At 38.4% G+C, this 69195-nt stretch overlaps 1 protein-coding gene across 6 annotated transcripts; it reads left to right on the top strand.

The window, feature by feature from the left end:
- Window positions 1-27596: 27596 nt before the first annotated feature.
- LOC126334686 (tetratricopeptide repeat protein 7B-like) lies at window positions 27597-57458 on the top strand. 6 transcript variants are annotated; one of them, XM_049997165.1, is made up of 3 exons: window positions 27597-27739; window positions 32628-32738; window positions 54771-57458. In XM_049997165.1, the coding sequence occupies exon 3, from the start codon at window positions 54829-54831 to the stop codon at window positions 56833-56835; it is 2007 nt and encodes a 668-aa protein (XP_049853122.1). In that variant the 5' UTR covers window positions 27597-27739; window positions 32628-32738; window positions 54771-54828; the 3' UTR covers window positions 56836-57458. The 6 variants fall into 6 exon arrangements, with proteins under 6 accessions (XP_049853122.1, XP_049853124.1, XP_049853127.1 ...); XM_049997167.1 differs by having other exon boundaries at window positions 27600-27739; window positions 54755-57458; XM_049997168.1 differs by having other exon boundaries at window positions 27605-28064; window positions 54755-57458.
- Window positions 57459-69195: the final 11737 nt, after the last annotated feature.

Genomic DNA, 69195 nt, shown 5'->3' with positions numbered 1-69195 from the left:
TATAAGTCAATAATTACCATATGGTGGTTTCGAAAAATGAACCAACTAATTTTGATTGTAGTAAAATAAGTGAGATATGAGATACTGCTGAAATTCTATACATTTTAAGTAGGTTCAAAATATCCAAAAGATCTACATGATTTGAATAAAGATTTACCATTACCTGCTAGAAATAAATTTCTACCAGAAACTAAAGTAAAGAAGTTGTTGTCTACTCTGAATGACAAAGGTAATAATGTAGTTCTATATAGAAATCTTAAACAGTATCTGTGTCCTGAAATGAAAACAACAAAAATATATAGAATCTCAAAATTCAGTCATTCAGATTGATTGAAGAAATGAATAGCTTTAATTACAGATGTCAGAACTAAAGCCAAAAATTATTTTGGAAGAGGTTTCTATAAATCAGTGAATAATTCAGTGTTGAGAAAAAGAAAGGAAAACATAAGAAATGGAGGGGATGGAAAATTAGTGTCAGATGGAGGTAAAAGTGATAAACTTACAGCTATACCAAACTGTTGTGAGAACTATATTTAATGAAAATCTTATCGCTACTCAAATGAATAAAAGAAAAATTGTATTCAATAAATCGATCTATGTTGGTATGGGTATACTTGATTTATCTAAAGGACTAATGAATGATGGCCACTGTAGACAAATGAATTCGAAATACGGAAAAAAATATTGGGTTATATTATTTAGATACAGACAGTTACATGTACAATATAAAAATTAAATATTTTTATGAAGACATGAAAACGATGACAACAGATCCTATCTTGAAAATAATATTTATGGTGTTGCACAAAAAAATGAAAGTTCTAGGAGGAAGAACAACGAATGGATTGGAAAATAATGAAAGAATTTTGTGGTATGCGAGAAAACATGTGTGCTTATAAATTTTCCGGTGAAACAGAGTAACTGAATGTATTATGTAGATTAGAAGAAGTTTAGAAGATTATAAAGATGTTTTGTTTGATAATAGAGGACAGTATAGAAAAAATTATATGTTTCTAAGTGAAAAACATGAAGTCTATACAGTTGAAATAAACAAGAAAGCGTTGAGTCCCCATGATGTCAAGAAAAATTGGAAAAGAAAATAGTCACGTTACCATATGGATATTAAATTTTTTAAAAAACTAATAATACTTTTCTATATGAATGAAGACTCTAATCAAAAAACTCATCAGCGGAAGTGTCTCAAGAGACTAAAAAATTATGTAAGTTAGAGATAAATGTTTTATATAATATTACTGAATGTATTTATATACTAGATATGGAGGAAAAAGTTGTATGGAGCTTAATAAAAAGTTTGAGATATTTTTGCGAGATAGATATTCTAAATTAATTTCTGATTGGGATTTTCAGTTAGTTGAAAGGAAACGGATAAACTGGAATATAAAGGAATGAAGAAACTTAAAAACAAAAATAATGAATTTCATGATCTGGAATTTGTGAGTCCCCTCTCCCCTTCTCTTTTCTCTTTTGATGTTGAGCCGCTACTGCTATAGCTCGGTTGATGGAATGGACACGCAATGCGCAGTGATGGTTGTCCCCATTGGATAACGTGGAACAGAACCTGAAAATCTCTAAAGAAAATTGCTCCTCGCATAATGTGTGAAAGTCCATTTCCGAGTCCACACAGTCTTCTTAGCGATGTGAACTGCTGATTTTAATTATCTGTTATGGTTTTATAATGATTTGCTATGCGCCGTTAGTTAGTTATTGCAGTCTTGAACGAATCATTGACCACTGGCGTCGTTTCACATCACTGGAGCGAGGAAAATTTCATTTGCGGTTCATTATCAGTAGTTGTTGTTACATTACTAGGCAGTATTGTTCGCTATGGCACGTTGCAAATCCTGAGATAATCTTATCTTGTTCTCATGCGTCGTAATATTATTTCGGCAAAACACTCCTTTCAATGCTCAAAGTTCATCAAGTCACTATTTCAATTAAAATGTTCACAATTAATTAATTTTGAACATCAACTATCACACAGTTCAATTATTGATGGAGCCAACATGTGAGACTTCCATAACTGATGAACAATTTTTATTGTTCCTTCTTAGCAGTTAGTGTACATGCATCAAAACACATGCACACCGATGGATCAGATTAATTACGATTCTTTTCAGTTCGGTGATCGTGACAATTACAACAACTTTTACAATCGGCGTATTTGTATTATCTTCGTGTGGTCGTATTAATGTTTCCTATTCAGGCTAATCAGGCATTGCAGTCATCGATACTACGTCCATTCTTCGTTGTAACTGTTCACTTTGATGAAGGTTAACTCCAACAATATCTCCAATAATTAAAGTTCACCAACTCGTCGCACACTATCACAATATCACTTCAGTTCAAGCTCTCAAGTCAGAATAAATTAGAACAAAGACCTCACAACTCAAGCACGCAATACTTCTTTTTTTGAACAGAAATAATCTCGTGACATTTCGTTTGTAGAACTGTGACAAACGGTGCTCTCTCACGACTTGATAGCAAGCAAGCTAGCAGGCGACTAACATTTCCATGATTGAGCAATGTAGACTCATTGAATTTCCTTTTTGCTGCGTTCACAACTCTCTTTCACAATAAATGTTATCTCTACTTTGGACTTAACTTTCGTAGTTCTTATTTGCAGCTGTTACTGAGATGTTTGATAGCTAATTGAAAGTAACCTTTCTTTCTTTCTATCTTTATATCATGACACACTCAGTAATTATTGAAATTGGTGTTCATCAAAACTTTAAGGTGCTATATTATTGTCAAAGATGTTTTACCTGTCAGGATATCGCTCTTCCCTACTTTAAGTTATCATTCTTATTTGGGTTTTCGGGTTCCTTGGGGGGTTACAAATTCAATCTGAGAAAAATTTTTAAAAATTTAATTTTTTCCACTTAATTTTGTAATCTTTAAATGGATATTACCAGTCATCTTAAGCAGTGTGGTGACTGTCTAGAGAATAAGAATATTAATGAAGTTAATAAATATAAGTATAAAAAAGATGGATATCATTGGATTTGTAAAGAAAATGTATTTTACCAACAGAAAATTAAGGTTACACGTACATGGTATAAGTGTAGGGAGAAAAACACTAAAACATGTATAATCGACAGTTCTTATGGCCACTCAAGATGAAAGAATTAGAAAAATTTTGGGTAAGGAATAGAACAATTTTTATGCTTTTACTTACATTCCTCTTCTATAATAAAATATACTGAACTGGAGAGCCAGTAAAAGTTTAATAGGTATTATTCACTGTGAGAATGAATAAATTTATTCCTTACATGCGCCGTTCATAAAAAATAATATTAAATTTATTTTGTTACATTCACCTATTGTGTAAAAAATAATTAACTTGAAATAAAAGAATGTGATTAGTTAAAAATATTCATTTGTATTAATTTACTATGTAATTTAATATAAAATATACCTTTTTTAAATGCAATTACCTGAGTTAGACCTGAAAACATGGACTATAATGGGAACATTCGGTAGATTCTAGGTAACTTCGGTCTATCGAGATTTTCTACTGCAGGGGAGTTATGATAGCCAAGGTTAGGACATTTGGTTAGAGAGCACTGTTCACTGAACAAGACATTCCAGCAGCACCACCATTCTACTGACATCTAGTGGGCAACTTGGTACAGACAAGAAGCTGTCTCCACAGCATCTATTCCCTCATGAACGACTGCAACAGCTACATGACAAGGTTGTGGCATACATTTTTCCAGTTTCAAACAACCCTCCCTCACAACAGATGAGAACTTCCGTGCAAGGCAGACTATCTGCTCTCCTTCAAACGTTTGAGTTCCCAGCCTCATGACTCCTACTCTATGGTCTCTGTGAGGATCGGTCTGGTCATGCCTTACACCAGCAGTGCTTAAGGCAGGGCTGTTCATGGACATCTGCGCCTCCATTCAGTGAGAAAAAGTCCACATGCACCCTACCTTGCAATTAGCACCTGCACAGTACAGCCCCAGCTGCGCTGTGCCCATGTCCATGCAGTATCCCAGTACCTACACCCAGTGCTGCCTGCTGCATTGCCACTGAACCTCTGCAACTCTGCAACTAGTCGAGAGTGCTGCACATGCACATGCACTGGCCTCAACGGCTCAGCCCAGCTCTGGTCTGCAGCTGCCATCTGATATCTGGTGCTGCTGCATCTTGGGCCGAGCCAGCGCTTCTGCCCCCCCCCCCCCCCCGCCGCCCCGTTCCAGCCATCACCTCAACACCATGCTCTGCGCTACCACGAGGGGGCTGTGTAGAAATGTTAGCATGGCTGGTCAGAGGAAACTACTTGTTTGACAGTAACAGTTCAATTTGGTCTATGACTCAAGTGTGTTATGTCATGTATCTTTGTTTGTACCAGGTTGCCGTAAAATAAAGCGTGTCGTGTACTCCAATCCACTGCATCATCTATCATTTGCTATCTAAGTGCTGGAGTTCTAAACTCTGATTGCGCCCATTGAACAGGCTAGAATTCGAAAGAATGCCTACAACACATTAAGCCATGTACAAGAATATTCAGTTTTCTGAAACCACATTGTTAGAATCAGAATCGAAATCTTTAGCTCTAGAGGAAAGAAATAGAAAATGGCAACTACTGTGCAAAGGGCCATACAAGATCATCTGAATCCCACATCCAGGGCATTACCTTTTGGCTTTTCTGAAACAAACAAAATTAAGGGACTTTAAAGTCACCAAGATTTGAATAGCTATCTGCACAAAATGTAATAATGATTGTGTGTCTTTGACTTGAGATAATGTAAAACATATAAATCTTTAATTAATAACATTCATATAAAAATATATTCTAAGAAATTTTGTATCTGAATTGTTTTAATATATGTATGAATTTCTGTACAGCAAATTCTGCATAAAACTCTGAACTGTTTTGTGTGAAATTTACGAATATATGTGTGTTTATATAACTAAATTAATGGGAAATAAGAAAACTACTATATATATATATATATATATATATATATATATATATATAGTACGTTGTGTACAGATGGTTTATATGTGTTGCATAATAAATATAAAGAAGCACAGTCATATGAAACTAGAATATAGAATGAAAAGAGACATTTCTTTATGTAACCTTACGGAGCAGATTTTTTAAAGTGATCACTACTTTTCTAATAGCAGAATGTAGTTCTTGTAATATATATATATATATATATATATATATATATATATATATATATATATTAGTCGTTAAGTTGTTTTGTGAGTAATCACTGGTTATTATACCATGACATTAAAGTGATTGAAGTTAATATGAGCTCTCAGTCATATTTTTTGTGATATAATAAATGATTTGGTATGGTAGTGCACTTTTCTAATGATCTGTATTTGTGAGATGAATATTCATGAGCCTGAATGAGGCAAATATCTAGTCCATTAGCTGAAAATAGACAAGCAGTTGTTGGTAAGTTATGGACGAAAATTTTAGTGTAGAAGTTGTATATGCTATAAGGTGTGATACTCCTCTGATTGAGCATAACTTTAGAATTTTAATTAGATTTGCACATGCATGTGGTAATTATTCTGATTTGTGCAGGTCAGCTACATACGGGAATATGGGTAGGTGACGATATGTCGTCAGAACTTAAAAAATTGTACTGAGTTTGTGTAGAGGTAAACCTTTAAAATGGAATCAGCTCAATGTAATCAGAAGCTCCCCAAGGAACGGTTACTTTAGACAATGTATATACACTCCTGGAAATGGAAAAAAGAACACATTGACACCGGTGTGTCAGACCCACCATACTTGCTCTGGTCACTGCGAGAGGGCTGTACAAGCAATGATCACACCCATGGCACAGCAGACACACCTGGAACCGCGGTGTTGGCCGTCGAATGGCGCTAGCTGCGCAGCATTTGTGCACCGCCGCCGTCAGTGTCAGCCAGTTTGCCGTGGCATACGGAGTTTCATCGCCGTCTTTAACACTGGTAGCATGCCGCGACAGCGTGGACGTGAACCGTATGTGCAGTTGACGGACTTTTGAGCGAGGGCGTATAGTGGGCATGCGGGAGGCCGGGTGGACGTACCACCGATTTGCTCAACACGTGGGGCGTGAGGTCTCCACAGTACATCGATGTTGTCGCCAGTGGTCGGTGGAAGGTGCACGTGCCCGTCGACCTGGGACCGGAGCGCAGCGACGCACGGATGCACGCCAAGACCGCAGGATCCTACACAGTGCCGTAGGGGACCGCACCGCCACTTCCCAGCAAATTAGGGACACTGTTGCTCCTGGGGTATCGGCGAGGACCATTCGCAACCGTCTCCATGAAGCTGGGCTACGGTCCCGTACACCGTTAGGCCGTATTCCGCTCACACCCCAACATCGTGCAGCCCGTCTCCAGTGGTGTCGTGACAGGCGTGAATGGAGGGACGAATGGAGACGTCTCGTCTTCAGCGATGAGAGTCGCTTCTGCCTTGGTGCCAATAATGGTCGTATGCGTGTTTGGCGCCGTGCTGGTGAGCGCCACAATCAGGACTGCATACGACCGAGGCGCACAGGGCCAACACCCGGCATCATGGTGTGGGGAGCGATCTCCTACACTGGCCGTACACCTCTGGTGATTGTCGAGGGGACACTGAATAGTGCACGGTACATCCAAACCGTCATCGAACCCATCGTTCTACCATTCCTAGACCGGCAAGGGAACTTGCTATTTCAACAGGCACTGCAGTCTGCATGTATCCCGTGCCACCCAACGTGCTCTAGAGGGTGTAAGTCAACTACCCTGGCCAGCAAGATGTCCGGATCTGTCCCCCATTGAGCATGTTTGGGACTGGATGAAGCGTCGTCTCACGCGGTCTGCACGTCCAGCACGAACGCTGGTCCAACTGAGGCGCCAGGTGGAAATGGCATGGCAAGCCGTTCCACAGGACTACATCCAGCATCTCTACGATCGTCTCCATGGGAGAATAGCAGCCTGCATTGCTGCGAAAGGTGGAAATACACTGTACTAGTGCCGACATTGTGCATGCTCTGTTGCCTGTGTCTATGTGCCTGTGGTTCTGTCAGTGTGATCATGTGATGTATCTGACCCCAAGAATGTGTCAATATAGTTTCCCCTTCCTGGGACAATGAATTCACAGTGTTCTTATTTCAATTTCCAGGTGTTTATTTTTGTAAATAGCGGCAAGAGAATTTAATGACAGATGTGAGACTAACATTCTTCATGGAAGTATAATGTTAAGATGTGTTAGTTCCAATAACACTAACATGATCTGCAGGGATTAATCTGAAGTGTTCATGTAAAATAAATGATAAAACCTTAAAGCGACAACCAGTGTCAAAGTTGTAGCGAAATATGTTCATATGCCTAAAATAACAATTAAACGTTTTCTATTGGAAAAACAGCATTGTCGTATTGGGGAACATATGAGTGTAATTCTGTCTCTGAGGCACACTGCGTATTGCAACCAGGAAGTTTCACTGATGTAGTCACTGCAAAGAAATAAAAACTTAAGATATGTGCATCCAGACCACTGAATCGGTAGTTGCCTGTGGTTTGGTGTGCACAAGAAGGATGTCCTTCCGTTAACTGACGAGAAATCCCACACAAGAACGAACGTGAACACTGTAGCAACCACGTTCTTTTCCAACTAACAGTGAGCCTTTGCTGCACACGCAATCCCAGTCCCGCAAGACGAATTTGGTTACTGTTGCCGTGTCGCACAGATAGCGCCGTTAAAATACGTCAAATCTACACAACTGCAGCTAATATAAAAGTAGATCTAATGATAACGCATATTGTTCCTGTTACGAATCCATACCACATTTGTGGTATGTAATAAAAAACATACCAATGAATTCCGCTACAGAATAAAACAAAAAGCTGTTGTAGGAAATAACCTTCAAAATCGATGTCTCCATAGCAATAATAATAACGTGTGAATCTCATAATTCCATTTCTTATATAACCTATATTTGATTTAAAAGGAAAGACTTGTGTTATGTAGTGATACCTTTTGTTTTAGGAAAACCATTATGAGTTGCACAAAGACATTTCTTATTCTAGTATATGATTGTTCCATGAAAGCTTGTGCTTGCTCGAAACTTGATGCCTGTGAAAGAGACAACCCAATTAGTTCATGATGCCTCATTCCAAACCAACTGCTAAACTTATTGCCTGTGTCGTTTCCTTCTGCTTGGCAGCATTCAACAACCACTGACATAATCTGTACTAGGTTCTTTTCGTTGAGTGTTGAACATGTTTTAATCCAATTACTTTAGATCCATTGCAACAGACCAATGACAGGCATTTATCAAATGAAAAGTGAACAATCGTTTCCCTGTTAACTGATATCACAGAACCTAAGCATGTTGGATGGTGTTTGCACCAACATTGAACATGGCCCACAAACACTCATGCATCTACAGACGCCGTGGACACATGCAAATGAAGGAGGAGTTCTCATGTCTACCTGGCCAGGGCTGTGCCAGACTGTGGAAGGTGGCAGCCAATTTGTCTCTTGGTGCAGTGGTAATTGCTCACTGGGATGGTGGGGGGAGGGTAAATGCGGATGCTCTCCCCTGTGCATCCCACATTTGACTGAATGAATAAATGTTTGCATCCATTCCTACTATATACAACCAGAACTTAAATGTTTAACACAACACCGTTTTAAACATAGGACGGATTAGCTTAGGAAACTATGGCGTGGCTATAGAATTTACAAACATTTTACACTTAGGACAGGATTCTAAACTTTGCAGAACTTATCTAACAATCAGTCAGGCTGTACCTGTGAGCCAGGAAACATGGCAACAATGCAAAACGCACCAGTATACCTGTGTCCATCATCTTGGGCGCCCTTTTGGAAAATGTCATCTGGCAACAGTCAGCCAGAAAATCTGACAACCATGCAGTCTGAGCTGCTATGCCCAGATTTGCCATCTGGGAAAGTCTTTTTGGATCCTAAACTTACAGCCGTTCAGTCTATGACAGTATACTACATCTACATCTACATTTATACTCCGCAAGCCACCCAACGGTGTGTGGCGGAGGGCACTTTACGTGCCACTGTCATTACCTCCCTTTCGTGTTCCAGTCGCGTATGGTTCGTGGGAAGAACCTCATTCAGAAACGCACCCTCTCGAAACCTGGCGAGCAAGCTACACCGACGATGCAGAGCGCCTCTCTTGCAGAGTCTGCCACTTGAGTTTGTTCAACATCTCCGTAACACTATCACGTTTTCCAAATAACCCTGTGACGAAACGCGCCGCTCTTCTTTGGATCTTCTCTATCTCCTCTGTCAACCCGATCTGGCGCGGATCCCACACTGATGAGCAATACTCAAGCATAGGTCGAACGAGTGTTTTGTAAGCCACCTCCTTTGTTGATGGACTACATTTTCTAAGGACTCTCCCAATGAATCTCAACCTGGTACCCACCTTACTAACAATTAATTTTATATGATCATTCCACTTCAAATCGTTCCGCAAGCATACTGCCAGATATTTTACAGAAGTACCTGCTACTAGTGTTTTTGGTCCACTATCATATAATCATACAATAAAGGATCCTTCTTTCTATGTATTCGCAATACATTACATTTGTTTATGTTAAGAGTCAGTTGCCACTCCCTGCACCAAGTGCATATCCACTTCAGATCTCCCTGCACTTCGCTACAATTTTCTAATGCTGCAACTTCTCTGTATACTACAGCATCATCCACGAAAAGCCACATGGAACTTCCAACACTATCTACTAGGTCATTAAATATATTGTGAAAAGCACTCCCCTGTGGCACGCCAGTGGTTACTTTAACGTCTGTATACGTCTCTCCATTGATAACAACATGCTGTGTTGTCCTCAGATCCGGCAATACCTTACAAACATGCAGACCTTGTCAATATCATCAGATGCACCGTCTTGGATAGCAATCTTGTTTTTTTTTTTTAATTTCTCAACCATATTGTAATTACCCCTCCTGGATTTTTGAATTTCCCCAAAAGTGTTCTGTGATACAGGAATGGTGGAGAAAACCCTGTTACATAATTACACTATTTTAAATTTCTCAGTATTTTTTAATTTTCTGTCATTTTATACAAAGTGTAATTGGTCTATGTCATAAGAGATATGGAGAGAGGAGTAAGGCAGAAACGTGGCAACAGTAGATGGTGATAAAATCAATGATGTGATTGGAAATCTGGCAACAATACAGACTGTGTTAGAACATATCCAGCCATACTACTGCCAGATACTTCAATATATTACTAGATGAATATGGCAGGAAAGTGTTCATGTATACTCTTAGAAATAAGAATCAAGAACCGCAATTGATTTACAACTTGAAAATCTAGTTTAAAGGTAAATTTCTAAAGAGTCTACACTCTTTAGTGTAGGGAGTATTCGAATGACAGTCTGACAAACTATTTGAGACAAGGAGGTGTCTGGTATGTGACTGAAGCATCAAACATGCCAGAACAAAATGTAGTAGCGGCGCATCATGATGGTACAGTATTAGAACAAGCAGGATGCATACTCTTTGAGTCAAGTTTGCCACATAATTTCTGGACAAATTGACTTTCTGCTGCAGTTTAGCTAATTATCAGATATTTAATTAAGGCACTAAATACAAATCTCCAGAAGAAGCTTAGACAAGCAAGAACCCAGATATTCAACATCTCAGAATATTTCGAAGCAAGGACTATGTTCATATTCCAGGAGTCAAATGAAGAATATGAAAAAAAAGGATTTCATGTATCATGGTGGGATACAGTGAAGAATCAATGGCATACAGGCTTTTAACTTAAATCGGTAGAGAATCATAAAAATGAGTGGCATAATTTTTGATAACGGTGCTACTAAACAGTATAACGAGTAAACTGAGTGACAGGATCCAAAATGGCTGTACATTGATCACAAACTACAGACAATCACTTCAAGTAGTAATTTGATAAGTACCAGGTGCTATGACAAACTAAGTCCAGAAAACGCAAAGAGCGATAAAAAGTAATTATGAGTATGAGAGCCAACACAAATGTCATCAAGAAATCCAGAGCCAAAGAAGCTATCGGATTTTGTTACTTATTAGTCGAAATAGTCAAGGACTGTGATTATTTGTCACCAGAAGAGGCAATGCTAATGGTCAACCCTGAAAAGTGACTAAAGCTAATCATAAATTCTTACTAAGAGAACCACACATGGGACTCTGCAAGTTTACTTTCAAACAAGAAACAAGTAAGTGTGAAATAGGTCTGTTAAACAAAGAAACATTTGAATGACTGATTTGCATGCTATAAAACATAGAAAATAATTAAAGGTTACATTCAGAAGCAAGGCTTTGACTGTGATGAAACATATGCACTCATTATAATGTATTGTAACTCAATAAGTTGCTAAGCATGAATCTAACATTGAAAACCTTTCTTACAGGGTAAACTACATGAAGAGATCTACGTGAAAGCTTCAGAAGTAGACTAAGTAACAAAGACAATCAAAGATACTCGTATTAAAAGACTAAAAATTGCAGTATTTAGATGGCATCACTGTTGAAACTATACTTCAACGTTCATCAGCCTACCCATGCATCTATTGGAGAAAATCAAGATTCAGACATTTTATTAGCTGCTTTAAAGTTTACAGAAAGCCAGTAGCTGGATATTTGTTTAAATGTTAAAGAGCAGTAATATCCTGGCATAGTGACAAAAAGCCAGCAGTAGACTTATCCACAACTATTAGAATACATGTCCCTAGCCTCAGCATATGAGGCCCTTTATGGCTTCAGTGATCAGACATCTAAACATCTCCATACTCCAATATGAATACTATCTAACTATGTGACAACAACGCAGCAACTGAATTCTTTAACAGTATTAGTTACAAGAGGCGAACCAAGTATGTAAAAGCAAGAGTCCACTTCATAAGAGGAAAACTTCTAATACACTGACGTCAGCTATTAGCTTATTAACTGCTTCCAGTATGTCTTTATTAGTTTATTTTAAAACTGATATCTCCGCCCTAAAGCCTTCAAAGCTATCATTGATCTGCACCACTTGTGCTTTTATTTGATTAGCTAGCTTCCACACTAATCGATCAAATTATCATTCCTCATTGTGACTAATTTATTAAACAGTTCTGTAAATGGATCTGTAGTTTTACTAGTTTGTGGAGGGTCTCACCAGGTTGGGAATTCACATCAGTTTCATGTTCAGAAATGGCGGAATACGTCTTGCATTGTTGGGTTGGCACCTTGCTAGAATGGGCACTTGATTCAACATTTTTATCATTTGTTGTATCCATCCAGTGTTCAGAGAGCTGTTGACAAGTGGAGTGCACTCAGCTCTCGCTAGGCAAATCGAGGAGCTACTTGACAGAGAAGTAGCTGTTCCAGTCATGAAAACTGACAACTGATGGGTGAGCAGTCTGCTGACCACATACACCTCCAAATCCGTATCCAGTGACATATATCAGCAGAGGATGACAAGGTAGTCAGTTAGCACCACTGGGCCTTCCAGCGCCTGTTCAGTTGGAGTTAAGTTTAGTTTTAGAACTAACTTAACATGCAAATTGACAAGATGAATGCCACTATGTATAACAATGTAAGACCATTTCAGTTGATCTTGTCCTCACGCCAAACAATAGGCCATATTTTACATGATTTTTCACAACAATGAAACTAAAAAATTAATTTTTTTCCAAATTAAAACTTATAACTACTGACAATGTGTGAAAAATATTCAGGAGTAATATCAAAGCCCTATATATATTTGTAATTCCTCACTGTTTAATGGTGTCTTTCCTGAAAAATTGAAATTAACAAATGTAAGGCAACTATTTAAACAGGTACAAAGGACAGAGGTAAAATACTAAAGACCACTCTTTCTACTGTGTGCCTTTTCTAAAATATTACGTAATGTATTTTATAACTGACTGGTTTATTTCACAAAAGAAAATAACTTTTTCTCAGATTCACAGCATGATTTCCAAGAATGTAATGCCCACAAACCGCCAGCTCTTATTTTGTAATTGAAACTATCACCTCAGTAAGTCTTAAACAACATATATGTGTCATATTTTTAGATCTCACATTGCTTTTTGACATTATAAACGATAAAAAGCTAGTCTCAAAATTGAAGCAATAGATTTAAGGAAACTGTGATATGAACGAATACAATTATTCCTGCAAAGCAGACAACAATTAATGGACGTTGACTAGGAAGAGGGAAACAACATGCAAATGTACTAGTGAGTGAAACAGAATTAAATATGGTGTGCCTCAAGGTTCTCTTCTAGGTCCAATTTCGATTTAGCTATTTATTAATTACTTAGAACTCAGCAAGTCCATCCCAAGCATGTATATTACGAGAAACAATCTATTTTATCTTTTATTTGGTTCTGTTTTAATTACATTTTGTACAAGGGTGTATTCGTAATACAGGACACGTTAAGTGAAATAATACAAATTTATGTGGTGATTTCATATATCATACAAATACTTATTTTCCATGAATGATTGATTGTGGACAATATTACAACCGGCGTTTTACTAATATAAGTTCAAGTGTGTGCTTGAAATAGCAGAATGAATGGAAGTAGACATTTGAACCCAGTGCAACAAATAAATAACGAAATTTACATTTTCTCATTATGGTTTAAATTAAACTACAAAATTTTTATCATAATCACATAATTAAGTTCAATTGAATAGTTAATAGTAGAGAATAAATGGTACTACATATTTTAACCTATGATACAAATAAATTTACACTTCACCATTAAAGACGTTCTTCTGTCTAATTTTACTCAAATGGATACCTTATTACTGTATTAATTTATTCATTTTCTAATACGTTTGCTCTCTGAGGAATGTTTTTAGTTTACTTTTGAATGCCTGTATGTTACTATTTTCCTTTTTTATACTGATGGGAAGCCTGTCACAGTTTTATTCCTAACTTTAGTGAGAGTTACAGGGCCTTGGCAGACATTTTTCCCCTGTCGTGTGTTATGCTTGTGGGAGTCACAGTTTTTCTGGAATAATTCCTTGTTGCTGGTTACAAAAATCGGCAATGAGTATATATATGGATTTGTAATGGTGAATATCCTGAAAGTCGTAAAGAGACCTCTGAAGAATGTTCTGTCAGAGACCCCACATATTAACATCACTGCTCGTTTTTGTAGTTCGAAGACTCATTTAACTCCTCTAGCATTTTCCCAGAAGATGATACTATAGGAGAGTACAGAATGGATATATGCAAAAAATGACAAAAGCAAAGTGAGAAATAGTTCTCAGGGCAAAATTCACCATGCCAAGTTTTTTGAGCAGCTGATCAATTTGCTCTGTCAATCTTAGCTGGCTGTCTATATGGATGCCTGGGAACTTTTAAAATGTGGCTTCATAAATTTTTGGATGTAGATCTTCATTACAGGAACTTGGAGTTTTTTACTTATTGTCTGCAATTGTATAACGATAGTTTTTGAAAAAAATTGGGTTAGGCTATTCGCAGTGAACCATTTGTGTACTTTGTTTATTACTGTGTGGGCTCTATCCTGCGTTGAGGAGTTGGGAACATTGATCAGAATACTTATATCATTCAGAAACATTACTATTATTGCTCTGTCATTAATTTAACTGGTAGATCATTAATGAACGTCAGGAAAATCTATGGCCCAAGGATGGCGCACTGGAGGACTCTGTATTGTACAGTTCCCCAGTCTAATTTTGCTGTTACACCTGCCTCCATTAAGATAATCCTTTGCTTCCTGTTGTGTCGATACGTTTCTAGCCAAGTCAAAGGTTTGTCTTTTATGCAATAATGTTAAAACTTTTTTTAGCAATGTGTTACAATATACACAGTAGAAAGCCTTAGCAAGGTAACAAAAGATCCCCATTGGATACCCTCTGAGATTGCATTCACCTAGAGTTTCATTTGTTAGCTCAAATATAGCTATCTCTGTAGAGAATCCCTTACAAAAGCCAATCTCTGTGGATGTTGGTAAGGCATTTTGAGTCATATGGGCAGAAATCCTATCTTAAACTACTCTCTAAAATACTTTTAAGAACACTGGCAGCAAAGAGATGGACCAATAATTGGATAATACATTCCTTGCCCCACTTTTGGAAGTGGGCACCACAATTGCATGTTTCAGTCTGTCTGGAAATGCCCAGTTTTCATTGACTGGTTGCATAAGAAGCATAAAATGTGACTGATTAAGTCTGAACATGGTTTTAGAATCATATATGATATTCCATCATATCCTGAAGACCCACAGCTTTTAAGTAATTTTGTGATCCCCCCCCCCCAATTTCTTTAGGAGTTGTGCTTTTGAAATGAATTGCTGAATGTAATGAATTGCTAGGCTTCAACTAGCCCTTTGTTCTATTTGCAGGTCTCTCTTTTTAGTGCATCATAATTGAGACCAGTTGTTATCCACTATTTCCTTCCACAACAGGCTAATTTCATTTTAATCTGTTTGTGGGGGAAGCAGGCTTCAAAACGTTTGAGAAATAAGTCCAGAAATGAATTGATTTTCCCATTCATTGTAACTGCCTGGTACACTTCCTCCCATTCCTCATAGTGTAAACTGTTTGTAAACAAGCAAGTTGATTCTGTATTTATTATTCTAACATGTTTACCTGAGTGTGATCATTTACTGTTTTTCTACTGGTGAGTTTTAAGGTTGTCAACTGAACATCGTGATCAGACACACCCTTTATAATGGCATGTATTTTACATCATTGTACTTTGTGGCGTCTAGGAACAAATTATCAGTCAATGTCTTGCTGTGCCCATATACTCTTATTGGGAATGAAACCATCAGAAAAGTAGTTTGGAATTTGAGAATAATGATTACAGTTGTTTTTGACTAATACTGTTTGAAATAAAACTAGTGTTTGAATTGCCACATGCTATTATCTGCCTATTATTCCCAAAATGTTTTGTAATAAATAATTCTAGCTGTCACAGGAACTTTTTAATGTTTCCCACAGGTGCCCTGTAAACTGAAATTATAATGAAAAACTGAGTTTTCAATTCTAATTCGACAGCACGACATTCAAATGTTGTTCAATAGAGTATTGAGCTACATCAATGATTTTTGATAGAACAGTATTGTGCATATAAATTGCCCGCGCATGCTTGCCTTAAGTAAGTCCTGTAGTAGTATGTAACAACTCTATTTAAATGTATTTGATTGATTTCTGTAGCTGCCAGTTGGTGTTCAGTTAGGCAGAGAACATCACCAATAGTTTCATCAGTGTCAGCTGTTTCTTGAAGTGAAAGCAGTACTTCTTCTTACTAATTTAAAAGGCATCTTATATTTTGATTAAATATTTTAAGTTATTTGGGCAATATATTGTACCTCTAGCAGGTTTCTTAATGTTAGATTTGACTTGAGCCAAATTGTTATTAACGGGTACAACGTTATCTCCATAACTTTCCCTGTTCTCTTCTCAGAAACGAGGGAAAGACAATAATTATGCATTTACATACTGCTCAAAGGATACTCTCTAATACTGTTTGAAATAAAACTAGTGTTTGAATTGCCACATGCTATTATCTGCCTATTATTCCCAAAATGTTTTGTAATAACTAATTCTAGCTGTCACAGGAACTTTTTAATGTTTCCCACAGGTGCCCTGTAAACTGAAATTATAATGAAAAACTGAGTTTTCAATTCTAATTCGACAGCACGACATTCAAATGTTGTTCAATAGAGTATTGAGCTACATCAATGATTTTTGATAGAACAGTATTGTGCATATAAATTGCCCGCGCATGCTTGCCTTAAGTAAGTCCTGTAGTAGTATGTAACAACTCTATTTAAATGTATTTGATTGATTTCTGTAGCTGCCAGTTGGTGTTCAGTTAGGCAGAGAACATCACCAATAGTTTCATCAGTGTCAGCTGTTTCTTGAAGTGAAAGCAGTACTTCTTCTTACTAATTTAAAAGGCATCTTATATTTTGATTAAATATTTTAAGTTATTTGGGCAATATATTGTACCTCTAGCAGGTTTCTTAATGTTAGATTTGACTTGAGCCAAATTGTTATTAACGGGTACAACGTTATCTCCATAACTTTCCCTGTTCTCTTCTCAGAAACGAGGGAAAGACAATAATTATGCATTTACATACTGCTCAAAGGATACTCTCTAATACTGTTTGAAATAAAACTAGTGTTTGAATTGCCACATGCTATTATCTGCCTATTATTCCCAAAATGTTTTGTAATAACTAATTCTAGCTGTCACAGGAACTTTTTAATGTTTCCCACAGGTGCCCTGTAAACTGAAATTATAATGAAAAACTGAGTTTTCAATTCTAATTCGACAGCACGACATTCAAATGTTGTTCAATAGAGTATTGAGCTACATCAATGATTTTTGATAGAACAGTATTGTGCATATAAATTGCCCGCGCATGCTTGCCTTAAGTAAGTCCTGTAGTAGTATGTAACAACTCTATTTAAATGTATTTGATTGATTTCTGTAGCTGCCAGTTGGTGTTCAGTTAGGCAGAGAACATCACCAATAGTTTCATCAGTGTCAGCTGTTTCTTGAAGTGAAAGCAGTACTTCTTCTTACTAATTTAAAAGGCATCTTATATTTTGATTAAATATTTTAAGTTATTTGGGCAATATATTGTACCTCTAGCAGGTTTCTTAATGTTAGATTTGACTTGAGCCAAATTGTTATTAACGGGTACAACGTTATCTCCATAACTTTCCCTGTTCTCTTCTCAGAAACGAGGGAAAGACAATAATTATGCATTTACATACTGCTCAAAGGATACTCTCTTCAAGCCATGAAAGAATGCTAGCTGGTAAACAACTATAAACTGAAAAGAATACGAAATTTCTTGGAATATTGGTCCAAGATAATCTAAACTGGAACAGATGTGTGAGATTCATCAATAAAAAGTTAAGCCCATCTGTTACTGTATGAAAATTATTACTGGATATATGACAAAGGGTGTAATAATGAAATATTACATAAAAATTATCATCTAGCCCTACTGATATTCCAATATACAAATTTTCTCTTGTGTTCCATAAGAACTTCGTCTGTGATGTATATAGACTACTGTGAAATGTATGGTTTTCTCAGTACTGCATTATTCTTACAGTGTTTTATTCTTATACATATTTTAGAAAAATTTCTTATGTTCACTATTGAAAATCTACAATGTATTACATTACTTTGGACATGAAATACTTTAGTGGGTCAGCGACCATGTTTGCCTCAAATAATTTAGTCAACAAAATTTTTCATTTTTACTCCTGAGATGTTTTGCTACACGGCATGTTCAGATTTGTTGTACAAAACATGACAGAAGAGTGGATTGAACCACGTTTTTTGCAGTAACAATATTTAACGTAAGTCGTGATGATGCATTACATTGAACTGTGTGCCTTCATGAATACATACTATCTGGTCGACGGATAAATATCTCTAGTTGACATAAGTGACCAAACACTTTACTGAATGAGTTATTTGTTACAGCACCAAGGACTAATAACATAAAACATGTTGTCATAGTTCATTCTCATTGCATAATGAATAGACCTATATATTGTTATATCCATATAAAGGAAAGGTGAAAAGGACCAACAAATAAATGAAGGTTTGCTTTGATTATGCTTCTGCATTAATTGTTTTATTTATAGGTAGAATTCGACATAATGTGCTAATATTGGTGCAGTACCTGAAGCAGTATTTTCTCCAGTATTCTAGACATTCTTTCGTTTGTTTATTTGCAATGTGGTATTCTCCCTTCTATTTAATGTTAACCAAATAAAATAAAATAAAGTATGGTTCTCTACCACTTTGCTGTTGACAGGGGAGTGTCTCACTCCAATACAACGCCTGACTGGGTTGACCTTTCAGTTAGGAAACAGGCATAATGAGACTAGGTGCCTGGTTACAACAGGTGAGGAACAGATGAGTAGATGAAACATAACTCTGTGGTCGAGTGGAATATGACTGGATATTCACAGCCATAAAATTCGTGTACTTTTCCCCATTTTGATCCCTCTGTTATCTATGTGCACAAAACAAATTAGTGAGTGTACCAAAATGGGTGACTGCTATTAAAAGGAAAAATATATTGCTAGTTACATGTCAGTTGTGCTTAAGAACGTCCACCTGGCAGAAAGAAACTATGTAATTGCTATTTGTGTAACACATGTATAAGATCTCATTGTAGAAGTAGACTCAAGATTAAACGTTAGTCAAAATTTGTTGTAACATATGTGGTCATGTTAATTATCGTTGTCCATTCAATACTGACAAATGTAAGACAGAATTGGAGCTTTCATCAATACACAATAGTGTACCAAACACTACTGATACATTGGAGATTACTTTAAATACATTTATACAGATCACTTTAATGTTGTACAATTATTTGTCTAAAACCACTAAAAACCCTTCAATTTCAAAACACTTCTCAGTTACTTCTTGGTGTATGACATGAAACTCCCATATTCTCCTAGGCATCTGTATCACTGCGAAGGGAAGTTCATTCACCTCTCCATCCCAAAAAAATTAAAACTGTTATGATTTATTCAGTTCAAAAGCGAAATCTAGATGGCCACCATATTTAAGTTCATTTCTGGGTACATCATGTCTTTGTGATAATGGCCCACCCAGTTTTGTTTACTTTTGGAATTAGGCATTTTTATGGTACAGTGGTAATAACATTAATGTTGTAAATTACTGAGAAGGGTGGCTTATATAATTCACTCACATATTCAATAATCCTTAGCTAGTTCTGTTTGTTTTCTTTTGTCACAGAAATGCTACTAGCATACATAATATACACTTTCGACAGACACTCATATATAGAAGAAAATGTCAATAGAAGAAAGTGTCACATGTAAGTAACTTTTTTCACTTACAATGGTTCCTGATTTGTGAAGGATGAAAACACATTTAATAGCTTGCTATATACCTGCTGAGTGTGTGCCTGCAACGTCAATTTGACAGCTATGTGTATCACTAGCCATGTGTCTTAGGATACTCATTAAAAACATCACTGAGTTTTGTGATGGAAAGTGTATATGGAATCTGCTTAAATGTTATTTAAAATATGCATGTCATGTATAAAAACATAGAAGAGTCTCTATTATGATTATTTTAACTCCCACCTCAAATATGGGCTGATATTCTGGAATAATTTGGCAGCAACTAAGTTAGTGTCTAGAACTAAACGAAAGGCTATTAGTATCATAAAGGAAATAAACCTAGCAACTCTTGTATGCACCTGTTTAAGAGTTTATGTATTCTACATTTATGACACTGTGGAGACTCTAGTTTTTTTAAAAACTAATGTGATTGGCGAGAAATAGTAGACTATAAAGAATGACAGTCATCTCCAAACTGCTCTATCCATTCCAAGCTATTCATCTTCGAAAAATTGCTGCAAACTACATCATTTTGAGCCTGCTTACTGTATTCAGATTTTTAGTAGTATCAGCCATATAGAAGTAAGCAAATTTCAGCAGCAAAAATAAGTCAACATAAACAAAAACAAAAAATAACAAAGGAGGCAAGCAGAATGAGAATAAGCTAGCAATATGGGAATGGACAAGCGTACCACATGTCTAGCAGCTAGTTCCAGAATGGTAGAATATGTGCAGCCGCATGTTTTCGGAAGCAAAGTGTATAGGATCACATGATGTCGATGTTCAGTCCAAAATGTCAGTGCAGCCCATAGAGTACATACATCTGTGGAATGAGCATCGCCTATTGTGCAAGTTTTCAACATTATACCAAACAGTCCATGGGTGTACAGTCCACTGGAGTATACCTGTGGACTGTTCGAGCAACAAATACGCTGGGAGAATATGAAGAATCATAACATTATACCAGGTTAGTCATATGATTTTGGAATTACGCTGCTTCTACAATTTGCGGTAATAGAGAAAATTGAATATCACACATATCAACATTTTTTTAAATGTACGTTTCTGTGCATCTGGGTTTAAGTGGCACCTATGATGGAATATTGACATTCTTTTGGATGTAAAGAGAAGTATGTGAAATGAGGACCAGGTGCTTTTTCAGAGGTATGTACAAAAAATCTATAATTGTTAATGTCATATTGATATGAGTCACTTCATATGTTGAAAAGTCTTGTACTGTAGAGATAATTTCTGCGATTTTATGGCCTTCTGTGTACGAGAAAGTGCTATTACATCAGCAAAAGCAGCTATTGGTTAAGAAGTTTCAACAATCACAAGAAATTACAGCTCTATCCAATTTTAAGTCAGTCAATGTGAAATGTCAGCTATCTTTATAGCATCAAAATATTCGAGGACTGAGAAATAAAATTAATGAATTAATTATCTACGTAGATGAACTAGAGTCCTCAAACTCAGCTGACATAATCTGCCTCTCTGAACATCATGTGACCACTGGTATAGAACTTTTAAGTGTTACAGGATTTATGTTAGCATCTCACTTTTGTAGAGCAAAAATGGAGAAAGGAGGATTTGCCACATTCATCAGCAACTGTCATAAATTAAAGAATATATCATATATTTTGCCTAGAACAGCATATAGAAGCATGTGCAACAGAAATAGAATTTCACAAAAAATCCTTCATAATATTAAGTGTATATCGAGCGCCTGCAGGTAACTAATCTGTTCATAAACCACCTTGAAGATGTACCGGTCTATTTAACAACCAAAAACAAAGAAATTGTGGTTGTTGGTGACTTCAATGTAGATTTTCTTAAAGATTCTCCCAGTAAGAACTTTTTTGAGTTAATAATAGTGTTACTAACACTATCTTTCAACTTAATTCCCACTGTAAAGCTCCCGCCCCCCTTTTTTTGTCATCAATCTACTGACTGGTTTGATGTGGCTCGCCACGAATTCCTTTCCTGTGCTAACCTCTTCATCTCAGAGTAGCACTTGCAACCTATGTCCTCAGTTATTTGCTTGACGTATTCCAATCTCTGTCTTCCTCTACAGTTTTTGCCCTCCACAGCTCCCTCTAGTACCATGGAAATCATTCCCTCATGTATTAGCAGATGTCCTATCATCCTGTCCTTTCTCCTTATCAGTGTTTTACACATATTCCTTTCCTCTCCGATTCTGCGTAGAACCTCCTCATTCCTTTCCTTATCAGTTCACCTAATTTTCAACATTCGTCTATAGCACCACATCTCAAATGCTTCGATTCTCTTCTGTTCCGGTTTCCCCAGTCCATGTTTCGCTACCATACAATGCTGTACTCCAGACGTACATCCTCAGAAATTTCTTCCTCAAATTAAGGCCAGTATTTGATATTAGTAGACTTCTCTTGGCCAGAAATGCCTTTTTTGCTATAGCGAGTCTGCTTTTGATGTCCTCCTTGCACCATCCATCATTGGTTATTTTACTGCCTAGGTAGCAGAATTTCTTAACTTCATTGACTTCGTGACCATCAATCCTGATGTTATGTTTCTCACTGTTCTCATTTCTACTACTTCTCATTACCTTCGTCTTTCTCCGATTTACTCTCAAACAATACTGTGTACTCATTAGACTGTTCATTCTGTTCAGCAGATCACTTTATTCTTCTTCACTTTCACTCAGGATAGCAATCTCATCAGCGAATCGTATCATTCTTATCCTTTCACCTTGTATTTTAATTCCACTCCTGAACCTTTCTTTTTTTTCCATCATTGCTTCCTCGATGTACAGATTGAAGAGTAGGGGCAAAAGGCTACAGCCTTGTCTTAGGCTCTTCTTAATACGAGCACTTCGTTCTTGATCGTCCACTCTTATTATTCCCTCTTGGTTGTTGTACATATTGTATATGATCCGTCTCTCCCTATAGCTTACCCCAACTTTTTTCAGAATCTTGAACAGCTTGCACCATTTTATATTATCGAACGCTTTTTGCAGGTCGACAAATCCTATGAACATGTCTTGATTTTTCTTTAGCCTTGCTTCCATTATTAGCCGTAACGTCAGAATTGCTTCTCTCTTGCCTTTACTTTTCCTAAAGCCGAACTGATCGTCACCTAGCACATTCTCAATTTTCTTTTCCATTCTTCTGTATATTATTCTTGTAAGCAGCTTCGATGCATGATTTGTTAAGCTGATTGTGGGATAATTGTTGCACTTGTCAGCTCTTGCCGTCTTCGGAATTGTGTGGATGATGCTTTTCCGAAAGTCAGATGGTATGTCGCCAGACTCATATATTCTACACACCAACGTGAATAGTCGTTTCGTTGCCACTTCCCCTAATGATTTTAGAAATTCTGATGGAATGTTATCTATCCCTCCTGCCTTATTTGACCGTAAGTCCTCCAAAGCTCTTTTAAATTCCGATTCTAATACTGGATACCCTATCTCTTCTAAATCGACTCCTGTTTCTTCTTCTATCACATCAGACAAATCTTCATCCTCATAGAGGCTTTCAATGTATTCTTTCCACCTATCTGCTCTCTCCTCTGCATTTAACAGTGGAATTCCTGTTGCACTCTTAATGTTACCACCGTTGCTTTTAATGTCACCAAAGGTTGTTTTGACTTTCCTGTATGCTGAGTCTGTCCTTCCGACAATCTTATCTTTTTCGATGTCTTCACATTTTCCCTGCAGCCATTTTGTCTTAGCTTCCCTACACTTCCTATTTATTTAATTCCTCAACGACTTGTATTTCTGTATTCCTGATTTTCCCGGAACATGTTTGTACTTCCTCCTTTCATCAATCAACTGAAGTATTTCTTCTGTTACCCATGGTTTCTTCGCAGCTACGTTCTTTGTACCTATGTTTTCCTTCCCAACTTCTGTGATGGCCCTTTTTAGAGACGTCCATTCCTCTTCAACTCTGATGCCTACTGCACTATTCCTTATTGCTGTATCTATAGCGTTAGAGAACTTCATACATATCTCGTCATTCTATAGAACTTCTGTATCCCACTTCTTAGCGTATTGATTCTTCCTGACTAATGTCTTGAACTTCAGCCTACTCTTCATCACTACTATATTGTGATCTTACAATCCAGTATCTGATTTCGGAATCTCTGTCTGACCATGATGTAATCTAATTGAAATCTTCCCGTATCTCCCGGCCTTTCCCATAACGGTAGCCAATTGCGCACAAACAGCCATTGATAATATCTTTATAGGAAAGTCCAATGCACAAAATTATATAACAAAACCAATAGTCAGTGGTCTCTCAGACCATGACATGCAGTTCCTTCTGTTAAATATTAATATAGAACAGGATCTAAAATCTGTTAAATCTGAACTCAAGAGGGTAATGAATAAGCCAAAAATTTATTATTTTAGGACACTCCCCATGGACATTCACTGGAGTGATGCTTACAGTGCTCATGGTATGAATGAAAAATATAACACTTTTGCTAATAAAGTGCTTACCTTATTTGAGCACTGTTTTCCCCCAAAACTAACCAAGGTTAGAGCAAAGTCTACAAAGAAGCCATGGATTACTCAATGAATAGAAGTCTCCTGTAAAACGAAAAGAAAACGATATCTGTCAATCCTAAACAGTTCTGATGTTGATGCTATAGCACATTATCAGAATTACTGCAAAATATTAAAGACTGTAATATGGGCATCAAAGCAAATATATTACAAGGAAAAGACAGGCATATCAGATAACAAAATAAAGACAATATGGGATAAAAGTGAAGGAGGAAACCGGTAGAACCAGACATGAAAAGGGACAAATAGCGTTAAGATTAAATGATACATTGGTGACAAATGTGTATAGTGTTGCAGGTTTTTATCAAACATTTTATGACTGTCACTGAAAAGATGGGGTTGTCAGGTTCTGTAAATGCTGCTATGGAATACCTCAGACCAGACGTTTCAAGTACCTTCCACAATATAAATTTGACCCTTACTACCCCAGCAAAAGTAATGTCCACCATAAAAGCTTTAAAATCAAAAATATCTAGTGGGTATAATGAAATATCAACCAAGTCAATTAAAGAATGTGATTCTGAGTTAAGTAACATATTAAGCTATCTGTGTAGCCAGCCGTTTTTCAGTGGAATATTTCCTGGATTGTTGAAATATGCTCAAGTGAAGCCACTGTTTAAGAAGGGAGATAAAGAAATAGCATCGAATTTCTGTCCAATTTCACTTTTGCCAACATTCTAAAAAATTTTAGAAAAGGTAACGTACAATCGGCTTCATAAGCATCTTATCAAAAATAACACACTGTCAAAGTCGCAGTTCAGATTGTTAAAGGGTTCTGATATTGAGGGAAGGCTATCTACACTTACAACGAAAATGTACTTAATTCATTAGATACAAAATTGCAGGCAACTGGTACATTTTGTGATCTGTCAAAGGCATTTGACTGTGTGAATCGCAATATCCTTTTAGGTACATTAGAACATTATGGTGTAACAGGAAATGCTGCAAAATGGTTCAAATGTTATATTTCTGGCAGGAAACAAAGGGTGTTATTACGAAAGAGACATGTGTTAAGATACCAGGCATCATCAAACTGGGAACTAATTACTGTGGGGGGTCTCACAATGTTCCATCTTAGGGCCCTTACTTTTTCTTGTGTATATCAATGAGCTTTCATTAATAACATTACCAGATGACACGTTTGTTTTGTTTGTCGATGATACAAACATTGCAATAAACAGAAAATCAAGTGTAGTCTTATCAAGATCACCTAATAAAATATTTGTGGACATTAATCACTGGTTCCCAGCCAATTCTTTGTTACTAAACTTTGGAAAAAAAACACACTGAATGCAGTTCATAACTTGTAAGGGGTGTCCCACGAATGTATGCCTAACATATGATGAAAAGCAGATAGAAGAAGTGGACAGTGTTCAATTCTTGGGTTTACAGATTTATAATAAATGCAGCTGGGAGGAGCACACCTCAGAAATGCTGAAGTATCTTAAAAAATCTCTGTTTGTAATGCGAATTGGGATTATTTCTTAGGGTAATTCATCAAACCACACTGAAGTTTTCTGGCCACAAAAACGTCCAATAAGAGTTATACATGGTGTGAACTATAGAACATCCTGCAGAAGCTTGTTAGGTAACTAGGTATACTAGCTACAGTTTCCCAATATATTTATTCCTCGATGAAATTTGTCGTTAAAAATATATCACTTTTTCAAACCAGCAGCTCAATTCATGGAATCAATACTAAAAATAAAAACAATCTTCACAAGGATATAAAGTCACTTACTCTTGTGCAAAAAGGTATGCCTTATTCAGGAACACACATTTTAAATACCTTGCCAGCAGTCACAACAACCAACACTGCTTAACAACCAATGACAAGTTAGATTGTGCTTACATAAGTTAGATTGTACTTATATAAGTTAGATTATATATATAATTTGTTCATTGTAAGTAAGTATTGTAGTAGTTCTATTATATGTTTATTACCTTATAAATAAATAAAAACTTTTTTAAAATTTTAAATTCGGTGAATTACTGTGATATTAGTAAATGAGTGTTTGTAAAATCATTCTTTCATATAGTGTTCATTAAAAAAATGACGATCATTCCTCTTGGGACCTGTGGAAGGTACATTAGTTTATTTGTTTCAGTTGTAAATATTTGTCATGTATTATTGTTTTTCTGACATGTTCTACATCCTAGAGGATCTCCTCTCTACAGATCAATTGGAATGAAAGTAAATCTGATCTAATCTAGATAAATTTGCAAGTGTGTTTGCCTCCAATTAGTGCTCGTTCTCAATCTTCATCTTATGTCTCAGTGTTTCTGCGTAAGACAGTTTCCTATACTGTTTCCTCGTAACATTATTAATTATAAGCACTCGACAATATGAATCAATGGAATACAAATCGAAATTTTTTTTATTTTTTGGTGTCGCTTCTTTTTTTACTCCAGTATTCTGCTAATGATCTTGTGTTTTTCATTTTTTTTGTGCATGGTGTGTGGTTTTACTTTGCTGATGATAAGGCGAAAAAATATTAGCCTATAGATATTTTATTTGTATAAAAAACAAAAGAGTAAGGAAAGAAAAATTGAAGATAATGATGGACAAGTGTTTGTTGCAAATCGCTACTGTTTTTATTGAAACATATTTATAGTTCCAAATGCGTTGTCTTTTCGTGACAGTTCCGCTCCATCTACAGTGTCATTGTAACATAATTCATTAGGTCAGGGACTCAACAACATGAATAAGGGCTACAGAGTACACTTTTGGTTATCATTTCGTATCCGAAAAAATGTAAATGAAGTGGAATTTGAATTAGAATACTGTAGTGAAAAAGTCACTACCATTGTCTTCACATCTTTAAGCCAAATTCACGTCTTGGTATCATATTGTTGAGATGTCTTTAAAACACGGATACAAAGTTTCTCAGTACTTCTGGTGGTGGTCTATCTGTAGCAGCGAAGTAATAACAATATAACATGCAAAATCGCTAAGCGCACTACGGGCTAAATGCGCTGTGCCAAATTACACGACTCGAGCTGCAACAGACAGAAGTCTCTTTCTACGTATCCGATTGATCACTCCATGGATGTTTATGGGACAACCAAGTTTTTTATTGGCACGAGACACTGCTCTGTTGAAAGTTGGTCTGTCAATGGTAATTTTCAGCTACCAGAGATATACAAAACCTGCCAATGTTAAGTAAATTGAAATATCTGTTCTCATATAATCTTTGAATAGCGGAAAGTGACAGTTGTATCATGCATTTTGTTGTGTTTGGATTTGACGAGTGTTGTTTGCAAATAATTAGTGAAAATGGCGTAGCAAAATATCATGACTGAAAATTATTGGTTTACAGGTGATTACATTGCTTCATGGGAAACGGAAGTAAACTGTTTGTGAGATTAACACTTTCCCGCCGGCATCGTCACAGATGTCATCATAATTATTTATAGTTGTTGATTGTAGATGGTGGCTGATTTTGCTATAGAAATGAACAGCATGTTGTTTGGTTTTTGATCTTCAGTTCGTAATTGTTTGAACGTTTTCAAGAATGCTATATTACGGAGAAGCTTTTGTTTCGTTGATTAGACTGAGCAGGATGAATGAATATGTTCGGCGAGTTAACAGTTTTAAAGTAATGTGATAATAAGCAGTTGTCTAATGAGCAGCGAGCAGCGTTAGTAAGTTTTTACGTTTATGACATAATAAACCTGTGGAAATCGCATACTCTGTTGTCTGATTTTAAAATATGTGTCATTTCCCTTTACAGTAGAACAGGAATGTAGGAGAACAACTTGAAAATGAGCCTCATTAATTATTGTGTAGTTGTCCATGAAGGTTGGTGCTTTAGTAGGCACGACCTCCAAAATTCGGAATGACGTGACCAAACAACTGCAAATACTTTTGGAGTAGAGAACCACCCGGACACATAAAACATTCTGCTGCCGACTTCGTATTTGAATCACAGACCTCTGAATTTGAATGCTGATACTTACCTATCAAACCACACTCGGCATTGTTTAATGAACTCTTGAATATATCGTGACTAATCAAAATTGTGGCACACTTAGATCCAAACCTAGGTTCCCTGCTTTTGTTGCATAGAGGGCGCAGTGTTTATAATAACTGCTTTTCATTGATAGTTTTTGTTTGATATAGTGTACACCAGGAACCAGCAGTGTTATACTTGGTGCTGTATAGGTGACGTCTTCGTTTTTTTCATTTGTACCTTTGAATTGTAACTGGCGTTCGTTCATTTAGTTTACAAGAAGTCGTTTAGTTTGTATGGCTGGTTATTCGATTATGATGTTAACTAGGCATGTAGAGGGCTGGTGGAGGTGGCAAGTGTACAGAAGATCGTGGTTTGTCATTCACTGTTGATCAATGACATTACCATACGCTCTTTTTTTAAAGTGAAGGTTGGAAATATGATACTTATGATTTGATGAAGCTAACAAATGTGTTGTGACTGAAAACCTATATTAACGTATGTATTGGTGACCAACAGATCTGTAGATTGTATGTCGCATATTGGTTGTAACTTATCAAAGTCAATGAGTTTGTTTCGGATCTTTTTTTTACAAATTTTGCACATTCTGTAGTTAATTTACAACTTTTGCACCCAAATATTCTGTAGCATAACCTGAGGTCTGGGATAGATTGTAAGATAACAGTTTGGTTGTAATCTGTCAAAGTTAATGAATATTTAAAATTTCTTTGTTTTATGCGTGCACATTTTTCTCATTTCATACTTACATTTACAACCCTGATGAAGTCTGTTACCTACCAAGTGTGGCTTGATATTTTCAAGTTTTTAATTTGTTTGAAGTTCTTAACAACAAGAATCAGTATGAAACTATGAGCTAGAGTCCATGACGATTGGCCACATAGGTAGAGAAAAGATCAGGTTGAGAAAAGGACTCCCAAAGTCTATGTGAAATTGGTGTCAGTGAGCAGCAAGGATGACAAAACATTTGGAAGTGATTCCAGCTGGGGGTTTTACCTGGAACATGGACAGGCAAGCTCTTCAATGTTTTTGATGAATAGCTTACCAATAAGCTGGTGGCGGACCAATGTGTTTCTCCATATGAAGCCCTAATGATACATGTAGCAGGGCGAGAACCCTTATGGGGAGTAAGGGTGGGATCAACACTATGGGTGACTCATTCTCATAAGCAAGTAGGTTTGAAAGAAACGTAGCATCAAATTGTTGGGCCCGATCACGCACGCAAGTTGTCCAGCCAGCATGACTTGATCCACTTAAAAGCATGGTGCAACATGAGGTCATTTCACAGTTCTGTCACAGTGGTGGACTCCATGGTTGGAAAATTAATTAGAAAGAAAAGTTCTTATGCATCATTGTGGAAGCACATGATCTCATGTTCGTCACATTCTGCATCAGGACTAGCCAGGAAAAAGTGTCAAGATTCATATGCTGGCTTGTTTATTTGTATGTAATGGAATATTGATACACAGACTAAAAGAGGGTACACTGCTGTATGCATTATACTGTGTTGCCAAGAAACCATGAGCAATGACCAAATAAAGCGAACAAAGCATTGTTATTAGTCTTTAGCTGGAATTTCATGCCATAGAAGTACATGTGAAATTTGTACAGTGCATGGCTGATTTCAAAGGCCTCATTCTTGATCTGCTCATAGTTTTGTTAAGCCTTATTAAACATTTTCGAAATGAAAGGTATTGGGTGTTCTGATCCTGCTTCCTAGTGTGAAAGGCTGTAGCCAATACCATGCTGGGAACCATATGTGACAAGAATCAAGTGTTTGCTGGAACAGTAGGGCATCCAACAAGTCACCTTTTGCAAGGCTTGTTTAAGAGTGTTGACTGGATTGTCACTTGTGGATGACCAAATGACATTAGTCCCCTTCTTTTGGAGGGCGTTAAGGTGTTGCGCAATGTGTTAGAGACTGTAGTTCTTTTAAGTTCCATTGGGGGTACTTGTCAGTGGCCTATACGTTGTGTTTGGTAGCTGGCATCCCATTTTCTTCATATTGAAACCCATGTTCTTGCCTTAATATTGAAAAAAAGTACACTTTTTGAGTTAGCAATTAAGGCCAGCTTTCTGTAAGGCAGAAAAAGTGAGTGTAGGTTTTTGAGATGCTCATGGTTGCTAAAACCTGTGTTGATTACATTGTGAAGATTGTTACAACATGACATGCAGAATCTCTCAGCTCAACTGTTTCAAGTACCTTTGAAAAATGGTAGGTGCACTAGAAATGCTGAACGGGAGCCACTGCTATTGATAGAGGGATTTTTGAAAATGATCACTCATTTGGAGCCTGGATTCAAATGTGGTTGCAAGTAAGCCTCTGAAAGATCTATTTACCAAATTTCAATTTTGAGTAGAGGCCTTGGATGTGTGGAATTAAGCTGTTCACCACAACTTGGGAATTGTCTTGGTCTTCACACAGTAGGAAGCTGTTCAGTTTGTGTACAACGAAGGGAACTCCCATGAACTAGACAAGGTAGCTGTCATCACTTAAGGTTGTTGGAGGCTACTTAATTTCTTTTTAATGTCCTCATACAGAATAAGGGGTAAATGACGTGAAGATTTGCAAACCCAACTCGATGTATTTATTAGAGTTTATAAGCGAAGCTAAAGCCTCTGTACCATCTTGAAATGCTGTCAGTTTGTGGAAAATTTTCAGTTCAGTTAGAAACTTACTTTTGATGGTTGTCTCTGGTTTTAAAATGGTTCTGATTTTATTTACTGTAGTTATTCTACAGAGGAAAGAAGAATCAAATGCTACTTGTATGGTCTGTTTCCAACACCAAAACCACTGTTCATCACACATGGAACATTGGTTGTGAGAGTGGTGTTCATCACACATGGGCATTGGTGGTGAGGGTGACGCTCAAAAGAATCTGGGTTTAACAGCAACTACCATTTGCAGTAGGGTAATATAGGAAGAGAGCTAGAATCAGAGTGTCTGTGCAAGGTTTTTTTTTCATGTCTCATGTGTACTTACAAAGTAACACTTCCGACTTGGGCCTTTTAGTTCTGTGATCCATTCCTGGTACAATTTGGAAAGTGATCTCCGACACTGAAAAAATTGAAGCCTAGTAAACACTGTATGGGTCTTGCAACTATAGTAAGCTGACAAAAGTTCTCACATTCTAGAAAATGACAATCTGTCCCTATTGTCTAATGGATGGAGCTGAAAAGCTAAATACAAAATGTTTTGAGAGGAATTGGCCAAAAGGGAGACTTTTGAATTTCTGAATCATTAATTTTATATGCTGTGAATTAGTGGTGTAGCCTTCAGATGTATACGTCCAATTATTCTTACATCTTGGAAAAATGGGAATGAAAACACAGCCAACTCTACTGAGTTTGATGCTGGACATGCTGTTACCTGTTGCTGTATCAAAGCAGTGAGTTGCTGTTGTTGATCATTTCTCCTGAGGCCGCTGATAAACTCGCTGTAGAGCAGCCATAAGCTCAACCTTCTCCAGAGGTTTATTGAATCCTAGGAACCCAGGATCCATCATATGACACCCTCCATGTGTAGAACTTTATTGCCACTGTTGGAATGGTATTTCTTTTGTTCCCTTTATTTGAACACAACCACTAGTTACAAGTTCCGTACAGGTTGAGGGTTTGGCACACAACAGAAACTTCTGGCTTGCTGAATTTATGCAAAGAATGATCACAGAAAAACTGCAAGCCTGTGAATAAAGCCAAGGTTCATCAGACTGCCATGAGAAATCCAACCAGAGTCAAGCATGAATATAGTCCAAACTGACAGCATAGGTTGTCAACAGCAGGGTAGCCGGCATATATGGTAGTAGCATGTAGATTGAATACAAGTCCATGATGTGGAGCAAGAGGGCATGTCTCCGAAAAACGTGATGTGCTCTCTGCTGGCTGTGCATATGTGGCACTGTCAGCTGTGGGAACAAGTAAGTAGTCTAGCTGTGTGAGTTGCTGGCTACAGCAAGTTCCAGAGTTGCATCTTCAGCAAACCTTCCTGAGTTTCAAAAGCACCAGGAATCTCCTTATCACCTTCTGACAACCAGGTGTGCTTGTTGTGCCATGCACACAAATTTGTAACTGCCCAATACATCACCAATGCTTCCTCCATTTTATTTGCTCTTATTCATTTATCTTAATATTGAGTGATATGCATTATGTAATAACCAGATGCTGCCATGAATTATATGTCCACATGATTACTAATTCCATTTTGCATAACAATGTACATCACTTGTTAATCTTCCAGGTATTTCACGATCTGTTGACTTCTAAAGATGATGTCTGGCGTATTTGGAGCTTATATGGGGAAGAAGCATCTGTAAGATTTAAAAAGATTGAATAACATGGTAGTTGAGACGTAAGTGATCTAGCTGCTGCTAATATTTGTTACACATGCACAGTTCACAGCCACTTGTGGGAACAGTTACCTTTGGTTATTTAGTCACAACATACACTAATTAAAACAACATAGCAGTTTGGTAAATGGATTACATTACTTTTCTTTTGGTTATGTGTCTGCCTTTGCACTGCTTAACTTGTTTTCCGTGCAGTGAATAGTTTCCCAATATCAATACTTATGTACAGGAAAGTAAAAAGTTTATAATTTTACAGTATTCATTTTGTGACATACTGGAAGACACACTTATTTATAATTCACCAGGGAAGAAAGAAGAGAAGGAACGCCAGTCTTAAACTTAGGTTGCACATACATCACATTTTGTGACCTGAGTGGCAAATAGTGCACTAACTAACAACAGAGAGAAAATTGTGCAACTTTTCAAAGGTTCGTTTAAATGTCTGTGCAATTCAAGAGGCGAATTAGTAACATATAAATTAATAATGAAAATAATAATGTTCTGGAAGTAATGTCAGATAAGCCATAAAGAGCTGTTCAAGGCATGAAGAAAAGGAAGACATCTGGAAAAGATGGTGTTTCAGTAGAAATAATTAAAGCTGAAAGCAAAGTAATACAATAATAAAGAACACAGTTATGTTCAGAATAAAAATGGAATAATATAAATCCACAAAACTGGGACAGTGCTGTAATTATTCTGCTTCGTAAGAAATGAGGTAACAAACTGAAATGGAAGACATAAATACGACTGTAATGTAAAATGATTTGAAGGTGGATGGGACAAGAAACCAGGCAACTGAACTGGACCAAGTTCATTGTTGGGTTCCACTGGATAAGCCAAGGTAGATACACAAAAGTAATGGTGAAGTTTGAGGCTGAGGCTTTTACCTAGTTGTGGATGTCAGATGACTGATGATTATGATGAGGATGGTGGATATTAGCAACTCTGCTTGTAGTCAATAGTGCCATTTACACAATTTAATGAATTGGAAATCTGAACATTCCAGAGTTTTCTGTTCAGAAATGCTTTCTTTAAAAACTATTTTGTTGTGGAAGCTAGCTAGGAACAATGATGATGTAGCAACACACAGACATTAACAATTTTTATTATTTTATATGTGCAATATAAGTGTTATAAGATGATGTAATGTCTGCATTTTAGTGAAGTATACACTGTGATGTTTCAAGTTAATACTGTGTGCCAGAACAGAAATCAAACCTAGATACCCGTGTTTTGCAGATAGTGTGCTACCAACTAAGCCACCTAGGCATGCCTCATGATCTGACTCAGACTCTATTAGTTGTTCTCCATACCTTTCAAACTCTAGAGGCCATCCCATGAAGCTGTATGAGGCTAGCACCAGTACCCTCTAGAGCAGGGCCGGCCAAACACTGCCCAGTGTGCAGACATGCTGCACATGTGCAACAGCGACATCTGTTATTAGACTTGTGTCCTAAATGAACGGCGGCGGCTCCACTTCCCTGTTTATGTGGCACAAGCAAGAGCGCAACATACCCAGTCTCGTTTACCCCTGGTAACCGTAACCTTAACAGAGAAGTACTGTGAAAAAGCAAAGAACGGGAGATCTATGTTATCAGTCGTTTAAAAAAGACTGGGAGCTGCAATACTTTTTTTGTAGCCTTTGGTGAAAACTCACAATGTTTGCTATGCTGCCGAATAATAGGCGGCCAGCGTAAGTTTTCAATTGAAAGACACTACAATACATATCACAAAGACGAGTGTAGTGTACTCAACAGTGAAGAATGGCAAGCAAAATTAAATGTCCCTAAGACAATGAATGAGACACGTCAACTCGATTATCATTTCTCATGAGCAGTGATAAACGTGTTTCGATTTATTCCTTTCATAATTAAAAATTATTGTTTACTAACTGTGCATTATTGCCTCATTATGCTCCATGTTACATTATTATCAGTAAAGTTGCTCATTAAACCGATTGTTCCAATGTATACTTACATTTAGGGAGTTTATTTATTTTATTTTTTTAAATGTGTGATGGGCTACGCTCAGCTGAAGTCGATAGAACATAACATTCATCTAATTGTCGGTTATTATGTAGATTTCAGACTGAACTGATGAAAGATGTAGCAATAATGGTATTGAAATAACAGGTGATCATTGAGAGGTCTGCGGTTATCATTCTGTTCAGAGGTCAATGAGACAGAAATTATGTGGGTGTAACTGAGGGTACCGAGAATTAGTTATAGGACACCTTGCATTAGTTTAATGTTATTTGAAATCATGGATAAGGTTCGTTGGAGGTCGCTAAGTGCTCTCTTTCTTAAATACTCAATCAAAAACATTACGCGTATTTACGTGCCGTCAGCCAAGCTGCCTTAATAAAAACCCACGGTTGTTAACTGTATTACTTGTCTTACTGGGTTAAACTGTTAACATAAAAGTAGAAGTCTCAACGAGTAGACTGTGACAGTATTTTAAATGCATACGGACTATCAGATCAATTGTGTGATTGGATTGAGGAGTTCCTAGATAACAGAACTCACCATGTCATTCTCAATGGAGAGAAGTCTTCCGAAGTAAGAGTGATTTCAGGTGTGCCGCAAGGGAGTGTCATAGGACCGTTGTTATTCACAATATACAGAAATGACCTGGTGGATGACATCGAAGTTCACTGAGGCTTTTTGCAGATGATGCTGTGGTGTATCGAGAGGTTGCAACAATGGAAAATTGTACTGAAATGCAGGAGGATCTGCAGCGAATTGACGCATGGTGCACGGAATGGCAATTGAATCTCAATGTAGACAAGTGTAATGTGATGCGAATACATAGAAAGATAGGTCCCTTATCATTTAGCTACAAAATAGCACGTCAGCAACTGGAAGCAGTTAATTCCATAAATTATCTGGGAGTACGCATTAGGAGTGATTTAAAATGGAATGATCACATAAAATTGATCATTGGTAAAGCAGATGCCAGACTGAGATTCATTGGAAAAATCCTAAGGAAATGCAATCCGACAACAAAGGAAATAGGTTACAGTACGCTTGTTCGCCCACTGCTTGAATACTGCTCAGCAGTGTGGGATCCGCACCAGATAGGGTTGATAGAAGAGATAGAGAAGATCCAACGGAGAGCAGCGCGCTTCGTTACAGGATCATTTAGTAATCGCGAAAGCGTTACGGAGATGATAGATAAACTCCAGTGGAAGACTCTGCAGGAGTAGCTCGGTACGGGCTTTTGTTAAAGTTTCGAGAACATACCTTCACCGAAGAGTTAAGCAGTATATTGCTCCTTCCTACGTATATCTCGCGGAGAGACCATGAGGATAAAATCAGAGAGATTAGAGCCCACACAGAAGCATACCGACAATCCTTCTTTCCACATACAATACGAGACTGGAATAGATGGGAGAACCGATAGAGGTACTCAGGGTACCCTGCGCCACACATCGTCAGGTGGCTTGCGGAGTATGGATGTAGATGTAGAATGTTTAATATGGGAAATACCTTCCCGTGGTTGGCTTGCAAGCTGTGGAAAGAGCACTAGAATGGTCCAGTACAGAGTATCCCAGCAAGTGGATAAAGCGACATCTGTTGGAGGAAACATGCACTACATGAACACTGATGGCTGTGGCGTGCACGCTGTGACCCGGAAGTTGCACACGTGCAGGAGCACCGCACACATGCAGAATTTCTGGCCGGCCTTGCTCTAGAGCAAAGATATAGAGGAGAAGTCAACCGCAGCTTCAAGGAATTTACTGAGGTACCATATTTTTGCTCTTACCACATGCTGTGATGGACCACTCTGACAAGTTAAAGTTTTGTGCCAGACTAGGCTATAACACTGATGCCTGTTGTTTTGAGGAAACACCACATCAGTCCAAAAAGTTTCAAGACTGGTTTATTGTTGTTTTTAAAGCTTCAGGTGTTCTACATAGTATCCCACCCCCATCCTATTTGAGTATAATGCACAGAACATTCATACAATCATGTGACTCTGTCAGAGAAGACCTTGTCTGGGGCAGTGTTCAACAAGTACATCACAAGGCTTTTATATTGGTTATGTCATCAAAGCGTTGACCAGTGTTGTAAATTTCTGCAGTTTGTCATTTTGCAGTTGATTCTTACTGATAACACCAAGTTTTATTACCAGTAATGATTGTTTTTTCCCAGAAAACAATCACCTGTGTTTTTTATTTCAATCAAGTTGCGGCAGGAGTACACACACATTGTTGTTGTTCAGGAGTCAGGATGTGCAGGACAAACTTTGCACACGTTTCTCTTCTTTAAAACAATCTGGAGAATGTCTTGAGTTCTTGATTTAGAAAAGTTGCTCTGTTATGATTTGTGACACAACATCATTGACATACGATGGCTGCACATTCATTATTAACACTACCTGCTCACAACTGACTGTTTGAATGCACATCTTTAGTTTCTGGTTGGTAGTTCAAGCTGCCACCCTAGTTACTGCATTGGCATTGCTTCTATTCCGGGGAAAAATCAGTGTCAGAACTTTTTGGATGGACGATGTACACTACCAAGTACTACACATGAGTAGGCATTACAGAATTATAGATAACCTTATGGTGATGTGCATTTCATCATTCATATATTTACACTATGATCCATGGAGAGCCTGTAATTTCCGAAGGCATAATGGACAATGTCCCTCCAGAACCTTCTGTGTAACTTGTAATTCCCTAGTTATTTCTACAACATACTAGTATCTATTACTAACTAGTCACTTTCTTTTTACTGAGTGAGGTACTGCAGTGGTTAGCACACTGGACTGTCATTCTGGAGGACAACGGTTCAGACCCACGTCTGGCCATCCTGATTTAGGTTTTCCGTGATTTCCCTAAATCCCTTCGGGTAAATGCCTGGATGGTTCCTTCGAAAGGGTACGGCCAACTTCCCCACCCTTCCATAATCTGATGAGACTGATGACCTTGCTGTTTGGCCCCCTCCCCCAATTCAACCAACCAATCACCTTTTCTTTATAGGTTGTCTTTGCCTTTGCTTGCCCATTCTTTTCACTGCTTATTTGTTCATGTTTCTGACTTTCATTTGTCATGGTGTTTAGAAAATATTCTATGTTGATCCCTATCTGTGGATTTATTTTGACTAAATCTATTTTACTTGTGTTTCTTTCAGTTCACAAGACTTTGAAACCTATTTGCTAACCAGAATTTAAAAGAATTGTCATAATGTATCACTTAACATAGGCGGTAGCTTAAAACTGTGTGCCAGGCTATGGTAAATGTTCATCTACTTTTGTTTTTAAGGCCCCACACGGTTCATGATATAGGGTATATTGTACTAGTAATAGCTATTCTCTGGTCTATTACATTTGCGTAAGGAGCTGTGGAAAAGTGACTGTCCGTAGCATATGCTGTATTAGAGAGAGAGAGAGAGAGAGGGGGGGGGGGGTCATGTCATATTTTTTCATTGTCCACATTTCAAATCCAAATGTGGTTACTAGTAATATAAACATCTCTGTATTTACGGAAGTACAATTTTCAGAATGTTTGATGTGTTCCTAATTAACTGTATTACATTTGTGTCTCATCCTGCTCATTGTTGTATTTGCACTTGATTACTCATGTTGAATCTGGTATTTGTTTCTGTTGCCAGATGCTCCATATAATGTTACATTATTGCTTTAATTTAAGAGGAGACATGTTGTATTTACACAGCCTGAACTACATGGATTTTAATTGTGTTTGTGTTGTCTTTCTGAGATGAGCAGGCAGAAGCATATCTGCATTTAGCTAAACAGGGACGGGAAACTCCCTGAAATTGTATACTTGCGAGACCAGTGATTATTAAGTTATCAGTTTTTCCATTGTCAGAGGGTGTTTAGTCCACAACTGTATGCTCAATTAAAGAAAAACCTCTCCAGTTTCTAGTAAGAACTCTATTAAGTACACAACAAGTTTTGACCTTTACATCTATCCTTTTCAAGTGGATCTGATACAGCCCTTAATAATACATAATGTGGTGGATATATAAATATTGTACACAATAGGAGGTGAAAAACAAAGCTTAGATGGAAGAACTTAAAGATCTTTTTCATACTGTATCCTATAAAAAAAATTGTGTATTTCTTGTATCATGTTTAAAAGTCCTTTCAGTTTTTCCGATGTAGCTTAGCCTTATGATCATAGCAGTAAATTTTCACAAAATCTTCCATTGGTTCTTGGAAAACAGTGCAATAATAAGTGGAAAGCCAAATTTTCTACTGGATTAATTTATTTAGTTAGCCAGTTTTTTGTTTACAAGACCATCATCAGACTTTAACTTAATCTCATCATCAAATAAGTTACAGTATTTGTAAGTAATATTAGAAAGGACGTTACTCATCTAGACTGAGGCATGAACCCATGGTAAATGCCATCTTTGACAGTACAGTGATGTTATTGAAAAGTTGAACAGCAAATAAATATAAAGTAACCAAAATAGAAAAAAAACATAAACACTTAACTAAAAAACAGCACCAGTATAACAATTTAAATTAAATTAACACTTCAAATAAAATAAAACTGGTACCTGACAAGTGATATTACATATGAAAATTGATTCATAAACAGAGTATAAGATAGAATTGACAATTGTAGCAACTGAATATATGGAGTACATAGGCATTCACAATAAAATAAATAAATATGGGAAAATGGAGGAATAGAAAGGAACAGACTTTGAGGATTAAATGAAGTTTAGGAGAGGAAGTGTGTTTGGTCTAATATTAAATCTGAAGCATGGGCCAGATGTTTGTTGATTTCAAAGATTCCCAACGGGTTGCATTTTGGCCTTTGTTTGCTAAATGGCATGGGACTGGAGCTGGTAGCTGTGGCCCTCACTCATTACTTGCTCAGCAAATGTGGAGTCATAATTCTACAACCACCAGCTGCATTCATGTTCAGCCAGCCTTGTGGCTATGTGTGTGCCCGATTGACCAACATAAAACTGATCACAATCAGGACAAGCAATTTTGTATACCTCACTGTTGCCTGGTAATTGGGTCTTATCTTTTCTGTTGAAAATATGCTGTGCTGTAGTGTTCCTCATGTAGTATAGTTGCAGAATTTCAGTGTTTTTGCTCTCTCTGTGGTATATGTCCTAGGTATGGTATTGTACATCACTTCCTACAGACAGTAGAAGGAGCAGCAGAGGAAGCATAGAGGATGGGTACAATTTTCAGTTTTTGTTTCCTATGAAATATGTGGACAATTTTATTTTATTGGAATTGGTAATTTAATTTAATATATTATTTTGGCATTGTCTTTGTGTTAGTGTTGATGTTTTCCCTTGTTTACTCTCTCTGTATTTACATACTGTACAAGTTTTTACTTCTGTACTTTCGTTACTGCTGTACTATCAAATATTTGACTTTTATTATGTGTTTGTGCCTCAGTCTAGATGAGTAAAAACTTTTTCAGCTTTGTTTACAAATATTGTAACTTGTTTGATAACAATAATCAGTAAAAGCCTAATGATGGCCTTGTCAGGTAAAAACCAGTTAACTAAATAAATTAATCTTGTAGACCATACACAGTATTGTGCAATTAAATTTTGTATATGCCACTGTACAAACACATAATCCTTCATACAATGAAGAACCGATATTTTATGGGCATATGCAAAAAAAGAAGAAGAAGAAAAAACAAAACAAAATAAAAATTTATACCCACCAGAAAAAAATCCAAGGAGAAGATGCTCAATGAGCAGTGCACATGAAGCAAGAGCAGTTTTTTTGACATCTGCCACTCTGTTATTGACAACTTCCTGTAAAGCTACTCCATGAATTTGTAGCTGTATCTAGACTTGTAAAAATGCATTTGAGTCATTTCATGTCAAATCTACACAGAAAAGTACAACTTTCAAACTGGCCATCTTCAGTTTTTATCAAATATGGTGTGGTAATTGCACATGATGAATCAAAAATGCCAATTTACAGAATTGTTGCATAGGTACGTCAAAAGTAATGGCCACTGGAAGATCTGAAAAGTGCAGAAAATTCGACAAACACTTCACACAAAAATGTCTGTAACTTCTGTTATAATGGTGATAGCACTGTGAAACAGGTAATTTGGAGATGGCTGGGAACAAGCCTTCAAGTTATGTGCAGTTTGGCCATATTCAAACAAATTACACAATTAAGGTCAGTGATCTTGACCTTTTACCTTTTATTACAAAATGTGCAAACTTGAAAGGTTAAAAAATATATTTGCTTCTTCGTTTTACACTAAGCAGAATATTAAATTCTCAAGTTGAAAATCAAACAATGGAAAATCCAAGTTGGAATGTAACAATATTATGAAAAGAAAAGTTGCTACACACCATATAGTGGAGATACTGAGTCATAAAAAAGACTCTTACAATTAAAGCTTTCTGCTGTTAAGGCCTTCGGCAACAATGAACACACACATACACACCACGTGACTCTGTGTGTGTGTGTGTGTGTGTGTGTGTGTGTGTGTGTGTGTGTGTGTGTGTGTGTGTGTGTGTGTGTGTCATCTGTTGTTGATGAAGGCCTTAATGGCCGAAAGCTTTAATTGTAAAAGTCTTTTTGTTGTGTCTATCTGCGACTCAGCATCTCTGCTATATGGTGAGTAGCAACTTTCCTTTTAATAATACTGTTACAAAGTATCAAGTTGGGATGACATTCAGATTAGGAAATAAAATTTAATATGTACAGCCATATAATACAATAATTCAATTTGAATTGTGTGCAGACACAACATAAAGTACTGAAAAACTTGGTGCAAAAAAATGATGGGATAGCTACACACAGTAAGGTAGAGATGTGAACAAGCAATTTGCAAGCATTTTTATTTTGAACAATCACAGGTAAGTGTGCCAATTAAACAGGTCAATAACAAGCATCATTATGTACACCAAGAACATGGGAATGGCACACAAATATTATAAGTTCTGTTACCTGAGAGTAAGTGAGAAAATAGGAGATCATGTGAGTGAAATGTTTGCTTTCATAGCTTGAATGGAAATGTGGATGCCAACTGTACAGAGGAAGTTGTAGCAAAAGTTGTGTGTTGTGACTGGACAAATCTTCCGGATGAAGATGGAGTTTGAGAGGATCACATGTTGCTGTAATCCCTTCAGGGTAGATGGACACAACATATACAAGAAATGTCTATGTAAAGTGCAAAAGTGGATGGTTGATATGATCAGTAGCATATTGACAGATCACAAAATATGAGATACATGTAGGAAAAATTAACTACCTGTGGCTAAATCAACTACATTGAAACAGATGTGAATCACAAAACTCCATAACTCCTCAGATGAGTCAGACACAACTGTAACCCCAAATATTGCTTTAGTTACATTACATGACAGTTTGGTATCTCTTGGTGAGACACTGGTGTGAAATTTGCTTGTGGCTAGGGCCTCCTGTTGGGTAGACTCATCGCCTGAGGCAAGTCTTTTCAGTTGACACCGCTTCAGTGATTTGCATGTCAGTGAGGACGAAATGTTGATGAAGATAACACAACATTCAGTCCCAGAATAAAGAAAATTTCTGACCCAGCTAGAAGAAGCTAACTCACAATTTGTTAAAAATGAGTTATTGACATTTTCAGATGCTACCAATATGTATTTATTATACCATATATATGAATAAATATTACCCACCTTTACTCTTCCACAGTACAAAATAAAGATTTTGAAATCTCTCTGAATTGTTAAGAAACACAAAATATTTGAGTTTCAGTTCTGTGTGGGTTAGCTCTGTCTTTCATTCTACTACTCAGTTTCTCAAAGAATGTGTTATCTTATTAACTCATCATCTGAGACATGTCCTGACCGAGCACATTGGGAACTGTCTTCGAATTCTACAACCAAGAATGTATAAGCTGCTGTTTGCCTGGGAAGAAGGATTTTGTTTCTGTGTAGGAAAATGGTTCCAGGATTCACAAACAAAAGTGACTGGTGTTAGAAACTCTGAATGAGCTTATAAATCATTCAAAGATACTCTTCCAGGACTAAAAAAATAGGATTATCCAAATTTTGCCATCTATGACCCAAGAACTGTGTCCTAGCTGGTGCAGCCGGTATCCATAGTGTGTGTGTTTGCACTATCCATCAAAATGTGCAGTAAATGTTGAATGGTTCTGGATTGAAAGAGCTCATATGTGATGCTGACTGTCAATGAAAGACCTTGTAATGGTATTTGCTGGTACCATCAAGAGACATGCTGCCTATGCCAGTCTGTAGTGCATCTACATCTCTCAGATAATGTCACACAGGCTGTTGTTTGAATGGTGTTCCAAGAACCTTGCAGTTTATCACTTTCACTATACAGCTAACAATGAGTATAATGAAGAAGAAGATCTCTGTCAATAGTGGTTTACACAATTTCAGGTACCCACAGAGTTATATTGTGTTATGCCCATTGGCCATTAGAAAATCCAATCAGTGGTTTCCTCCTATTCACCAGACATCAGAAAGAACATCTTAACACACACTCAACAAGACTCTTACCTCAGTGATATCACAGGATTTGTTGTATGTGTACAAAGACCTTTGGTGGCTTGGATATGTTTTGAATGTTAGTAAAGATACCAGTGAGGTTACGATTAGCTTCCTACAACCTGTTATTCTTTCACCTTCATTTGCATACTCCAAGAGACCGTACATCTTTATTATGGACAAGAAAGACATTATTATATAGGTTGATGTGACACCACCAACAGATCAAAAAGATATACAGCTAACCAGGCTCTGAGGTTTACCTTCCCCTATCCTTCCTCCACTTTGGCATTTGTGGTTCCTCTTTTTCTTCTTCCTCCCTGTGCACTCCTGAAGGCCAGCCCTTGCTTCTAATGCCTAACAGGTGACTGGTAGTGCGTAATTCCCAGTCCTGTGTTGACAAGTGGGGTTAGTGCATACCACCTGGTATAGGCCAGGCCCAGGGAGGGGTGATTACCTGAGCTGCTACCTTCCCCGATTGCCAATTGTTCCCTATATCAGGTGTTTTGGAGGTGTGAGCACTCACCTAAAGTGGGTGCGCCCCCTTGTGAAGGAGGCCCCCATTTGGAAGGAGCACACCATCAGAGACAGTGGCAATTATGGGGGATTTTCTTGGGATGAGCCAATCATATTCACAATTAGCGTCTATGAAACGTAAACTGAATGAGACTAACGATTCAAAGCCCCTCCAGCTGCACCACTGTCCCTTGTGGTTTCACATACTGAAGATCGTCAGTTCTTCACAATGGTAAATCTGTTTTTTATTCAGAAAAGTGTTGACGCACAACAACTGCTTGCTGTCTTGCTTCTCCACAGCTATCCTGTTCATGTCGAGGCCCAAAGAACTTTAAATTCTCCCTGTGGTATTATTTACAATAGGCTACTCGATGGTCTGACCGAGGCCGAAATCCAGCCGTACCTCTCTGATAGGGGTGTCATTGGCATCCATCAGGTGATGAAAAAGGCAGATTCCTCCTTAGTGCCCACACACACTCTTTTCCTCACCTTTGATAGAGTGGTGCTTCCGTCCAAGATCAAAGCAGGCTATGAAATTATCACAGTCCAATTGTGCATTACGAACCCGATGCACTGCTACCAATGTAATTGTTTCAACCACACTAGACCCTCTTGTCAACACCCAGCCAAATGGGTAACATTTGGTAGTGATGCGCACAAGGGTAATTGTCGCCTCCTTCTGCTCTCTTTATCAGCTGCAATGGCAGCCATGCAGCCTCCTCTCGAGATTTTTCTGTGTATCTTGATGAGTGGGCTGGCCAAGAGACCTGGGTAAAGGAAAAAGTACCTTACCCAGTTGCTCGCAAGTTATTGGCTTGTCCCAAACTCTGCGTTCTACTGTCTGGCACTTTTTGTGTTCTTGCTACATCTTACTCCATGAAGGACACGGCCATACAGACATGCGACCTTAAATTGAGCTCTGAAGTTGTGACATCGTCCATTGTCAAGGTAACATCACCATCCCCTCGTCCAGCTGTGCAACAAGCCATCAAACTCTTGCTTCAAGGGGAGAAGCCACCAGCTACACAACCAGCGAGTCAGAAAGGGCAGAAGGAGTACACCTGAGAAGTCTTCCAACGTCCCCCTGCCAACCAACACCTGAGTTCGCCTTTTCCTTCCTCACTTGGCTTTTTCCCTGTGTACCATTTATATCCCTCCGTCGTTCAATGTCACCAGGCAGACTTCCTCCAGCTTATTGGGCAGCTGCCTCACCCATTTCTGCCACTCGGTGACTTTAATATGCGTCATCCTCTTTGGGATTCTCCCAGAACCTGTCGGAGAGGTGCCCTCTTGGCTGACCTCCTTGATCAATTTAACCTCTTCTGCCTTAACACTGGAGCACCCACATTCCTCTCCGACTTCTTGCACACCTATTCCCATTTGGACCTGTCCTTCTGCACTGACCAGGGTGCACATTGTCTCGAGTGGTCCATTCTTTCTGACACCTACTCGAGCGACCATTTCCGATGTGCCATCCATTTGCTGACTCCTACCCCACTTTCCAGCGCACCCAAATGGCAGCTTACTAAGGCCGAAGCGTTACTCCTCCCTAGTGACCTATCAAGAACAAGATTTCACCAGTTGTGATGACCAGATGGAATGTTTTACAAATGTTATCCTTACTGCTGCAGAATGTTCCATTCCTCACACTTCCTCTTTACCTCGCAGTTCGCGTGCAGAGACGTGGTCTCCATGTTTTTAACTGTCATCCTGCAATGGCAAACTGCATTAATTATAAACAGATGCATATACAATGCTGTTGCATTCTTTGGGATAGCAAAAAAGCTAGCTGGATTTCATTCACTAGTTCTTTTAACAGTTCCACCTCTTCCTCTGTCATGTGGGCCAACCTCCGACGGCTCTCTGGGACCAAGATCCATTTCCAAATTTCCGATGTGACAGAAGCAGATGATGTCATCGTGGACCCTATTGCTATCTCCAACACCTTGGGCCACCATTTCGCGGAAATTTGGAGCTATTCCCACTATCACCCTACCTTCCTCCATCAGAAACAAGTGGAAGAGGCTCAGGCGATACCCTTCTCTTCTTAGAATCGTGAGTGCTACAACGCCGCCTTTACTATGAGGGAGCTAGATCACGCTCTCAGTTCATCCCGATTCTCCGCACCTGGGCCAGACCCTGTCCACATTCAGATGTTGCAGCACCTCATGCGGGCGAGCACTTTCTTCTTAATACGTACAACCGCATCTGGGCAGAGGTCACGTTTCCTGGACGCTGGCGTGAAGCCACCGTCATACCCATACCTAAGCCCAGTAAGGACAAACACTTTGCTTCTAGGTACTGTCCCTCTCCATCACCAGTTATGTCTGCAATGTGAGGGAACGTGTGATTCATGCTTGGCTGCTATAGTGACATGAGTCTCCCAATTTACTAACCACTGCACAGCTTGGATTTTGAGCATGCCATTCTGCAGTTGACCATCATCTCATCATTTTGTCCACCCATTTCATGAATGGTTTTCCGCAGAAAAACTGACTGTGACCATGTTTTTCGATTTGGCAAAGACCTACAACACCTGCTGGAGAACTGGTATCTTCTGTACTCTCTACACGTGGGGCTTTTGTGGGCGCCTTCTCCATTTCCTTTGAGGAATTTTTAAAAGACAGAGTTTTCAAGGTTCGCGTGGGTTCTGCCTTATCAGATACCTTTATCCAGGAAAATGGTGTGCCTCAGGGTTCTGTACTCAGTGTCAGCCTCTTTGCTATTGCCATTAACCTTATAATAGCCTGTCTTCCACCAGGCATCTCCGGCTCCCTTGTCGTTGACAATTTTGCCATCTATTGCAGTTCTCCATGGACCTGTCTCATTGAGCAGATTCTTCAGCAATGTCTCAATCATCTTCACTCATTGAGCATTGACGACTTTTGTATTTCCACTGACAAAACCGTTTGAATGAATTTCTGATGGCACAAATGGTTTCTCTCACCATCTTTACATTTTGGGCCTGTTACTCTTCTGTTCATTGAAACTTCAAAATTCGTGGGGCTCATGCTCGATAGGCAACTCTCTTGGTGCTCCCATGTGTCTTACCTGGCAGCCCACTGTAAATGGTCCCTCAATATCCAACGTGTCCTCAACAGTACTTTCTGGGATGCTGATTGAACCACCCTCCTCCATTTGTACTGATCACTTGTCAGTTCAAAAGTAGACTGTGGGGGCTTTGTTTATGCATCTGCACGTCTGTCCCTTTTACACCATCTCAACACTATCCACCATTGTGGCATCCGTTTGGCCCCTGGTGCCTTGTACACTAGCCCGGTTGAGAGCCTTTATGTCAAAGCTGCTGAGCTACTGCTGTCCTACAGCTGTGTTTTTCTCTTCAGCAGGTATGCACACCATTCACCGGCCATGCATGGCCACCCATTCTATGCTCCGTCTTTGATGACTCCTTTGATCTCCAGTATGGGGCGCATCCCTCTTCTCTGTTACCTCCTGGAGTCCACTTTCGACACTTAATATGGCGGCTTAACTTCACACTACCTGCAACTTTCCCAGTGGATGTGAACCCTTCACCATCTTGGCTTCGTGAAGTGGCCCATGTTGACCTTGTCCTACATTTGCTTCCTAAGGACACTACTCCAGCCTCGATCTATCGCCTTCAGTTTCACAACCTGTGCTTGGAACTTCGTGATAGTACCTTTGCGTACACTGATGGCTCCCGAACTGACCATGGGGTCGGGTGTGCCTTTGTCATTGGCACCCGTGTCTTTCGATATTGGCTTACGGCATACTGCACAGTATTTACAGCCAAGCTGTTTGCCCTATATCAGCCACGGAGCACATCTAGCGAAACCGACTTTTCAGTTGTGTCCTCTGCTCAGGCTCACTCAGTGCCCTTCAAAGTCTCTGTGCACTGTACATCTCTCATCCCTTAGTGCAATGGGTCCAGAAAAACTGTCACTTGCTCACTCTTGATGGAACCACTGTGGTTTTTATGTGGGATCCTGGTCATGTTGGTCTGCCAGGAAACAAGGCTGCTGACACTGCTGCCAATACTGCAGTCCTTGTACCTTGTCCCACTAGCTCCCACAAGAGTGCTTCTGTTGTCATACAAAATCGAACTCCAGGCCTCAGCTCCAGTTTTAGGTCCATTGTGTCTAGCTATATATTCAGAGGGGTCCAAGAAATGTATCCATTGTTTAAAAGTCCATAACTTGTAAACTAATAGACAGACTTGTCTCATTTTTGTTGAAAGTGTAGCTTAAAGTCCAACTTAAAGATATCACTGTAGGTGTTCTAAATGGTCACCATTAACATCTGCACACAAATGATGCTGCCGAACTGCAGCATGAACTACTGACTGCAACATGTTCAGTTGGATATTTGCACATGAATGTTCGATGGGTTCTCAATGTTAATCCAATGTGCATGGTTTTTGTCGATAAATGATGTCCTTTAGTGTTCCCCACAGGAAAAAGTACAGAGGAGTTCTGAATGGGGAACGTGGTGGATACTCCACAGCACCTCTACAGCCTATCCATCTTCCTGGTAGATTTTCGTTGAGATATGCCCTAACATGATTTTGGTAGTGGACTGGGGCACCATCTTGTTGAAAGTAAACTCTTCCGTCTACATACAAGTCTCAGGTGAATGAGTGTCTGAAGCTTCTGAAGGTACACCTCACCGGTAACTGTGCCATCAAAGTAGAATGGCCCAATCAAGCCCCAGCAAGACAACCCACACCTCACATTTACTCCTGGCAAATTCATGGTTTTGTCTACATGGACATTTGGATTTTCGGTGGCCCAGTAGATGCATTTGTGGCGATTTACTGCACCATTGAGTTTGAACTGTGCCTCATCAGACCATACAATTATCTCTGCAAACTCTTCATTGTTGCACACCATGTTAGTAAACCACTCGCAGTACTCCAGTCTATGATCTGGGTCGTCCTCGTTCATTGTGTGTAGCAATCGTGGGATGTAGCACTTCTACTTTGCTGTCTTCAAAATTCGCCAAACACTTGAGCAACTCACTCCAGTTTCAAGGGCACACTGTCTCTCAGACTTCTGTGGTGAACGAGTGAATTGTTGTAACACTCGATGGGAGTTAGCTAGACTTGTTACTGTTACAGGTTGTCCAGACCGTTGTTTGTGTACACTTCAACATAGCCTTCGGCTTCAAATCTGTCTCGAATGCGACGAATCATTAAACGTGTTGGTGGCTCGGTTTGATACTCATTTCACCATTGCCGTTGAACCTCATTAATGTTTTCGTACTTAAAATACCACTTCAAAACTGACTTCCTTTCATCGAATGTAATCCTTGCGCCAGCCATGTTTACTTGAGTAACTAGGTGCAACTAAGAACAAAACACCGATTATCTGGCGTCTGTTATCTGACAAAACAAAACAGCGCAATACAATGCTTCTGTGGCGATTGCCGGAACTACAAACTATTACACTACCAAAGATGAGACAAATCCGTCAGTTACTTTACCAGTTATGGACTTTCAAACAGTGGATACATTTTTTTTGGACCCCTCTGTATATAGTCATAAGAGTGGAACTATCAAACTACTGTCACATTGTAACTAACATTTTATTTACAACATATTGACATCATTGACTGTCTTGTTAAAACAGTGACATTTATGAAACAGTCCACTAGTGATGTAATCTAGATGTACTTGAAAATGTGTGATACAGCCAAAACAGCCTGTCATGAATAAAAATTACTTATTATAAACAGCTATTTGGTGCATTTACTCTGATATCATATTGTTCTCAGATATATATTATGCTCTGGGCTGTAAAAAAAAATTGTTACAATGTTTATTTAAAGCAAGCCTAATTTGCACCCTCTTAGTGGCACTACTAATGCCATTCGTATGTGACTGGTGCGAAATTTGAATAGACATCATCTTTCATATGTAGAAATACACCTAACAACTTTCATTTACGACACACAACTCCTTCTAGGTGTTGCGATTTTTTTTTTGTCAATATATTTTAAACTTTTATTAAATCTGAAGTTTATTCGTAAGGCATGCAGTTTGATTTTTCGAATACATCAGGATATAATTCTTCTTAAAGCTAAAGCATGCCAATACCTTTAGTGTATCACACTTATAGTTTTTGTAATCTTGACATGCCCACTGTTCTCAGGACATCATTGGGCAGTTAACTTTTTAAATCCACCTGACTTTACCTTTTTAATATCAATTGATGTTGCTTCTCTACAGGACATTGTAAGTTGTATATTCTTTCTGTACTTATACTGTACATATTTAAGCTTTGTTATTCCTCTCTTTTTATGCAAAAGATTTATATGTGCATCATATTATTTATTATTAATGGCCCTATCAGATACATTTGAAAATGGTCTGATGTGAAGGCTGAAATGGGTCACTAACTTAATAAAGTTCTTACTAGCAAATGGAGCAGCTTTTCTTTAATTGTCACTTAAGACTTCATTTCCTAAATGCTTTCCTATACTTGCAAATGAAAAGTCAAACTTTGCTAACATGTAAGAGAATAATTTCAGAATCACAAACAGGCAGATTCTTTGCAGTAGCCAGGAAAACAGACTCATTGCTATGGTGTTGTACAGAAGCAGTTTGGAAAAGCATACATGAATAGCTTTAATTAGCCATGTAATATTAAGGATACTTGGTATAAGTACCATACATGTTGCATTTTGATGGTAAAAAAGTAATATTTTTTACTTGCCTGAAGGGCTCATTAAGTAAACAGGCAGATGTGACATATGGATGATTACTATTTAAGACAAGATATGAGTGTGACATGGAGTGCAAGTGCAGAGAAATAGAAGGGACAGGAGTTCAGCAAGGGACTGTAGTATGCCATCCATATCCAGTAAAATGCAGGGTACTGTAACATCTCGTCATGAGCAACCTGTACAAAAATCGGAGTTTCTCTCCCTTCAAAGAACTTCAGATTACTAGTAAAGCAGGGAGAGTCTATTTGTTTTCAGGATAAAATGTGAAAGGTTCAATGTGGGATGAGTAAATGCTGACTACAGTAGCTTCATAGGGATTTAAATTATTTGGTGTAGGCACTACTATGTCATGGATGTGTAGACTGGATTTCTTATTCCATGTGACTTGAATGATGATAGCCCTTCAATGTTTCTAATTTAATTCGAGACAAACAGCTGTTTGGCTGCATGGTTTCCTCATTTCCCTGCCTTATCACATAATAGTTTGCTCATTTTGACACTCTGTACATTTGACACTCTTTGCAATACGATGCATTAGTTAGTCACACATGTAAGGTACTAATAAGGAGACCATAAGACATTCAGATTTTTGTAATTTTTTATGTTCATAGTAAGTGAAATTCAGAAATCAAATATCCGAACCCAAAGCTGTTCTATGTGATTCTCAAGAATTCTCAAGAAATCGACTTTGAAGTGTTTCTTGCATGTGTAATTCAATAAAGCTAGGACAGTTTAACAATGGGCAGTGTGGCTCTTCGGTAGAAAGCTTGATTGCCATCAGGATGGCCTGGATTCAATTCCCAGCCAATGCAAATTTTTAAGTAAAGATGCATGTTATACATAGAGATGCCAAAAAGAAATGGTTAGTGCTCAAGACTGGTAATTTTTGCATTCTGGTTCGATTCTAGTGTTGGTCATCATATATACACTGATGTCCAAAATTAAAGCAACAAATGGAAATTTTGCGAGGTTGCATTTATTTTGCCACCGAACAGTATAAATAGGTGATAGTAAAGTAGGAACAATTTAAAGAATACAGAACGTAATCAATTGCAACATGCAAAACACTAAAGAAAAATGTTCTTCATTTTTTCCAATGTGATGGATTTGCACACACATTCTGACAACTGGTTAAAGTGTTCATTGGGGGGTGTGAACACCTCTGGCACCAACAGAGGCCCGACAATGATGGGACATGCTGTGGATGATGTCATCACTGTCATGTTGAAGCAGTAAAGCCCATTATTCGTAGAGGGCGGCTCACAAGTTTTGGAGAGTGGTCGGTGGATGCCGACATGATGCAACCCGTCTTCCTAGTGCATCCAGACCAGTACCATGGGATTCAAATTGGGGGAGCAAGCAGGCCACATGTTTTGCTGGTGCTTCCATTTGACTAGTAGCTCTTTATCTGTGGCATGGACATTCTGTTTGCCCCACACTTTTCGTCCCAACAGCCTGACATCTAACACAGCTTGTATTTAATTGGTTGAAGTCTACATGTACAACCATACTCAGTAAACCACTATGAAGCGTATGGCTGAATGTAAGTTGTAATGCACCACTTATGAGGTCTTCTTGTTCCATTCATGAATAGGAAGAGTGATTGTTTAAACACCTCTGTTAGTTTAATTTTTCAGGAGATTGCCAGTTCAGGTTTTTCAGAATCTCTCTAATGCTTTCCCATGAGAAAGAAAAACTAAGTCACCATTCATTCTGCCCTTCTTTGTGTGCGTTCAGTATCCCCTGTTCATCAAATTCAGTATGGGCTCAACAAACTTAACCCATGTTGCATGAGTGTTTTATAAGAAATCTCTTTTGTAGACTGGTTGCATTTCCCCAGTTCCCTGTCAATCAGCTGAAGTGTACCACCTGTTTTGCCTAGGACTGAGCCTAAGCAACATTCAATTTCACTTCCCTAAAGATTTTCACACCCGGGTTTTTGAAGAGTTGAATCTTTCCATTTGTGACTATTGATGTAATCATAGGTAGAGAATAGTCCCATACTCAGGGAATGAGTGTATGGGGAACAGATGCAGGGAGGTCCTAGTGGAGTTAGTTTGCCGCAACTTTCCGCCGACCTGTTATGAAGTGTTGAATGTGTATCTGTGTTGCTTGGAGGACTGTGACGAGTGTTTGTATAATGCATTTTTTGTTTTTTGTTGTTATGGACCAAGGAAAGGAAGAGGGTGAAACTCGGTTCTAGCGCAAAGCCTACTCCTCTCGAAAAGCACCAACGGGACTGCTGACCATAATGACGTCACCCGACGGATGGATCACCATCAACAGTGTCACATGCCTTCACTTCATGAGACAATGGGGATAGGTTTGGAACTTAATTCAGGATATTGACTCAGAGAATGGCCATCAGAAACTTCATGCGACTATCTCCTCTTCTGCCCAGCCCAGTACTAACAGTGAAAATTTCATCTGCCACAAGAATGCAATCAGCTTACCTTAAAGTTGATCACTACCACACAGGCATGTGTTAGTGACCTCAGCTATGGAGATGGGTGTAATCATGAATACCAGTTAAAGTTGCTCAGCAGTGGAAAGAACTGGGCACTATGAGGAAGGTTATGGGAAAGAATTTGCTCCCATTTTAACAAAAAATTGTTGGAGATTGTAAGCGGTTGCAAAAAAGTGCAGGTCATTCCTGTTTCCAAGAAAGGTAATTGGGCACACACACATAACTAAAGTCCGAAACTGCTGATGCTAGAAGTTATACTGTTATGGAAACAATTTTACTCTTGTGTATTATGATCTTTTTTTGTATTATGATCTTTTTGGAGACAAAAAACCTTCTCTGTAGGAGCCAGCATGAGATTCTATAGACAACAAAATGGTGAACCTCTGCTTGCTCTTTTTGCCTATTAGGTCCCACAAGTCAGTCGATAACAGTGGCCAAGTTGATACCATGTTCCTTGATCTCAGGAAGGCATTTTATTTAGTTCTGCTTGGTTGCTTAATGAACAAAATAAGAGCTGACAGAATTTTGGAGTAATTTTGTGAATGGATTCAGGACCTCCTAGCAGATAGTCCTCAACATTTCACTATTTTCAGAGTGGAATTGTAGGACGTAAAAGTAATTCCAGGCTTACTTCAAGGAAGTGCTGTAGGGCAGTTATAGGTAGTTACTGTTCACAGTGTGTGTAAATTATACGTTAGATAATGTCAGAAGCTCCATGAGTCTGTTAAAATATATAGAAAAGTCATGCAGTGAAATGCATGAAGCCCTGCAGATGATTGGCACTCGATGCAGGGACTAGCAGTTGACCAACATACACAAGGATAACGTGTAGCTCATAAACAGGAGGAAATACTAATTACATTTTGTGAATGGTTTTAATTATTTAAATCACTTGTGACACAGTAGGAGACTTTTGAAAAACATCAATTATGATGAATGAAATTGAAGTATTATTTGATTTGACGACTGTTAGGCAATTATTGTGGATAACGACAACAGTAAAATGTACTGTAGTACATGTTCAGAATGGCCTAAAGTGGAATGGCTGCGTAAAAGTAGTTATATGAAAAGCAGAAGCAGGAAGTGGTGATGGTTAGGACATACTCTTAGAAGACCAAATGAACATATTGTAGAGAAGCACTTGACTGGATCCCACGAGGACGACGGAGATGAGGCAGGCCCAAAATGACATGGAGCAGTCAGTTGAAGCAGAAGGCCATCAGCAAGGAATAGGATGGGAAGAGATGAAGATACTAGCAAAAGATAGAACAAGATGGTGATCCTTTGTTGAAGCCCCATGCTCCACATAAGGAGTTAAAGGAATTAATAATAAATAATAAAAGGATATGTAATCTTTATAGAAAAAAGGGGTAGCTTACAAAACTTTCACTTAAGCGAGTCTTGATTAAGGTAGGGAAGATGCAAAAAAAGGGTGGTGCATTTAGTAAGTGTAAGGGCATTACGAAGTTGCTTATAAATTTTAGTGAGAAACACATTATGTATTATGAGGGGGGGGGGTTGAAATTCCAAGAGCATGCATTCCAAGAAGAGTCAAAAAAGATAGTGCTTCATCCCACATACATCTCACGAAATGACCACAAAGGAAAAATCATTGAAATTTGAAGTAATACTGTGGCTTACTGATATTTATTCTTTCCTTGTACCATTCACAAATGGAATAGAAAAGGCTACCTTCCACATGCTATAACGTGGTCTGTTAATTGTAGATGTAGTCTTTATTTTTGTTTGTGCGCTTTAACACACTGCAACATTAAGGTAACATCTGAACTTTGTGTTTCATTTTTATTTATATCATTTTTTGTATCAAGCCTTGTTATTTATTACTTAATGTAAGTAGTGTGTTTTATTTTCAGGTTGAATGACCATCGCAGATAACAATTCATTAACATCAATTACAAGTTATAAGCAAGCATGAAGGAAATATTTATAAACAGTGTTTCACTTCCAGCTACCAAGCAAAAATTGTCTGACTGGGATCCTTTACAAACAGTATGTTTAGAACTATCTGACAATGTTGTGGCAGAAAGAAACATGTCAGCTCAGAAAACAGCCCAACTTCTACAGAATCATCTATCTCCAAATATCATAATGAAGACAGCTGATTTGGGCTCTGCCATGCCAGAAACAAGTAGTCTACAGTCTAAGGTTGACAGCTTGCGAACAGCAATATCAAATAGCGAGAATACAGGGGAGTCATCATCTTCACAATCAGGTCGCCATGATCTTACACGTCAGCTGGCAGAAATATTGCTTCATGGAAGAACAGAAACTAATCATAGATCTGCTTTGAATAATGATAAGAGAAATCTTCCTAAAATAGAATCTCAGGCAAAGCAACAAAATAATTTATTTGTTCCGTGCAATGATTATGAGGAAATAATCTTGTTACTTCTCATTAGTGAGGCAACTGCTGTTCACGAAGTGGTTTTAAGCCAATCACCTGAATTCAAGGAGGCAAGAGTCCATGCTTTCAACAGAGTAGTATGTGTTTATGATTTGCTTACTGTTTTGCTTGTACGATGGGGGTGTTTTGATATACTACATGAATCATTTGAAAGGGCAATGAAATTTTCATTTGAGGAGCCACATATCTGGATCCAAGAAGCATTATCACTTGCTTGTTTGGGAAAACACACATATTCTCTTAAAGTGCTGAAAGAAGTTTCTCGTTTGATTCCAAATGATCCATTCCACTGCTTGCTGGCTGCACGGTGCTGTTATGAACATCTTAACCAGCCTTGTGAAGGAACAGAATGGAGTCACATTGCCCTGACTCAAGCTTTGCGTTCTTCAGAAAATTTGACTGCACGCTGTCATCTCTTCATTGGTATTGGTTACAGCATGCAGGCTTTAGTTGCAGTAAGTGAACATAATAAACGTGCACTGAAAACTCAGGCACTTCAAGAGTTCCATGAAGCACAAAAGCTAGATCCAAATGACCACTTACCTGAATATTATCTGGGGTTTCAGTATGCTCTGGAATATCAGGTACAATTAGCAGTCACACATGTCAAAAGAGCTCTGAACTTGCAGTCTGAGCATCTCTCATCTTTGCATTTACTAGTTCTTCTTCTGTCTGCACAGAAACAGAGTGAAGATGCTCTGCAGCTAATTACTGCCACCTTAGAGGAGTATCCAGATTGCATAAACCTCTTATATACTAAAGCTCAACTGGAACTGCAGAGTGAAGGAAAATCTCAAGCATTGTTAACTGCTAGACGTCTTCTTCATCTCTGGAATAATTTGTATAAGGAGCATGTAAGTAAGGAGAATACAGGAAGATCAGAAAAGCACAGTGATAACCAGAGCACTTTTAAGATGCATCAGTCTGTCTTGTCGGATAAAGACTCGACATCTTTACAGATGTCAATTGCTCCATCTCATGTAGAGCAAACATTATCTGATGTTGCAACATCACTGAGTTCCTTTGTGCCCCGTCCAGGTCCACAGAGCTTGTGGCTTCTTCAACTTAAGGTGTGGTTGTTACTAGCAGAAATTTATATTTCACTGGACAGTATCTCAGATGCTGCAGCATGTCTTCAGGAAGCACAGAATGTTTATCCAATGTCCCACAATGTTATGTATGTACGTGGTTTGTTGCATGAGCACAAGAAAGAGTATTCTGAAGCTGTACATTTTTTCCAGAACGCAGCATCCATAAATCCTCAGCATGTTGAAAGTCTTCAGCATCTTGGACTTGTGTACTACTACCTGGGGAGCTATAATTTAGCAGAGAAAACATTAAGAGATGCTTTGAAAATTGATCCCTCTTCCTACAAAACTTGGCATTACATGAGCCTTGTGTTAGAATCATTGGGTGAGTTCCAGTCCGCAACTGACTGCATTGCTGCAGCCTTAGAGAGAGAGTCAACTTGTCCTGTACTACCATTTTCTGCCATCCCTTTTGTGTTTGATTAACTATGCTAAATGTAATTGTAAAAGAAAGAAATGTGTCACCTGTGCTCTGTATTAGACCTCTACATTGACCTACCTGCTGCATTTCAAAAGCAAATCTTAGATCCCTCAGTGAGAAGACAGAGTTTGAGGTGTAGTGTGGTGCATGAGGAGCCTATTTGAAAGAAGACTGATTACATGTAAGCTGTTTGTAGTGGAAAGTAAATAAACATTTATTTGATTGTGCAGATTTCCCAAAGTTTTGTGTGAAATTTGCTGGTCCATGGGACTGACAAGCTGAAGTTTCTTGTCTAGTCAAATAAGTACAAGAAATATCATTCCTAATTAAAGCTTCTGTACTAATGGTTCTGTCTATATTTTCATAAAAGATATTTATATTTTCTATATACAGGTTGCAGTTTATATGTGCTTGTTTTGTTATTTGTAAAACTGAACTGTTGTACTATTTTAATATGTTCCATACAGGCTTAATATGAAGTTTAAATATTTTTCTTAATAACAGCACTACCTCAATGAACTAACTGGTACATATCTGCTGCAAGTTAAATGATAAATAAAAAACAGCTAATTTGTAATATTGATGTATGTTACAGGTACTTACAAAATAAATATATTTACTCTTATTATATTATGGTTAATTTTTTGAGGCCTGGTTCCTGAATAATGCCATTTGAGCGTTATATTTTAGAATAAAATTGACGTTATTACCTGTAAGAAAGATTTATCCATTTTAAAAGATCTTAATTACTGTTGAGAGTTAAAATGAAAATACTTATAACTTCCATATCTGATAAAAATGATGCCAATAAGTTATATTTGTCATGTACAGAAATTTATAAATAATCAGTTACAAAATTCTTCAGGCTTTTGTGACCACTTGTTGACAAACTGCCTATTGGCTTCTGACTCGGGTTCTTAGGCCGATGTTCATCTAATGATTTTTCTGACGTATCGCCAGCACGAGTGGCTGGCATTGTCAAAGCTTCACCCTCCATTGCCGGTGGGGAACTGGAGCCGAGCCCGCGGCCGCAGACTATATGTACCTGGCGCGCCAACGTCCGAGGGCTTCTCTGCGATCATTTCTGGCACAGTTCTTCTCTTGCTACCTGCGACAGTTGTTCGCTGCAGTATGGGAAGCCAGGATCTGTTTACGTTACGGCTTTCCTCTTTCTTGTTGAAACTGTTCGCGTGTTTTTGTAGTTCTACAGCTTCTCTGAACAAGCGCGTGTGATACTGCTTCTCTAAAGCCAGAACTTCCATGTCGGCGAATTTTATTACGTGGTCTGTCTCATTCAGTGTGTGCTTTGCCACGGCCGATTTCTCCACCTGCCCCAACCTGCAATGTCGCTTATGCTCTTTGATCCTGGTGTTAATTGATGATCCAGTCATTCCAACATAAACTTTTCTGCATGTGCATGGAATACGGTATACTCCCGACATTGCAAGTGGGTCTCTTTTCTACTTCGCCGATCTAAGACACTCTTTGATCTTCCTTGTCGGTTTGAAAATCGTCTTTATGCCATGTTTTCAAACCTAAGGTGTGGTACAGGTACGTCGATGAGACTTTCATGGTGTGGAGCCATGGTGAAGAACAGCTTGGTGACTTCCTAAGTCACTTGAGCAGCCTCCATGCCAACATAACATTTACCATGGAAGTAGAAAAGGACAAGAAACTGCCATTTCTAGATGTGCTGGTCACAAGGGACGGCGAAAACCTGGGACACAGGATGTATTGTAAACTGACACACACGGACCGATACCTGCACAAACTGTCAAACCACCACCCGAGCCAGAAAAAGAGGCTTGATTAGTACACTCATAATGAGAGCAGGACGAATATGTGAGCCGCAACAACTCAAACGAGAAATGCAACACCTGGAAAATCTTCTGAGGAACAATGGGTACTCCACAAATTATATTAGAAGTGTAACAAAGCCAAACACTCGCTGAAATAAGGAACTAGAAAAAGGAAAGTCGGGTACGGACTTTCTGCCATGCATTCCCAGAGTGACGGACAGAATCAGCCATATATTGCGCAAACATGGCGTGAAGACGATTTTCAAACTGACAAGGAAGATCAAAGAGTGTCTTAGATCGGCGAAGTGCAGAAGAGACCCACTTGCAATGTCGGGAACATACCGTATTCCATGCACGTGCAGAAAAGTTTGTCGGAATGACTGGATGATCAATTAACACCAGGATCAAAGAGCATAAGTGACATTGCAGGTTGGGGCAGGTGGAGAAATCGGCCGTGGCAGAGCACGCACTGAATGAGACCGACCACGTAATAAAATTTGCCGACGTGGAAGCTCTGGCTTTAGAGAAGCACTATCACACGCGCCAGAGAAGCTGTAGAAACACAGAAACACGTGAACAGTTTCAACAAGAAAGAGGAAAGCTGTAAGATAAACAGATCCTGGCTTCCCGTACTGCAGTGAACGACTGTCGCAGGCAGCAAGAGAAGAACCGCACTGGTAATGACCGCGGAGAAGCCCTCGGACATTGGCGCACCAGGTACATATAGTCTGCGCCCGCGAGCTCGGCTCCAGTTCCCCACCGGCAATGGAGTGTGATGCTTTGACAATGCCAGCCACTCGTGCTGGCGAAACGTCAGAAAAATCATTAGATGAACGTTGGCCGAAGAACCCGAGACAAAAGCCAATAGGCAGTTTGTCAGTAATCAGTTACTTCCACATACACTTTCACAGATCTACAAAATAATATGTATTTCTAATTTTAAATGTGAATCATAGCTCCATGGTGCAGTGAGCTCATCAAGTTTATGGAATATATCAAGAGTGTGGTGGCAAATATTTGTTGTGTATCATATTTTAATTATATACTCAACAGCCTTCCCAAGAAAATACTTCTGTGATGACAAAGCAAACTTAATATGTGAAATTCTAAGATGAGGTTGACTATCGTTACTGTTATCATACATTTGAGCCTATATGTACGAGTACAGTAAAAATATATAAAAATGGCACCGTGACTAAATGATGATAACCTTTGCAATAAATTTCAATTAAAACTTGATTGTTATGAAATTGCTTACTTGGCATATCTACATTCAAAAACTTGTCAATAGAATATAAAGAGTGATCTTATAAATGTTTCTTAAGCTTTGAACTCCTGTGGGGGGCAAATTGTTTTTATTTCATAATGGAAGTCATTCTTGTGCTTGGTGTCGTACCTACAAGAATTTTGCATTAGGTTCTTTTATGACAAACAGCATAATGTATACTGGTAAGCAAGTCCCAGAGTGATTCTGGTCATATGTAAAATACACCAGCAGCAAGATGCCATCAATACCTTCACTATGTGATAACAGTTATGATACCACTAAAGCAGAGTTACTAAACATTGTTTTCCAAAATTCCTTCACTAAAGAAGACAAATTAAATATTCCAGAATTCGAATCTGGAACAACTGCCAACATGAGTAACTTCGGAGTAGATATCCTCGGTGTAGTGAAGTAGCTTAAATCACTTAATAAAGCGAGACCTCTAGTTCAGATTGTATACCAGTCAGGCTGCTTTCAAAGTATGCTGATACAATGGCTACATACCTAGCAATCATATCCAACTGCTTGCTCGTCAAAATATCCATACCTAAAGACTGGAAAGGTACACAGATTTCTCCAGTACCCAAGAAAGGAAATAGAAGTAATATGCTGAATTACAGACCCATATCAATAATGTTGATTTGCAGTATGATTTTGGGACATATACTGTATTACCTCGAAGAAAACAAATTTATTGACAGATAATCAACAAGGACTCAGAAAATATTGTTCTCGTGAAACACAGCTACCTCTTTATTCTCACAAATTACTGAATACTATTGACAGGAGATATCAGATTGATTCCATTGTCTTAAATTTCCAGAAGGCTTTTGACACCATTCCTCACAAGCAACTTTTAATAAAATTGTGTACCTGTGGAATATTACCTCAGTTGTATGACTACATTCATGTTTTCCTATCAGAACGGTCACTGTTTGTAGTAAGTGACAGAAAGTCATAATGTAAAACAAGTAATATCTGGCATTCTCCAAGTAAGTTTTATAGGCCATCTGCTGTTTCTGATCTACAAAAGCTGTTTAGGAGACACTCTGTGCAGCTGTCTTTGATTGTTTGCATATGATGCTTTCATTTACCATGTTGTAGTAATACGATGATCAAAACCAACTGCAAAACGATTTAGACAAGATTGTATTTGGTGCAAAAAGTGGCAACTGACTTTAACACTTTGACAGCTTTGCACAACACTAGCAGTCGCGCTTTGTGCTGCATTGTCACGCCCCTCGCCGTGCACTGTTTGCTGAATGCCTCTGGTGCGCTTTCCATGAACAATGCTTTCCACACGCTCGCTGTTTTTCAACTTTCTATTTTGTTCTGGTCTTTGGACTGGCTTTGGAAGAATTGGGGGGTATTTATTTATGATATTTACGCTTCATTTTCATGTGAGGTGCACTTTTATTATAACATATATACTAATAAAGATGTTTACAATAGTGATATACTTCTACATTTTCTCAAAACAAGGTTTAACAGTTTTTTTATTGTTGAAATGTTTGTGATAAGTATTGAGGCACGGATAAGAACAAAGAGTTACATTGCATTCCCTACAGCACAACTTAGTTTCCTAACACCATTTCAAGCACAGTCTATGCATGTCTTCTACTTTTCCCATTCTGCTGTCTTGCGATTGACGTAAAAAGTTGGAAAACTTCCTATAATTATATTGAGATGAAACTTTTCGTACTTCATTTTTGTCCCATATTTCTGGTGTAAGCAAAAGGCACAATAAATCCCACAAAACAAGGAAAAAAATTTTCTGTACCACTGAGACGACTTCCGTGTACTTTTCACTGTTTTCGTTAGCATGTTGTTTTGGTCGACTAGTCCCATTGATTTATTGTAATATATTACCACACTTGGTTTCATTTTCAGATCACCACTCTTCTGATCTCTTTTTGAAGTCAGATGCATTTCAGCTTTGTGATGCATTGATAGCATCCAGACTTCCTTTTTGTACTGCCACTTCAGAATGATTAGCATTCCTGATTCTGAAGATCCCAAAGTTATTTCTCCTTTGTTCAGTTTCTCTTCTGTTACTGACATTTCCTTCCATGTTTGCCGAACTGTACCACATGCGTTTGCTCTATCATATAATAAACGAAATAGATCTGGGCTGGCATACCAGGAGTTGTCGACAAACAGCATATGCCCTTTCTTCAAGTAAGGTTGGAGTAATGTGGCTACTGTATTTCCAGACACTCCCATACCATGATTATCAATGTCTGTCTGTGCCCCAACATAAATGATAAAATCCAGCACATAATTTGTCTCGCAATCACAAATTACAAAAATTTTAATTCCAAATCTACTTCTCTTTGCTGGAATATTTACTTTACTTTCAGACAGCCTTTGAACAGCATCAGAGATTTGTCTACACAGAGTTTCTCATAAGGATAAAAAGTTTCCTTGAACATTTTCCAAAAATGTTCTACCATTTAGGGGCAAAGTGTTGTAGTGGAAATGCAGTAAATTCAACAGCATAAAACGGTCTCTGGAGATTACTTTGGAAAAAAAATTGTTTCCAGCAAAGGATCTGTCGACCAATATTCACTCAGTTCTAACATTTTCACTCTAGCCAGCAGAAAGAAAGACACTATAAAAACATACATTTCTGACACATTTGTGTCACTCCACTTGTTTATTCTAGAATTTGTCTTTGGTTTGCAATTGGCTGATCGATATGTATAATACTTATTTGTTTCCTGGCAAATCATTTCAACAATGCCTGTTCTTACAAAAAGTCTAAAGAAACATAGGCAGCTCTCATTTTCACTTATGTGAGCTTTCATTCCTGATGAGGATTTGTCGAACTGATGCTTCTTTGGATTTATGTTTTCACATCTCCGTTTGTTTTCTGACATTCTTGTGGATTGCTGTGCGTGTTCATTGATGAGCTTTGAATAGAAGTACCCAGCTGCGGATTTCCTCTCAATGTCGTAGGCTTTGCACTATTGATTACAGATGGAAAAGAATGAGAATCAACGACGTCTGTAGATTGTTTGTAAGAGAATTTTCTTTTCATCTGAACTGCTGTCTATTGATGAGCACAGTGATTCTTCAGAGTCACTCTCCATCATCATCTGTATTATCTCTCTGGAGGTGAGGCGCTTTTTATATGCCATTGCAATATGTAAATTCACTATGCAGACGCAAGTGAATAATAGGCAACTGATGTCTGAACCAAGAAAAGTGCAAAACTACAGTTCGATACAAATCACAGTAGCGTTATTTGTTGTGTCTAAAGCAAATTACTCACACAAGTACTGTGAGGGTCTGCCAGAAGTGCTGACATCGGCTCCAAATGTAGTCGTGCTCCGCATATTGAAACACCACCTGTTGCAGTTGGCAAGACTCTGCCAGTAGCGGTGCAAACAAACAGACGTGTTATTCAAGAGCAGCTGAACAATAAGCGAGCGAATGTCTCAGAACTTCTACAGCAGTCGGCAGCACCTGGGGCAGGGCAGCGCTGAACTTCTGTGGCAGTGAACCGCACCCAGCGCATGGCGCGGTTGGACTGCAGTAGCAGTCTGTCGCAATCAAAGGGTTAACAGTGAAAAGAGTGAAGTCATTCACATGATTACTAAAAGAAATCCACTAAATTTTGGTTACACAATAAATCACACAAATATGGAGGCTATAAATTCAGCTAAATACATAATGATGTAACCAAGGACTGTGATTTATTGGCAGAACACTTAGAAAATGCAACAGGTTTACTGAAGATGCCGCTTACATTGCACTTGACTGCCATCTTCTGGACTATTGCTGCGCAGTGTGGGACTCGCATAAGATGAGAGTGACTGAGGATATCAAAAAAGTTCAAGGAAAGGCAACTCGTTTTGCATCATTCTAAAATAGGGGAGAGAGTGACGTGGATATGATATGCAAATTGGGGTGGTAATAGTCAAACAAAGATGTTTTTCATTGTGGCAGGATCCTCCCATGAAATTTCAAATCACCAACTTTCTCCTCCGATTGCAAAAATATTTTGTTGGTGGCCACCTACTTACGGAGAAATGATCATCATAACAAAATAAGACACTTCAGAGATTGCATAAAATTTAAGTGCTTGTTTTTCCCGTGTGCTGTTTGAGAGTGAAATAGTAGAAAATGTCTTGAAGATGAAGATGATCCAGCGAATGTTCTGCAGAGTAATTGTGTAGACGTAGTTGTATTCTCAGGTGCCTAAACAAATTGTAAATATGACTTTTTGAGAAAGAGAGGAGCCTCCAGTGAAAATAACTCCTTAACATACAGCAGCATGCATGTAAGTAAAATAGGCTTCCATTGTCACCATGTGGTCACCACTATTCAGAGGGGTGTGTGTGTGTGTGTGTGTGTGTGTGTGTGTGTGTGTGTGTGTGTGTGCTAATTGAAATAGTATGTAAAGAAATGATAACGTGATGAGCAGAGGGATACTTCCATTGTTATATAGGCTTTTAACACTATGATGTGATATTTGTACGTTTATAAACCTTTGATTGAAGAATACTTGATACAGTCAGTATAAGAAGTTGTGGAGGTTAAAATATAATAAACCTGGTGTTGATAGGAATAGGTTAATTTCAGATTATTTTTTTTAAGTCATATTTAAATGACTTAAGCAGTTTAACAGTCACCTGAAAATATTGCTCTTGTTATAGTATTTCATAAAACTCTTGTGCTTTATGATTGAATATATAGGCCCTTGAGCTAGGTGTTATACTGTACAAATCGTGTGATTTCTGGGATTGATCTGGGTGTTCTACTGTAAGTCTGTCAGTTCAGGATGGCTGTAATTGAGCACATTAGCAGCTAAAAGTGAGAACTGTTGGACAAATACTTCTAAATCACTCATGATTTGTGTGAAATCTTTGAATCCGTTTGAAAATGATTGTTGCAGTGTTTCAAATACTGAAATGCACCAGTTCACAAATGACTACCTCAAGTTCTGGGAAATTGAGTATTTCATTCAACGACTATAAAGTTGATTTTTCAATGTGTTTAATCTCTATTGGAAAGCATACCTTGAAACTTCCTGGCAGATTAAAACAGTGTGCCGGACTAAGACTCACCCGGAACATTTGTCACTTGTGAGCAAGTTCTCGCTCATTGAGCTACCAAAGGTTAACTCAAGACCCATCCTCACAGCTTTACTTCTGCCAATAACTCATCTCCTGCCCTCCAAACTTCACAGAAGTTCTCCTGCAAAACTTGTGGGATGAGCATTCCTGGAAGAAAAGATATTGCAGCCAAAGTTTAGCTCAGCCTAGGAAATGCTTCCAGTGGGATGAGCATTCCTGGAAGAAAGGATATTGCAGCCAAAGTTTAGCTCAGCCTTGGAAATGCTTCCAGAATGAATTTTTCACTCTGCAGTGGCATGTGTGCTGACATGAAACCTCATGGCAGATTGAAACTGCATGCCATGGACCTTCACCATTCATGGGCAAACACCCTACCAACTGAACTAGCCAAGCATGATTCACAACCTTTCCTCACAACTTTACATCCACCAGGACATTATCTTCTATCTTCCAAACTTCACAGAAGTTCTCCTGCATAACTTGCTGTACTAGCACTTCTGGAAGTAGTACACTTCTGGAAGAAAGGGTAATGCAGGGACATGGCTTAGCAGAGAGCCCAGGTTTGAGTCCTAGACCAGCACCTAGTTTTAATTTGCTAGAAAGTTTCATATTGATGCACACTCTGCTGCAGAATGAAAAATTCACTTTGGAAACATCTCCCAGGCTGTGGCTCAGTCATGTCTCTGCTATATCCTTTCCTTGAGAAATACTAATCTCAAGGTTTTGGAAGAGAAGAGATGAGGTACCAGAAGATGTGAAAACATATCATGCTTGGGTAGCTCAGTCTGTGGAGCACTAGCCCACAAAAGCCGAAGGTCCCAGCGCAACACACAGTTTTAATCTGCCAGACAGTTCCATACCAGCACACTTTCCACTGCAGAGTGGAAAATCCATTCTGGAAACATCCTACATGTTGTGGCTAAGCCATTACTTCGCATTTTTTTTTTCCTTTTTTCTCCCAGGAGTGCTAGTCTTGCAAGTTTTGCAGGAGAACTTCTGTGGAGCTTTTAATGTAGAGGTACTGTCGAAAGTAAACTTGTGAGGATGTGTCATGATTTGTGCTTGTGTAACTCATTTGGTTGAGCACTTGCCTGCGAAAGGCAAAAGTCTCCAGTTCGAGTTACAGTCCGGCACATAATTTCAATCTGCCAGAAAGTTTCACATCATTGCACACTGTGCTGCAGAGTGAAAAATTCATTCTAGCCTCAGTCTTGTTCACCATATCTGTGTTCAGATTCTCTTCTTGCATTGAGTTATTGAAACTTTTCAAATTACTGGTGATGTCTACTTTGAAAACTATTGCAGTAGTCCCCTGGGTATCAAGATGATGCCTGTCTTCATTTCCACTCATCTCTAAGAATGTTGCAGTCTTAGGCACCTTTGTGACTGGTATTGTAATGGCTTTCCAATGAATTTTTTTTCCAGCATGTAATAATGGCCTTCAGCCAATATGAAAAAGTAACGCAACTCCCACTCCCCACTGAACAAAATTACTTCTTCACTTTGTGGCAGTGCTTAGATGACACAGGATACCTAATGCACAATGCAAACTTTATGTAACTCAGTTTTTATTGTGAGCAAACTAATGGGGTTGTTTGGGAGATCTATTGCAGCATGATGTCCACACGTAACAACAACCACTGGCAGTTGGTAACTACACTGGTGGAGGAATGGAATGTCCTACCACAAGAAATTCTTACCAACCTTGTGATCAGCATGGGAGCATGTTGCATTGAATGAATTGCCATTCATATTGCTTGCACACCCAATTAAGGGCCATATCCCACCTTTTGTGATGCCAAGGGTAACATCATAGATTGCAGTCAATTCAGTGTACTTATTGTCTTTGAATAAAAGTGTCACTTCTGTTCATTTCATTGTGAATTTCTTTCAGTTTCCTTCTGTGCTGTAATGTAGCAGTTTCTTCTATTTATGGTCCAATTTTTATCAAGCTATACTGCTAGGCAATGACACTTCATGTGAACGTTACTTCTGTCCTTAATTTTTGTAGACCGATGTATTAATAATATCTACAAGGACATTAATATACAATACAAACAGAAAGGGTTCCAACACATTTCCCTGGGGGCCACTGGAAGTTACTTCTACATCTTTCAATGATTCTCTGTCCAACATAACTTGCAGCATTCTCCCTACCTAACCCCCCTCAGTCCAGTCACAAATTTCCGTTAATACCGCATATGATTGTGCTTTTGATAATGAGTTTAGATCATCTATCATTTAGCATCTCTGTGGTATGTTCGTTCCAATCTCTTTTTTTTTTTTTTTTATAATTTTTGTGTCATCTGCAGACACAACAGTTTTTGAACAGTCTTTAAAACTGGAAGGAAGATTTGGGTTTAATGTAACAAGAGATGATGCACAATTTCAGCTTTGGGAAGGAATCTGCCCATATTCTTTTCAAAAAAACCATCTGGTATTTGGTGTAATTGCTTTATTTAAATCACCGAAAACTTAAATCTGGATGGTCAGATGAGGATTTGAGCCACTGTTGGCCCAAATGCAAGTGTCTTAAGAACTGTGCCTGTCTCTCTCAGTAACAAATCCTTACATGCATTAGATGGTTAGTGACAGTATGAAATAAGATAGACTGCTAGTCATCACATAGGGGGATGTTGAATGGCAGACAGTCATGTGAAATACTTTTGAACATGTTTTCTGAAAATCGTTTTGAGCAGTTATCTCAGCAGCTGACACACGATGGAAGTATCTCAGATAAATGAGTCAAGAAGACTAGGAGAGTGTTTGTGCTAGACAGAACAGATAAGTAGTACTTAGATATTGAACTGGCATCAGTACCAGTAAGATGGATGTAGAGAAATTATGGACAAAGTTTAAGCAGATTGTAAATTGTGGTCTGGAGAGTTACATGCCTAGTAAGTGGATAGAGGATGGCAAAGACCCGCCATAGTTTAACAATGAAATTCATAAGGTGCTGAGGAAGCAGAGGCTGTTCAAGAGGGGATGCACAAATGACAACAAGCAACAATTAGTAGAGATTTGTGGATCTGTGAAAAGATCTATGTGCAAAGCATACAACAACTACCACCATCAAACCTTAGCAAAAGATCTGGTAGAGAGCCCGAGAAGATTCTGGTCATATGTAAAGTCACTAAGCAGGTCTAAGGCATCCATTCAGTCCCTTGTTGACGAGTCTGGTGTGGCAGTTGAAGATAGCAAAACGAAAGCCAAAGTTTTAAATTTCACATTCAAGAAATTGTTCATACAGGAGAACTATACAAACATACCATCATTTGACCATTGGACAGACTCCCATATGGACAACAGTTATAAGCATACCTGGCATAGAGAACCAACTTTAAGATTTGAAAACAAATAAATCATCAGATCTGGATGAAATTCCAGTTCGATTTTACAGAGAGTACTCTATAGAATTGGCCCCTTACTTGGCTTGCATTTATCATGAATCTCTCACCAGCACAAAGTCCCAAACAGCTGAAAAAAAGCAAAAAATGCAGTTACTCCAGTGTATAATAAAGGTAAAAGAATAGACCCACAAAATTACAGACAAATATCTGTGACTTCTGTTTGCTGCAGAACCATTGAACACATTGTCAATTCAAATATAATAAACTTTCTTGAGGTTAAGCAGCTTCTGTCCATGAATCAGCATGGTTTTAGAAAGCATTGCTCGTGTGAAACTCAGCTTGCCCTTTTCTTACATGATACACTGAGAGCTATGGATGAAGGGCAACAGGCAGATTCTGTATTTCTGGATTTCCAGAAAGCATTTGACACAGTGCTCCATTGCAGGCTGTTAACAAAGGTACAAGCATATGAAATAAGTTCACAGATATGTGAGTGACTTGAAGATTTCTTAAATAATGGAACCCAGTATGTTGTCCTCAATGGCGAGAGTTCATTAGAGACAAGGGTATCATCAGGAGTGCCCCAGGAAAGTGTGATAGGACTGCTGTTATTCTCTATATGTTGTTGTTGTGGTCTTCAGTCCTGAGACTGGTTTGATGCAGCTCTCCATGCTACTCTATTCTGTGCAAGCTTCTTAATCTCCCAGTACTTACTGCAACCTACATCCTTCTGAATCTGCTTAGTGTATTCATCTCTTGGTCTCCCTCTACGATTTTTACCCTCCACGCTGCCCTCCAATGCTAAATTTGTGATCCCTTGATGCCTCAAAACATGTCCTAGCAACCGGTCCCTTCTTTTTGTCAAGTT

The sequence above is a fragment of the Schistocerca gregaria genome, chromosome 2 (genome assembly GCF_023897955.1).
Source record: "Schistocerca gregaria isolate iqSchGreg1 chromosome 2, iqSchGreg1.2, whole genome shotgun sequence".
Taxonomy (NCBI): domain Eukaryota; kingdom Metazoa; phylum Arthropoda; class Insecta; order Orthoptera; family Acrididae; genus Schistocerca; species Schistocerca gregaria.
The sequence above is the reverse complement of the archived record's forward strand: the minus strand, read 5'-3'. Positions and strand labels throughout refer to the sequence as shown.

What these genes read in the sequence shown, in the direction of transcription:
- LOC126334686 (XM_049997165.1), top strand. Translation starts at nt 54,829, where the DNA reads ATGAAGGAAATATTTATAAACAGTGTTTCACTTCCAGCTACCAAGCAA.